This window comes from Hyaena hyaena, unplaced genomic scaffold (assembly GCF_003009895.1).
Source record: "Hyaena hyaena isolate Hyena2069 unplaced genomic scaffold, ASM300989v1 scaffold_1108, whole genome shotgun sequence".
Taxonomy (NCBI): Eukaryota; Metazoa; Chordata; class Mammalia; order Carnivora; family Hyaenidae; genus Hyaena; species Hyaena hyaena.
Window position 1 is genome coordinate 169,408 of NW_024081742.1, and position 72,089 is coordinate 241,496.

Here is a 72,089-nt window from a genome sequence, read left to right on the forward strand (position 1 = left end):
TTTTTCAGTGCTACTTATTAGAAAATAATTTACTTTTCCTTTTAAAAGGTTAATTTCCAGAAACTGTGTTTCATTTTAACTCAAGTACTCAGAAAATATGAAGTTAAGGACACAATTTGTTAAATTATTTAATTATTCCTAGAAGCAGGGGGGCAGTATAAACTACTGTTTAGGAGCATAGATTTTGGAATCAGACCATCTAGGTTCAAAATCTTCTCTACTATTTATAGCTGTATGACCTTGAGCATAACTCAACAGATTCCTTCTTTGTAAAATAGGTGTTAATAATATTAAACATCTCATAGGTTACTAAGAATCAAATAGGATAATGTATGCAAAGCACTTAAGTCACACTGCCTGGCACACAGTAGTCTTTTTAAGCAAAACAGTCTGTATGAAGACAGAATACAATCAGAAAGCAAAAGCATCATAGTTATTATCAGTGGGTTTTATAATATTTCACTTTCCAATCCTAAATGCATGATTTGATCTAAAAATTATACTTTCACAAATTCAAATTAAAGACACATAACATTTTTGTGAAGGATACACATAAATAAGGAATGAGGACCGCTGAACTAAATTCAGTTTTCTATGGGAGAAATGATGAAGGCTTGATGCATGGAGACAACAGTGAAGGCTACCATTTTGTTGAGCACTTACCCTGTGCTAAGCATTCACTCAAAGGGAGGAAGAAAGGGACAGGGACATAGGGAAGCAAAAGAAAGGAGGATGGGGAGAGGGGAAGGGAGAGTAAGGAAAGGAAGGACCAAGAGGGGAGGAGTAAGGGGCATCTGGGTGGCTCAGTTGGTTAAGCCTCCCACTTTTTATTTTGGCTCCGGTCATGATTACAGTACGGAGCCCACTTGGGATTCTCTCTTTCCTCCCTCTGCCCCTCCTGCACATTCTCACACTCTCTCTCTTTCTCTCTCAAAATAACAATTAATTAATTAATTAATCTAAAAAGGGGAAGAATGAGTGGTAGCTAACATGTATTGAGTGCAGGCACTGTGTTGTTTACATGAATTGTTTCACTTAATCCCATAAACCTACAATACAACTAGAAAAAGTCTTTAGAGAGGTTAAGTAACTTGCCCGAGGCCATAAAAATTTATTAACTGACAAAGGATTCAAACCTAGTTCTTAACCACTAAGTTATTATTAAGAGGGAAACTGTTTAGATTAGGAAAGCAAAAGGACAGGGAAGAAAATATGAAGGTTTGGGGTTTAAGTGACAAAATTAGTAATGATAAGAAATATGGATTTGAGTGGGGATGGGAGGTGGAATAAAGAGTAGACAGTAATTCTTTGGTTTTTGCATTTCTGAAGGCAATATCTAAGGCACTCTAAGCAAAGAATATTGCAACATTTCGATTACACTAGATCAGTTTCACATGATAAAGGAATTGAACACTAAAGTACAATAATAACATTTAAAAGACTAGCTAACATTCTCAATCCTTCCTTTTATTTAAATCCGATTTCTGCAAAAGTAAAATGAAACTTGAAAGATAAAAAGGCACTTTCCTTTTTTTCCATCAAGTTGATTTTTTTTTTTAATTTGGTAACTTTAGAAAGGTTATTTGCCTCAATTTGATAAAATAAAGTTTAGCAATGAAGAATAGATTTAACTAATACCTTCTTAAATATATATACCAAAGGAAACCTTTCAGGACCCAGGAAACTGTTTTAGTCTTGCTATTTTCACGTTAGAGAGCTGTGGGGAGTCTGGCTGGTGATACTGCTATGCTGATGCTTTCTTTTAGACACACACCTGATTAAAGGCTACAGGATCAAAGAGCAAACCACTTACAGCAAAGTGCTACAGACCCAAAAGCTCATCTGTGATTGAAATCACTTAAAACTATTTTAAAGGGTCATTACAAAGAGGGTGCTTATTTTTAGAAATTAGTTTTCTTTTGATACAAAGAAAAATGTTGGCCATTTCCCTTATGTTTATAACAACATTCCAATTTAATCTTCAGTTTAAAAATTCTTTAATTATTGCACAACAGTGTTTTGTTGATTGCATAACATTCACTTCTCTATTTGATAGTAAAACCTAGACTTTTCCGTGTGTGTATATGTGTATACATGTGAGCATGCACCTTCTTTTCCTTTATGGGAATTATATATGTTAAAACTACGGTTTATAAATTTAAGTCCACTCTCAGAGGCTAGCTATAAACATGAATGATGGAAAAAATTCTGTTATAAAAAGATTATATTTTTACTTATTTCATTCTTACTTACCCAAAATTTTTTGGTTAACAGCTGTAGAGCTGGAAAGATGCATCATATTATGCAGGTGTCAGTTCCAAAAGTTTATTCCTCTGAATTCCATATCCATATTCTCCACCACTTAAAGCCATTGATATGTGGGATGCATGGGTGATTCAGATGGTTAAGCGTTTGACTCATAATTTCTGCTCAGGTCATGATCTTGTGGTTCCTGGGATTCAGCCCCCTGTTGGGCTCTGAACTGACAGTGTTGGGCCTGCTTGATATTCTCTCTCTCTCTTTCTCTTTCTCTCTCTCTACCCCTCCCCCACACTCTAAAAAAAATTAAACAAAATAAAGTCATTGACATGTATATATACATAAAGTCTTCAAGTAAAAGTAACCAATAGGTGTTGGAATTATTCTTTGGTGATGATTAGAATATTGCACAGAAAAAGGACTTTCAATCTAAATTCGGTTTGTTGGTTATCATGTCAATCACTGAAAAGGCCAGAAGAACCTATGCCAAAACACACAACCACATGTTGTTTTTTTTTTGTCCAGTAATACATCAGAATCCAGCATAATTATTCTTGAATTAAAATCAAAAGCAAACTTATAAGAAAAGATCTATGTTCTTTTAAATACCGAGATTTCATCTGGTATTCAGTTGATAACAACCATTTCATTTACTTCACTTTTGTTTATAGTGAAATTAAAAGTTGAAAGACACACGCACGCAAAAAGTTCTACCAATTTAAATAAATTATGTGAAAGAAAACACTGCATATCACTGTATACCTTTATGAGCCTTTGGCATTTCTATGTTGAGCAAATGTACTGTTCTAATGTAGTATAACTTTTTAATTTTCCTTCTCTTATACTTACTGTCTTATAAAATTGAAGTGACCTTTTAAAAACAAACAAGCAAACAAACAAAAAAACAAAAGAAGTTTGTCTGCTCCTAGAAGACAGAACAAAAAAAACACTGGGCAAATTTAAACACACACACACACATTAGTTTTGCTTCTCTACAATTTAGTCATTACAGTAGAATATAAGTTTCAAACACACAAAACCTCGAGTCTCCTGGTGCATCTTGTGTTACCATCTCTTATTCCACTGGCATTTCTATGTTGGATCAGAGTGTTCTTAGGATAATTTGGCTAAAAAAAAAAAAAAAAAAAGAAAGAAAGAAAAGAAAAGAAAGAAAAGCTACAGTTCTTCCTTGTTGTCTGTTCAAATATCCAGAGATGTCAAAGAGAGTTCTTTCACTTTTATTTTCTTTAGATGTTCTAGAAGTGAGCAAACTATTTCAGTAATTGTTTTAAAATTTTGGTGAATGATATTTCACTTAAAAGGCAATTCTGTTTCCTAACAAGAGAATGTAGCATCTTATAAAAGTGACAATTTTGTCAGTATGGGATTATACTTTTTTTAGTCAATTTTTTATAGTAAACTATTCTTTCCTGAGTTCCATAAGTCACTAATGTCAAACAAGAAGAGTTTGCCAGGTGATCAGATGGTAAACCCAAGGAATAATGTTTAACTTATAAGGTTGGTTTGAGACTCACTTGAAATAATGTGCATGATTGTTAAGTAAAAGTGAAAATATGAGCAAATAAGAGAAATTTTTATTGGTTATAGGTGAAACTTATTTGAGTCCTACAAATCTTCAAAGAAAAAGGCCCCAAGTCCACAGCAAGGGAGTTATTACTAGATAACCAAGAATGTTGTCTAATCTCCTCATCTATGAAATCATGAAGCATACTGGTTGTGTGGAGCACCGGGCAATTTCTGAACCAATGAGACTATCCACATTCTGCCCAATATTTTCTAGGACTAGTTAGACTAACTTGCCAGCAGATATTTAATTTTTTTAAATAAAAAAGGATAATGAAAGTTCTAATATTTTTTTTTGTCACAGCTGCTTAAATTTTGTCCCTATCACATAGTGTTTACACTGTCACACATATGGCAGCTGACCTTTGAATATAAGATAAAACTTCTGATCTACCATTATGGGATTCATGCTTTATGCTTTGTTTCTTTTGTTTTCAAAAGCTGTGATGATTTTATGCTGATCTATCTGTACTCTTTTCAGGTCTCCCTCACATCCAATGGCATGCACTTAGGAAACAGCTGGCAAAGGTTCAAGGTGCAATCTGTGGCTAAGAATGGAGAAACACTAACTGGCTTATGCACAGATGGACCAACAGCTCTGGCTCGATTAACTAACCTAACAAAGATACAAAGCTAATCATGTGCTTCCTCTCTATGCAGACCATTTATCTTTAAAATGAAGTAAAAAACTGCATAGTCCCTAAGTATAGCAACCAGAGAGACTCACAGCAATGCCCTCTCTGCTAGACTGCTGCTTCAGTATTTCCTAAACATCACCTGTGTACCTGAATGAATGAATGGGTAGTGAAGGAGTAAATCTCTCCAATACTTGTTATCATGCCTACTGTTTGGGGAGATTAAAATATATCATGGTTACTGTGCTTAAAGAGCAATGTAGAAGACAAAAAATGTCCATAAATGAGTGTAATCCAATAGTATTTTATTCCTTTAGGAGAGCTGCCAGATTTCAAGTCTTGTTTAAATAAGAATGTCTTTCTGTGATCCAATTTTCCTTCCATGTCACTCTGAATAAACCATGCCTCTGGTTCTCAAACAGCTGGGGTCTAGCACTGATCAACATGGGATCTTAGATGTATACCTTTAAGCAATCAGACTTACATATATACGCCCACTTAGTTTATTCACCTGGAGTTGTGCCTAAGTGCCCAAGCTGCTTCCCTGTTCAAGAGTAACTTCTCCTTACTCCCCAGTTGTCCTCCCAACACTTAAAAACAAATGAATCAGTCTGGCATTGTTCTCCCAATCCCAACAATCTAAATGGAAGTCAGCACAAAAGTCAGAGTTTCAGAACCAAAATAGGAGATGCCTTAGGTTAATGTTATTTCTTGTAGATTCTAAGTCAAACAGTTTATTAAATACATGAAATGAAAAATTAACAAAACATAACAGTGTTTGTGTTACCTCTCCAGAAAATTAACACTTTTCCAGAGGATGGCTTGATCTCTAAGCGAAATTAAAATGCATGGGAGTAAATTATGCATGGAGAACACACAAAACAGTTTAAAAGCAGGCTATTTTCTAAGAATCTAATTAAAGCCTCAAAGTTTTAAACATTTCACTCTAGCAGATAGTTTGGCTCTGGCCTTGATTACTTTTCTTACTGATGGTCTTTATGCTTAGTGTTTTACTTCTGACCTTTTTACTGCAGAGGCAAATCCACTTTGGGTTTTCAATTGCTCCTGTGTTAGCAGTGGTACCAGGACCAGAAAGATTTACTTCCCACATGACCTCTTTAAGATACTTGGAAGATACCTCTTCCCTTTCCCTTGTCTACATATCCACTAGCTGGAAAACAACAACAAAAAAACTGGTCATAGGTGAGGATTAACAGTAGGCTGGCAAAGAGCATGAGTTCACAATATTGTGAATTTGGAGATCAATAGTTTTATATGCTGCCCAGCTATTTTCCTAACCATTGGGTAGTAAAGAGGAAGGAAAACATGTGAGATCATGTATCTGTCTCTCTTTTTATTTCCATCATTGCTGAGAAAGAGCCAAGACCAAGAGAAAGATAAGTTTTGAAGCATTTCATAAATTGCAGTTAATGATTTTTACAAGTCTTCAATTAACCTTAACCATTAAAAAAGGTATTTTATAGCAATACTTCATGTCTAAGTGTTTTCACATACAATAGCACTTACTATCTAGTAGGTTTGTGTGTCTGAGACATCAACTGTATATTCATGAAAACAAAAAACAAAAAACAAAAAGGATGTGGCAGTCTTTTGTTTGTTTGTTTCTTATCTCCGGTAACTAGGCACACAAAAGCAGCGAATATTGCCATTAGACAGATTAGGAAATCAGTGAATAAAAAGTCCATGATTTTGTTTAAGATCACCCAATAGAATGAAAATTAAGGATTTTGGATAGGTATGTTTATTAATTTTTTCATTAGGTCCACATTTTTTTTCCCATTATGCCATTCTGAACAGGATTCATTCATTCATTTGTTCCATTTATTCAGTAACTTATCAAGGGCCTAATATGGGCCAGGCATTAGGGATTCAGTAATGAAGAAGACCGATATCCATAAACAAATGAAAATGACAGTCTAAGACATTAATCAACTAATTATAAAACTTATCAAGTAATAACAGTGTAATTCCAAGTAGAGTAAATAATATGAGACTATATCTAGCCTAGTCTAGGGGTAAGAAAAAGTTTTCTACAGAAAGGAAATGTCAAGTTTTCCTTGATATTTGAATTCTGGAGGATAAATAAAACACAAACTAGAAATACATGTGTGCATGGGAAGTGGGAATTAGAGGAAGAGAAAATTCATTCCCAGGCAGAGGGAACAATATTGCAAAATCAAAGCATAGGAAGGATTATTGCTCTTTAGAGAAGTATTTTTCAAATGTCCATAATCCAACTGGTGAATTATGAAATCAACTTATGGGACATAATAACTATTATGAATACAAAGATATTCAATTACAAAGAATAATAAAAATTAGAGATTATATACACTAAAAGTATTGTTTTATAAAACTTCCATCAATCAAAAATATGTATTTATTTTTTATAGTACTGGATCATGACGTAAAGTATTTTTCTTACTCTGCAGCAGTCAACATAGTTTGAAGGACTGAGAGAAGGCCAGTGAGGCTAGACAGTGGCATAACATGAGTTGATACAGCAGTAAATAGCAGATAATTAGAGCCATGTTAAGAATTCAGTCTTTAGTTCCCCTGCTCACGCTGTCTCTCTCTCTCAGAAATAAATAAAACATTAAAAAATTAAAAGAAAATAATTCAGTCTTTAGGTTAAGAATAGGGAAACATGGAAGATTTTTAATCAGAGAAGAAAAATATCAGATTTAAACTTGAAAAGATAACTCTATAATTTGGAAAACAGGTAGAAATGGGGGTCAAGCATAGTTATGGGGAGAATAATTCAGAAGATACTATATTCACTAAATGATGAATACTAGCCTGGGCAAGAACGGTGGTGGCAGAGAAGTAGATGGATTCAAAACGGAATATAAAATAAGTTTAAAGAATACAAGTTGGCATTGAAAAGTGGTAAAAAAAAAAAGAAACCATTAAAGATGGAAAAAAATCATTGAAAGAAACTCAGTGGAGGTTTAAGAGCAAATCAGACACAGCTGACCAGATCATTAACTGGAAGAAAGATCTGAGGAAATTATGCAAAATGCAGTGCAGCACAGGTGGCAGAGATAAAAAATAGGGAGGGAGGTTTTCTTGGGGAATTAAAAAACAAACAAAAACCTGATGAACTAGGAAGAATTATCCAAAAAGATAATTTTCTAGAACTAATGCAAAACAAAAGCCATTTCAGAATCAGAAGACCAAGAATCTCAACCAGTATAAATCAAGTTTACAAGAAGACACATCATAGTGAATCTGTAGAACACTAATGAAAGGAGATCCTAAAAGCAACCTGATGAAAGTCTCATTACAAAAGGAATGAACAAGAAAAAGGCATTATTGTATAAAATAATGTCTAATTTGTAAAGTACAGTAAAAAGAACAGAACATGGACACAAGTAAGTGGGGAAGAAGATCACTGCAGTAAAATCTTCCTTATATTGCTGGGGAGGGGCAGAGATAATTTTAGGACATTAAGTTAAAAAACACATTATTGTCTAGAATGATCAGTAGAAAAAGAATGTTTAGTTGCCCAACTAGTAGGGAGAAAAATCAAACCATAAGGAAAGAAATGGGGTGAGGAAGGGGGAGGTTGTGAAAAAGCCAAAGAGACAACAGAAGGCCCATAAATAAGATGGTAGCAATAAACCCATATAGATTAGTAATCATAATAAAAAGAACAGATTTAACTCACCAGTTAAAAGACACAACTGTCAGACTGGTTCTGAATATTCTAGATAAAACAAGAATCTGGAAACACAATGTGTTCATCAACAGTTGGAATGAATATTTATATGGTATATACAGATAATGGAATACTACAAAGAAGTGAAAAAGAATGGATTACAGCTGATACACCAAGGTGAATAAATCCATAGATGAACCTCAGTGCTGGAAAAGCAACCAATAGATTACCAAGTATGATTTCAATCAAGTACTTGCAAAAACATGCAAAAATATTTTGTTAGGTATGTGTGTGTCCATGTCTGTGTATGATAAAACCATACAGAAAAACAAAGGAATTATTAACACGAAAGTCATGGTAGTGGTTGTTTCTCCAGGGCAAAGGAAAATACAATTAATGAGGGGTCCACAAGCTCTTCCAAGTTACTAAGACCATTCTATTTCTTACACTGAGTAGCAGGTAGGAGATACTGTGTAAAAGAGCATTTTTTAAAAAACTTTTATATATTTCATATTTTAAAAAGTATAAACACATATGATTGTGAATACATACAAAGTTTTTTTAAAAACACACAAGCAACTACTTACTTAATATAAGCTTCATGAACTCTTGTTCTTTAATGTGTTCCCAGTGCCTGTAAAAGTTGCTGACACATAGGAGGGTCTATTAAGTAGAAACAAAAAGTACAGGACACAAAAAAGAAAATTAATCAGTACGTAACTTGTGCTCAACAACTTTACTGGGACAGTATACCTGTTATTAAAAGTTAAGGTTAAATCCAGAACCAGGTAATTTTTTATGCAAGATTCAAAAATGCATTTTAACAACAAACAAATGTTGGTACTGTGTAAAAATGGCCATTATAGTGTTTTTTTAAATGATGGATGCTAGTAATCTATAGTGGCATCATCTTTCAAGTTCAAAGGGCAGCAATATGTGAAAAGCAAAAAGTGGTAGGAAAAGTGAACATTAATTATTCATATAATGGATAACCTTGAAGGAGCAAACCATAAATAGAAAAAAATCAAAGAGATGTTCATCAAAGTTTTGTCTGTTTCAAATAGATTTTCTCTGTGGGGTCACTAGAATCCAATAGTTATAGAACATCCTTTACTCTCATTTGAAGATAATGGTGCCAAGAGACTAGAAGTTTTGTGGATCAAGATCCTCCTTTGCAACCTACTAAACATATACCCCTTCCTTTGTAAACTTAAGACAATACTGATGTAAGAAAGGGCAATGGGGTATAACTGAAAAGGCTTGTTTTCAATTAGCTGCTTGAACATTTACTAGGTGTGACTTTGAGAATCCGTTTCCTCATCAATAATACACAAATATTAGCACCAAAATTTCAGTGTTTCCAGGCGTAAGTGAGGCACTCAAATGTTAAGTTTTCCTTCTCTACATACATAAATGTGAAAATGCCTGATACATAGTAAATGCTTAATATTAGCTTTCTATTGTTCCTATTTTTTACTGGTCCACTAAAGCACATTAAACAACTGTTAGGCTTGCATTCAACCACTAGGTAATCACCAAGAAATCCTTACCATTAATGTGGTTTGGTTGAGCTATCGTCTTAAAAGTCATTCTTGATGCCTCTTTTTGCCCTTGGGTCACTTGTGAAGAGGTAAACAGGCATCTTAACATCCTTCACATTTCTGTGTAACTTGAGTAACATGCAATTTTAGTTTTGTGCAACTATCTCTAGTTTTTACAGATCTGTACTTGATTCATGGAATTAGCTCCTATATACAAGGTAAGAAGGGCCTGGTTTCAATCTAGTTCCTGATATGCCACTCTTCGGTTCTTTATGACTTGGTCCATTTTGTACTAGACATGATCCTTTAAAGTTGGCATTTTCAGAACACTGGCAATAGGTAAGTAAAAAGTTAGCATTTGGGTTATCCTAACCAACAATCCTCCCCTGACTTGAGCACCTTTGGGCTACAGTTTAGAAGAACCAGTACCATAAACCAAGGGTCTGAAATCACAGCACATGGGCCAAATCTGGCCCATATTCTTTAAACTTAACTGCAGGCTGAGGGTGACCTGATCAGACACCAAATAAAAAGCCAATATGCACTTATCTTTTATCCTTGTATATGTTGCAGAACTCAATTTCTAGAATATTCTCATAATTACAAAAGTAGAGAGACAGAGGACTGATTAGTGGTTTCCAGGGGTTAGAGCTGGCTGAGGTAGGTATAAACATGAAGGAAGTAGCATCATGAGGGAGAAGTTCATGATAATGATAGTTGTTATTTTTTTCAAATAAAAGTTCTCACCAACCCAGTGGTGTAGAAACCTAGTAACAGAAAAATGATTTCCCTGATAAAACTTATCTATTTTTCAGGTAGCAGTGATATTTATAGTGATAGGATACAAGCACGTGACTTTCATGTAGCATGAATATGTGTGCCATCCCATGTACAATCCCTTACACACCTAGCCTGGTTCTCCAACGTCTCCTTCAAGTTGTGCCTGATTTTATTACTAGTTTTCATCTGAATCCACTTGGGAATGGGGCAATTCTGACTTTGTTTCTTGGCCAGGAATCACTTTAACCTCAGTCTCGTGAGAAGACATGGCGAGGAATAGTCAACCTCACATACCATGATGGTAGAGAAAAGTGGTTTTTATCTTGAAAGCACTGAGGGCAATACAAATCTACAAAAGTGATAAAATGGTATAGAGCTATTTATACACATTGTACCTATGTCTATATCCTAGTTGTGGTAATGTATCATAGTAACATAGATGAAAAAACTGGGATGAACTTGGTTTAGGCTACAAGAGACCTCTCTGTACTATTTTCACAACTTTCTGTGAATCTATAATTATTCCAAAATGGAAAGTTAAAAAAATACACACGTCTATACACAAGGAAATTCACAATATAAAATGAAACACAGCCAATTTTATTCCAATTCCCCCAAAATGTATACACAATGTTAATTGTTTCTAAAATGCATGTCATCCTTTGTATAATGATTTTATTATTTCATTTTTATAGATTTTTTCATCTTGTCTTTAAACACTTCTTCAGTAGAAGCCAGAGTCCTGAGTTGCCCAGTTAGGAGCCTAAAACATGCAAAGAGAAATTGACAGCGTTAGAAGAAAGTACTTTCCGAAAAAGCTAACTTAGAAAGTGATACTAACATTTCCTTTCAGTACTTCTGGCCAACCACTCTCTAAGATTTTAATAACCTCTGCAATTTCTAAATTGTGCCACTTACAACAAAAAACATCAAAATACCATCTGAAAGTTTTTGACCAATTATAAAGTATAATAATGACAGTATCACCAATTTTATAACAAAAGTCAATACAAATTGATCTTTAAGCATACAGAGAATAACATCATATATAAGTTATTTTTTTTAGGTTGAGTTCTTCTAGACTTGGCTGGAACGGTCATGAACAACAATTTCCCAATTCTTCCTTCTCATCTTTGAAAGAACTACTCAAAGGACACAAATCTTTGGTTAAAATTTCAATCACAATAAATGTCTTAATGTTCCATCTATTTTAGAAAGCAGTTGCGCTTCCTGCAAGTAATAACTTCCTACCCTCCAGTTACCATAATCATAATGGCTAATAAGCATTAAAGCTGGTTTGGGATTCCAAAATTACAAGGTTGTTAAAGTTTCATTAATACCTAATATGTATGATCTTTAGCAAAAGATGGGATATATATTTTCTTGACATAGTTAAATATGTGTATCAGATAAAATCAAGTTTTTAAAGATCAATACTAAACTACACATATAAAAAGTAATAATGTAATGATGACATTATGTTCTTGCTAAATTCAAGACAGAATACAAAATATGTGGTTCTTACCTCAGACCTACTATTCTGATTAAGTTTCTTTTCAATATTCATGGCCAACATCTGGCTTCTAAATGAAAGGCTTTTGGTCTTTTCAATCACTTGCTGATAGGGTGAGACTGCATTGTTACCCATAACCACATGACCCTAAAATGAGAGAGGGAAATTGATCCTGTAATATTACAACCAAGTTTCTCAATAAGTCATGAGCATGACATAGCTACACTACCTAACTGTTGCACACATTTTCATGCACTGTACAGAGATGATAATATAATTCTAGCAACAAAAAAATAGCTGGTTGCTGTTGCCTTAAGACAAAAGCAAAAATTCTAACAGAAAATAAAAGATCCTAATAAAAAATTCTCAAAAAGCATAATATAATCAGCAAACTTATATCAAGCTGTTGTATAATTAACATAATACTCACTAATTTAGAATCAATCTTAGCATCCAGTCTTGCATTTCTAATCAAATTTACGATCCACCTTTCAGCTTCTTCTGGAGTCATGTTGAGTTTGTCTGCCAACATGCTAATGAAGAAAGTAAAACAAAGTTAATGGAGTTTAATACCTTGGTTCCATGTCCATAGTCTTTGAACCACACTCTGAATAGAGACTTTCAGGTATTTATGGATCACCATCTCTTAAGTACTATGACTTAATAACTGCACTCTTCATGTTTGTGCTATTATCTAGTATTGTGCATGATGTGTATCATTTCACCAACCAGACTGTAAGACCCCTGAGGGGAAGGGATCGCATTTCACATTTATAGAAATCCTTCTGGTTTCTAGAATAGTACCTTACACTTAGCAGGTGCTCAATTAGTAATTCTAAAAGAGAGAAAAAGGTTTTATGATGTATACTGATTATACAAATTAAACCTATGACAAGGAACATCAGTGATAGGTATAATATAATGAAGTAACTAAAACTCAATGGCCAATAAATGGCCAATGAACTTCAGAGGAAAGAAAGCCACACATACACAAAAAATGGGGGTGGAGGAGGGAGGAAGACAGGACAGAGTGACAGAGAGAGAGAGGAGGGAGCTAGGGAGATGATCAGGGTTAAAAAAAAGACGATTAAAGGGCTTAATTTATCAGGACTAATAAAAGCACCCCTTGGTAGCAGGTAAGTAAACCACTCAGTTGATGGAATAGTATGCATATATGTATGAGTACAGAGTATACATGTATACATATATGCATGGTTAAACATGAACTGTTCTCTTTTCACCTGTCTTCACTGAAGACATTACACACTTGCCAGGCCCTCTGATGTTATCACTGGTTTGATGAAAAGAACTAGAGTACCAATAATACAATTTTCCTTAGAGTATTATCCACTAAAATTTCTGATCTGATGTCAAGACACTGGCAATCATACAATTTTGTAATTCCAGAGTTTCCAACATAAATAACCAAATTTATAAAAATACCTTTGTGAGAACAGGATTATCTATGCTATCCTTATTTTACACATTTACTGAAAAAGTTAAAAGAAGTTCATTCAAAATATAAAAATTAACGAGGCGCCTGGGTGGCTCAATGGGTTAAGCATCCAACATCAGTTCAGGTCATGATCTTGCCGTTTTGAGTTTGAGCCCTGTGTCTGTGGTGACACCTCAGAGCTTGGAGTCTGTTTCAGATTCTGTGTCTCCCTCTCTCTGCCCCTTCCCTGCTTGCTCTTTATCTCTATCTCTCTAAAAATTAACATTAAAAGATGTGTTCTAATGTAAAAGTTAAGTTAGGATATTACTAAAATAATAATTACAAAATAAACCTATGAATATATAACGATTTACAATTTATCCTTAAGGTGAGCCTGGGTAGCTCAGTCAAGTGTATGACGTTGGTTCTGGCTCAGGCCATAATCTCATGGTTTGGGAGTTTGAGCCTCATGTGGACCTAGCTCTGTGCTGACACTGCAGAGTCTGTTTGGGACTCACTCTGTCCCTCCCCAGCTCACTATGTCTCTCTCTCTCAAAATAAATAAACAAATCTAAAAAAAATTACCCTTAATATATGCGTGGAGTTAACAACATCTTGATGATGAATATGAGGAAACTCAACCATAAAACTCCCTGGATTTATGTCAAAATTTTGTTCTCTATGTTTTTGTGATAGATTCTGCTGTAAATACAATATTATCAGCAAGCAGAAAGAACAATTAATCCATGACTTCCAATAATAATATAATTAATATAATTAAAATAATATAATATAAATAATACAATTATTTCAATTTCATGGACTTTATTCTCTTTATCACTGTTGTCTAATAACCCTAATTGTATTTAATCTACTAAAAATAGGGAACTGCGTCAATTTAAACAAGCAGGCATGTTTTTGACTAGTAAAAATTCTTGCAACTGGTGTTTCCTGTGGTTTCCCATAAACTCCCGTGTTTCCTGCTGGTGCTTGACTGATTTTTAGAAATGTGTAAATTTCATGGTCTCTGCACTGCTATAGTAAGCAAATGTCTGCTACTCTTAAGCTCAAATCTAAATGTAAAGAACAGATTTTCCAAAACATACTCATTATTTTATCACCTCCTATAGCAATATGTCTTTTGTGAGCTTCTTGCAACCCCCCAAATATAACTCTTTAAAGTGAGGCAAAAGCATTTTATTCAGAAAAGTACAAAAGAAACTGTACTAAGTATATTAAAATTCCAATGTTTAAGATCACTATATCCTATTTTAAAGAGCAGAAAAGTTATTTCCAGTAAGCTATGAATTATGTAGAGGTGGCATTATAAAGAGGTTTTTAAATTATAACATATAACCTGTTTATGAGGCTGTTTAAGTAACTAAAATTATAATGAAACATGGTCTCGAAGCCTAGGTTATCTATTAGATTCCTCTTCTTGCGGCCATGTCTAACTACAAAGACCTATAATTTTCTCTTTAACCACTGCTTCTTATCTAACCATTCTACTCTCATCTTGAAACTCTTCCCCCCCCCACCCACCATACTAAACCTCTATTCATTACACCTGCCAGGTTTTTAACCACTTCAGGACTTTTGCATATACTGTGCCTTCTGCTTAAAAGGCTCATCCATCTTCTTCACTTAACTAGCTGTTACATGGGTCTCAGCTAAAAGAGTACCCTCATAAGCCTTCCAAGACACCTCTGTAAACTAGAATATATCTATTTGATTTCATAGTCCCTCTATTTGCTTTGGAGAAGTCATAAGAGCTATAACGTTTTTCTGTTGAGTATCAGTTTTCATGATATACTGTATATGCAACCAAAGAACATGTACCGAAGCTGCTTTGTTCACTGCTACCTACCTAGCAATTAGCCTAATGCCCTGTTTACAGGAAACAATTAGTAAAAATTTACTGTAACTCCTATACTAGTCACTTCCCTAGTTCAGGCTCTATTACAGTTTCCTAGTTTTTTAACTCATCTACCTCTGCAGTCTCCCCTTAATCTATTTTACATAATTGCCAACTAACCAGTTTATTCCCAAATTCCTTTCAAAACTTTAACAGTCCTTCTACCAAAACAATAAAATCCAAACTTCTAAATATCTCATTCGTGGTTCTCTACAATTTAGCTACAACCTAACTTTCCAAGTTCCCATTATTCTCTCCCAAGAACACTACAGCGGAGACAAGCCAAACCAATTATCTTCCTTCCTTGGCATTCTTTCAACAAAATATGAACTGTTAGATGCAACAACAAAATACAGTCTGTTCCCCACTTTTATAAAATTTAAGTCAGGGGTTGAGGAGTAGAGGACAATCCCTTCATCCCCAAAATATATAAACTATTTTAAATATAAAGATGAAAAAAGTAAGAAAGAGCTATGTGAGATGCACAAGAGTTTACTATTCTAGTCTGAAGATTTGGGGACTTCTTATTTAATAAAATATTTAAGGTCAGATTTTAACATAAAAGAGAGAAAAATCTACTCTGTATAATAACTCCAAGTAGAATTCTTAGAGTTCTACCTTCTTTTCTTTACATCCATATTCTATCTCATATTCCAACAAGGCTGGGGCAATATGGCAACATGCATCAGGACCCACAAATATTTGCAAGTGCTGACCCATAATCCTACTTTGGGGATTTACTGCTTTGAGTTGTGCTTGCTGACCCTTTACGTATTAAATCAAGTCAAAGAAAAACCTGAATAAGGTCCAAGAGGTATTAATAAATTATTGATAGCATTTCAGGTTATCTAGGCTACCAATCACTCTGAGAGTGAAATAAAGAAATGTGGCAACAGTCCAGTGTCTTTTAAGTAACGGGAAAATACACAGAGTAATATAAATTAAATGGCTGATAGAGAGAAATCCACAAAATTGACAATACTCCGACAGTCTACTGATTTTATGCAAAAATAGTAAAAGATTTAAAACTAAAACTATAAATCCTATTAAAGCTTAAAAAACAAAAAGTTGCCGTAAGCTATTCTATACTTGTTTACTTTGTGTTATTTAAATTAACTCAGTTTATCAATACACTATAAGACAAAATGTATCAAAACGTAGAATTTCTGAGAAAAGTAACTATTTGATCTAGATTTTAAACGCTAAAATAATTTCCAGATTATTCAGATTATATAGAAACTCAACCTCATCTATGGGCAGCTTAAAGACGACATCGAAACATTTTGTGTAAATATCCCTTATACGTATCTTTTTTTTTTTTTTTTAATATTTTTATTTATTTCTAGGAGAGAGAGAGAGAGACAGCGTGAGCAGGGGAGGGTCAGAGAGAGAGGGAGTCTCAGACTGAAACAGGCTCCAGGCTCTGAGCTGGCAGTCAGCACAGAGCCCGACGCGGGGCTCGAACCCACGAACCGTGAGATCATGACCTGAGCGAAAGTTGGACGCTTAACCGACTAAGCCACCTAGGCGCCCCCCCTTATACGTATCTTTAAGTTGACTAGCACCCCTTTCTCAAGTGATGCAACAACATATTGAATACGTTAAATGAGAAATACACATGGAACCACAAAAGATCCTAAATAGCCAAAGCAATCTTGAGCAAGAACAAAGATGGAGGCATAACACTTCCTGATTTCAAATTACTATTACAAAGCTATACATAAATGTTCAACTAATTTATAACAAAGGAGCTAAGAATATATAATGGGGAATTATATATTGTTTGATTATATATTCTTCAGCAAATGATGTTGGGGAAAACGGACAATTGCATGCAAAACACTGAAAACTGACCACTATCTTACATCATAACCAAAATTAACTCAAAATGTATTAAAGACTGAATAAAGACCTGAACCTAAGACCTGAAACTGTAAACTCCTCTGAGAACACACAGGTGGTAAGCTCTTTGACATCAGCCTTGGCAATGATTTTTTGATCTGATACCAAATGTAAAGACAACAGAAACAAAAATAAACAAGTGGGACTATATCAAACTAAAAAGTCTGCATACCAAAAGAACCAATCTACAAAATCCAAGGGCAAGTACCAAGTGGGAGAAATATTGCAAATGATACAGCTAGAGGTTTAATATCCAAAATATATAAGGAACTCTTATCACTGAATAGCAAAAAAAACCAGTAACAAACAAAACAAAAAACAACCAAATAATTTAACTAAAAAATGGGCAGATGGCTTGAACAGACATTTTCCCAAAGAAGATATACAGATGACCAACAGGTACAGGACATGCAAATCAAAACTACAATGAGATATCATCTCACACTTAGAATGGCTATAATCAAAAAGACAAGAAATAACAAGTATTGGCAAGGATGGGGAGAAAAGAGACTTGGACATTGTTGGTAGAAATATAAACCGGTACAGTCAGGATGGAAAATAGCATAAAGACCCCTCAAACAATTAAAAAATAGAACTACCATATGAGCCAGTAATTCCACTTCTGCGTTTTAACCAAAGGAAATAAAAACAAGACACATGTAGAAATTGTTTTTTTTTTTACACTTTAAAGAGAGAGAGAGATTGCAAGCCAGGCAGAGAAGGAGAGAAAGAATATTAGGCACACTCCATGCTCAGCATGGACGCCAACGTGGGGCTCAATCCCGTGGCCCTAGGGCCATGACCTGAACTGAAGTCAGGAGTCGGACACTCAACCAACTGAACTACCCAGGCACCCCTGGAATCTTAAACAAAACAAAACCAAAAACCAAACCCTAGATACAGAGAACAGACTAGTGGTTGCCAGAGGTGGTGGTGGGTGTCAGAACAGGTGAATCGGTTGAAGGGGTCAAAAGGCACAAACTTATAGTAATTAAGTAAGTCATGAGATGTAATGTAATGGACAGCATGGTGACTACAATTAATAATATTGTACTATATATTTTAAAGTTTCCAAGAGAGCAAACCATAAAAGTTCCTCATCACCCCAAAAACTTTTTGTAACTATGTGTGGTGATGGATGGTAACTTGACTTACTGTGGTGATCATTTCACATCAAATCCTTATGTTGTACATTATGTTGTCCATGATGTTGAAACTAATGTTATCTATATCAATAATAGCTAAATAAAAACACTAAAACAAAAGGCTAGCAATATCCTTTGAAAAATTAAAAACTCTTGTGATACTGCATCCATAAAATAAGAACTGAAAGTTGTGACAACATGGATACAGAAGATTTGGAAGCAGATGTTGAGAAAATCTCCCAGAACAGAACCCAAAGCAAAGGGATAGAAATTGGAGAAAAGATTAAAAAATTAGAAGTCTAGTCCAGGTGATCCAATACCCAAACAACAGTAGTTCCAGAAAGAATAAACAGTGAAATAATTCAAAAAAATTTCTCAGAACTGGAGCATGAGTTTCCAAATTAAAAGGGTCTAGTATGAATTATTAAAATAAACATATATCCTAATATATATCACTGTGAAATTTCAGAGCAATGTGAGCAAAGAAAAATAATCCTTCAAATTGTTAGAGAGGAAAACAAAACACCTATATATATAAAAGATCAGGGATTAAAAATAGCTTCTGACTTCTAGAGCAGAAAGCTAGAAAGCGATAGAACAATGTCTTCAAAATTCTGGAATAAATTGCTTTTCAACCTAGAAAGAATACCATGCCTAATATTATCATTAGTCAAATTTGAGAGTAAAATGGGCTTTTTTTTTTTTTTTTTAATTTTCAACATTTATTTATTTTTGAGAGACAGAGAGAGAGTGTGAACAGGAGAGGTGCAAAGCGAGAAGGAGACACAGAATCGGAAGCAAGCTCCAGGTTCCGAGCTGTCAGCATAGAGCCTGATGCGGGGATCGAACTCACGAACTGAGAGATCATGACCTGAGCCGAAGTCAGCTGCTTAACCAATTGAGCCACCCAAACGCCCCGGACATTTTTACATATGAAAATTTTATCTCTAAGCAGCCTTCTTTATAAAGCTATTGAAGGACATGCTTTACCAAAATATGATAGTAAACCAAGAAAAAAAGTAATACAATGAAACTGGAGCTCTATCACAGGAGACATATAGGGAATCCTCAGAACAAAGGACAAAGGGAGACAAATGTGGAAGAGGCATAGAGAGCAAGAAGTCCAGATCTTATTCCCATAGACATAACTGATAGAAAAATTAGTCTTGGGAAGAGATTCATAAACTGGGTAACAGTTTGAAGTGGAATTATTGATAAAGACACTAAGAAAAACAATTAAGCAAATGGGAGGAAAACGGCAGTATGAACTCCACAGAGTATAGTGAATACTAAAACACATTACAAACAAATCTACTTATTTGAAACAATTTGGTGCTTGTTCAGGAACCCAGAGGTAATTATAACAGATTAAAGAGTTCAGAAAAAGTCCCATATACAAATGAGAATTTAAAATGTGATATGGGTGGCACTTTAAATTAGGGGGAGAAAAGGTAATTTTTCAATAAATCATGTTGACTGGCCATTTAGGGGAAAATAGGGTAGTGTCTTCCTTATTCTCTATTCCCAAGTATAAATTCTAAGTGGAGTAACACAGAAAAAACAAAGCCATAAAAGTCCTAGAAGAAAACACAAATATCATATAAACCTATTGTGAGAAAGAATTTTTAAATAAAATACAAAATCCAGTATCATAAATTATTATAACTCTATTGGAAAATATTAACAATTTCTTCAGTGACTAAAAAAAGGGGGGGGAACATAGGATCCTAAGTCCTATTTCAAAGGACAAAGTGAAAATAGGTATTTCATACTCAGTTCTGTTTCATTAAACGTGTTCATGCCTCTAGTACAAAACCAGGTACTTTCCTTGTTTCTGGGCAGTAATTAAGACCAGTGGTCCTACCTACAAACATAAGATACATCATCAATTAGGGTTTCACACCAACTCGCAAGTCAATTTTCTTTCAGGCTTTTAATTCATTTTATGTATTTCAAATACTATTAACTTAAGCTATGGGGTCCTCTTCCCTGGTTTTCACTGAAAACTGTGGCCAACTATTTACTATATCCAAAGTACTCCAGTCTTTTACAAAGGCATGAAAACTAATTGAAGAATAAGTATTAAGAGTAAACTGTTTAACTGTAAAACTGGAAGAAAATAGGAGAAAGAAAACAGGAGAAAACTGAGAAATGCCTAATGTTGTGTGACAACTAACAATTCTCACCTAATTTTCCAATATCTCCTTAGTCAAAAATAATAATACAGGCATACAACTGAGTTTCATTTTACTGAGCTTTACAGATACCATATTTTTTGTATGTTTGTTTAACAAACCGAAGGTCTGTGGCAATCCTGCAAAGAGCAAGTCTACTGGTTACATTTTTCCAATAGTATCTACCCTCTTCATGTCTTTGTGTCACATTTTGGTGCTTCTCACAGTATTTCAAACTTTTTATTTATTGTTATATTTGATGTTACTACTGTTAATGGTTTTGAAGCACCATGAAACTCATGTAAGACAGCAAACTTAATCCATAAATGTGATTAAATGAGCAATTCTGACTGCTCTCCTGATGACTGCTCCCCATTTCTCACTCCTTAGGCCTTCCTATTCCAAGACACAACAATACAGAAATTAGGCCAATTAATAACCCTACAATGCCCTCTAAGTGTTCAAGTGAAAGGAGGAGTTGCATGTCTCTTAGTTTAAATCAAAAGCTAGAGATGATTAAGTTTAGTGCGGAAGACATGTCAAAAGCTGACATAGCCTGAAAGCTAGGCCTCTTATACCAGTTAGCCAAGCTGTGAATGCAAAGGAAAAGTTCTTGCAGGAAATCTAAAGTGCTACTCCAGTTAATACATAAATGATAAGAAGCCAAAAGCCTTACTGCTGATAGAAAGTTTTGGTGGTCTGGAAAAAAAGATCAAAACAGGCACAACATTCCCTGTTAGTTCTATGAAGGCTGAGAGAAATAAGAAAAGCCACAGGAGAAAAGTTTGAAGGTACTGGAGGTTGGTCATGAAGTTTAAGAAAGGAAGCTATCTCCGGAACATCAAAGTACCCAAGGTGAAGCAGCAAGTGCTAATGTAGAAGCTGCAGCAAGTTTTCCAAAAGATCTAGCTGAGATAATTAATGAAGGTGGCTATGCCACCAAACAACAGATATTCAATGTAGACCAAACAGCCTTATATTGGAAAAAGACGCCACCTAGGACTTACACAGCTAGAGAGGAGGAGTCAGTGCCTGGATTCAAAGCCTCAAAGGACAGACTGACCCTCATGTTAGAGACTAATGCAGCTGGTGACTTTAAGCTGAAACCAATGGTTCATTTACCATCCCCCAAATGTTAGGACCCTTAAGAATTATACTAGATCTTCTCTGCCTCTGCTCTATAAATGGAACAACAAAGCCTGGATGATAGCACATCTGTTTACAAAATAGTTTACTGAATATTTTAAACACACTGTTAAGATCTACAACTCAGGGGAAAAAAAAAAGATTCCTTTCAAAATATTACTGGCTCACTGACAATGCACCTCATCACCCAAAGCTCTGATGGATGTGTAATGAGATTCATGTTTTTGTGCCTGCTAACACGTCATCTGTTCTGAAGTCCACAGATCAAGGAATAATTTCAAGTGTTTTTAAGAAATTCCTAGGGCTATAACTGCCATACACAGTGATTCTCCTGATGAATCTGGACAAAGTAAAGTGAAAACCTCCTATGAAGGATTCACCATTGAGACACCATTAAGAGGGGCGCCTGAGTGGGCTCAGTCAGCTGAGCATCTGACTTCAGCTCAGGCCATGACTTCGGTTTGTGAGTTCCAGCCCCACGTTGGGCTTTGTGCTGACAGCTCAGAGCCTGGAGCCTGCCTAGGATTTTCTGTCTCCCTCTCTCTCTCTCTGACCCTTCCCAGCCTGTGCTCTCTGTCTCTCAAAAATTAACAAACATTAAAAAAAATTAAAAAGATGTCATTAAGAGTATTTGTGATTCATGGGAAGAGGTCAAAATATCAACATTAACAGGAGTTTGGAAGAAGTAAATTCCAAGCCTCATAGATGATTTTAAAAAATTCAAGACTTAAGTGGAGGAAGTAACTGCAAATGTGGTGGAAACAGCAAGAGAGCTAGAATGAGAAGTGGAGCCTGAGGATGTGACTGAATTGCTGTAATCTCCTGATAAAACGTGAACAGATAAGGAGTTGCTCCTTATGGATGAGCAGAGAAAGTGGTTTCCTGAGATGGAATCTACTGTTGGTGAAGATTATTGAAAATGACAACAAAGGATTTAGAATATTACATAAACTTAGTTGATAAAGCAGGGGCAGGATGTGAGAGAAAAGACTCGTCATTTGGAAAGATGTTCTATTGTGGGTAAAATGCTATCGAACAGCACCACATGCTACAGAGAAACTGTTTGTGAAACAAGAGTCAATATTGTACGGGAAACTTCATGGTCTTATTTTAAGAAACTGCAGTAGCTACCCCAATCTTTAGCAACCACCACCCTGGTTGGGTGCAATTAAAATCGAGGCAAGATCCTCCACCAGCAAAAAAGATTATGATTCATTAAAAGCTAAGATGATGGTTAGCATAGTTTAGTAATATTTTTAAAAAATGTTTATTATTCATTCTGAGAGACAGTGCACATGTCAGCCAAGAAAGGGGCAGGGAGGGAGGGGGAGAGGGAGAGGGAGACAGACAGACAGACAGAGAGAATCTCAAGCTGTCTGCATGGAGCCTGACGTGGGGCTTGATCCCATTAACTGTTAGATCATGGCTCAAGCCGAAATCAAGAGTCAGACGCTCAACCAAATGAACCACCCAGGTGCCCCATTAGTATTTTTAAATTAAGGTATGTACATTCTTTAGACATACAGCTATATTGCACACTTAATAAATGACAGACTATATGTACTGGAAAACAAAAAATTCATTCAACTAGCTTTTACCCCAAGCAAACTCCACATGCAGCCCTGAGCCCAACACAGGGATGGATCTCATGACTATGAGATCATGACCTAATTCGATATCAAGAGTCAGATGCTTAACCAACTAAGCCACCCAGGTGCCTCCATTTGAACAACTTTATTGTGATACTCACTTTATTACAGAAGCCTGGAACCAAACCCCAGTATCTCCAAGGTATGTCATATACTACTTAACAGTTAACACAGAAATCCAAAAAGGCTTTTGAAGTATTTTATCTCCATCTGGAAATACACCTTTCTATATTTTTCTTTAATATCAGGAAGTAAAATTATGAATATTACCTGCTACACATCAATAAGAGCTTTAAGAAAAATATTAGGACCTAAAATGTTACTTAAAAAGCAAAGTAGAATGGCTGCACCACTTAAAGAAGTGCAAGAATAGTTGGCAAATATCTTCTTTTGTGAAAAGCCAATCTAACTCTTTACAGGACAATTACATTAATGTATGCTCCAACATGTTTATCACACACATTCAAAATATTACTTACATACTTTATTTTTATCTACAATTGAAAACTGATCCAAGAATTATTCTAGAACGGCTTTGAAATTTCAGACACACACCATATCTCATAAACTATTCAGCTACACTAGAGTAAATCTGACCACAGTATTCTTTTAAGACAGATGTTGCATACTTTATGGTAAACAGATTGGTAACTTATCCTCCAAATCTATAAACTGATAAAAACATTCTTAATACGCATTTTTATAAAGATAGGACTATCACATGTGCTTAATCAAGAAACCTATCAACTGAGAATGTTTCCAAATCACAAATGAAAAGAGTTGTTTAATACAACCATTGGTTTTATAATAGGTACTATTCTCTTGAACATTTAAAATGTGTCCACTGTTGGACAAAAAGGAGGCCAGAGACAATCCTTTCCTTTGTACCCCACAAAAAGATAGAATATTAAATAATTTTAGATTAATTAGATACAGAGAGATAGGTCAGCACAAACTTGTGAATGGAATAATTTGTCATAATTAGTACACCGTGGAAAAAAAAAAGTCTACTTTGCAGCTTAAAAATATTCCATTTAGAGAGTTAACAGGGTTCACTGAAGTTACAATCTAAATTACTTTGGGATTTTCCAACACACAATTTATAAATTATGTCCATGTCATTCTCATTACTCTGTATTTTTCTTCAAAACACCTATAATAACTTGTAATTTTTTTTATTTAATATGCTTCTTCCTCTGGATTTAAAGCCCTGAGGGTGTGCTTACTACCTTCTAACCAGGGCTTGGCCACAGAAGGCACTCATTCACATCTGCAATATTTTCTTCTTTGAAGACCTCTACTAGTTATACTGCTATTAAAAATTACATCCTAATCATGACACCTAGTATATTTATCCTCTCTGGAAAGCTGAACATTACCTTTTAAAAAAGTTTTTGCATATTCTAGAAGTAACAAAATTATAGAAGTGGTTAATAGATGAGAATGTATCAACATCAATATGCTGGTTTATTGGGAGATACTATCATCAGAAATGTGAACTGTGTAAATGGGAAACTATGAAGAACAAAGGGGATTTCATTATTATTTCCTACAATTGCATGTGATCTGTAATTATCACAAAATAAAAAACATAATTATAAAAAGGGTTCTACATCAGAATACTTAGAGCAGCTTTTAAAAAACATGGTCCTTTAGTTTTATTTCTTTTTAAAAGCTTCCTCCTTGATTCTAATGTGCTGTCAGCACTACAAATCACCAATGTTTCCACCCAGGGCTATCTGCACCTGGGAAGCTTTAAACCCAGATTCCCAAGCCTTGATCCCAGAGATTCGGATTCAGGTCTGCAGTGAGGCCAGAAAATCTATACTTTTTAAAGTTTAAGTTAATGTGGTTTTAAGTTCTCCAGATGATTTTGATGTATTATCTGGGTTAAAAACCTGTATTACAGGAGCATCTGGGTGACTCAGTCAGTTAAGCATCTGACTTTGGCTCAGGGCATGATCTCCTGGTTCCTGAGTTTGAGCCCCACATCAGGTGAGCTTGAGCCCAGCTTTAGGCTCCGCACTCTCTCCCCCCACCCCTCTGTCTCTCTCTTTGCCCCTCGCTCACTCACATGCTTGCTCTGTCTCTCTCTCTCTTAAAAAAACAGGAACACCTGGATTACAGAACAATCAGTTTTTTCTACATACTATTTAAAGGTAAACATTAAGCTCTGTTGGTAATTACCATGGATTTCAAATCCTCAGAGTCTACACTATGATATTTTCTGTATTTATAAAAGCCCAACTTAAATGATTAACATTATTTTAAATCATATTCCTAATTCATTAAAGCAGCTTTAAAAAATGAAAAACCTAACCCCTAGACTAAGTCCTATTGGACACACTCTCCACCCTGCCAATGAACCTTAGAAATCTCACTGTTGCTCCAAGTATTTCTTTCTCACCTGTAGCTACATTTTCTGCTCTGCCTCTATCTTCTTAATTTCTTATATACTAAAAATACTAAGTCACTGATTTTTCACTCTATTACTTTAAAAATCTGTAAATTTGTGCCTAAAAACTTGGCAACTTGATGCAGTGGTTCTCAATCCTGGAAGCAATGTGGTGAATAACCACGCTGAAGGTACAGTGTAGTAGCTCTGTTACACATCATAGCAGAACATACCCAGAAAATCTGATCCAAAAATATGGAAGTGGCTTCAGGGAATCTGTATTTGTAAAATAAAATAAAACTCTATAGTGACTCTGAGACACAAAGTTAAACAGTGACTTATGGTTTCCATCTTTACCTTTTAGTGAAAAGACTAATGACAAATTAGTCTAAATCTGATTATTTCTAAAAGTATCAACTGTGCACAATGAAAAACAATTTATAGTGAGATATAATAAAATGAATGTCAGAGACCTATTAGTTCAGGCTCTGTCATTAAATAAGAACTATGGAGCTTAACGTCTCTGAGCCTTAAGTTTCCTAGGTATAAGGAAGGAGCTTCAAAACCATGAGAAAACAAAGGAGTTGTACTGGATTTTTGGGGAGGTAGGGGGGCGATTGTGTTTCCAGAAGTCTTTGGGTCCCACAGAAGTACTTTGCGAATCAGGAAGAAAACTGAATAGAGGTACAGCTAAGCAGCATGAAGGGACTTTGACTCATATATACACACAAATATATACATAATGCCACACTTGAAAACAAGCTCTAAAACACACACCTTGGTTCTAGAACTTGAAACCTGAACTACATGTAAAGCCCAAATGGGGGTGCCTGAGTGGCTAAATGATTTTGGCTCAGGTCATGATCTCAGGGTTGTGAATCAAGCCCCACATCAGCTCCGTGCTGGGTGTGGAGCCTGCCTGAGATTATCTCTCTCCCTTGCCCCTTCTCTGCTCTCTTAAAAAAAGTTAAAAAAGCCATAAATGACTATTAGCTACAATACTGAACAATATAGATACAAAACATTTCCATCCCTGCAGAAAAAAGTCCTACTGTTGATGATTCAGTAACTGCATTGCTGGATCAGAAGCTCCCCAAGATTTCTTCCCAACTCCAAAATTCCTTAATATTTGAAGAAAATGCATTAATATAAGTATTCAAAATCACCTGAGTTATAAAACATTCCCACATAGCCAAAGGCATTTAAACAACCGAAATACAAAAGAAATACTATCATTATAAAAAAGATTTCGAGACTTTAGAAAGCCACTAGAACTTTAGTCTGAAATGCTTCAGACTTTGTCTAAAACTACAAAAATCTACAGTAATCAAAGAACTACAGAAATCAAAGAAAATCATCAAAACACTGATACCAAATTTAAAAAATTATTAGGTAATGATAAATTCACTTTATGTGCTTATATATGATGCATTTCCACTGTATTATCTCCTCTGAGAGGCACTTTTCTCTTGAGTACACAGGACAAAGACTTTATTTTGCTGTTAAGCATGGTAAACCAAATCTCAAAAAGCAAAATAATGAATACAAGGTCCCCAAGTTAATAAAAGGAACAAACTAGAGCTGAAACAAACGTTCTTACTCATGGTACCTAAGTGAAAAAGCATTATCATGGACAAAAACATAAATTCACTAATGCAAAGAAATCAAGTCATTTAACAAGTATTTACTGAGCATCTACACTGTACAGGGTCACCATACTAGGTACTAAAAATATAAAAAGGAGAATTTGCTCTCAAAAGGCTCATAAAAAGGATAAATACAGTCCCAGGGTACAGAGAGAGGGAAACACAGAATCTGAAACAGACTCTAGGCTCTGAGCTGGCTGTCAGCACAGAGCCTGACACAGAGCTCGAACACAAAATCATGACCTGAGCCGAAGTTGGACGCTTAACCAACTGAGCCACCCAGGCGCCCCCCGAGTGACCATATCCTAACAAGAAGTGGGGAAAGTCCATAAGGAAAACCAAAATATTAGCATCCTTCTTTCATAAGACTGAATTATGAATCTTTAAAAAAAAAAAGGACAGTGTAAAAATTCAATTACCTATTGTCTACCAGCATCTCACATATTATTCATCTATTTCACAACCAATGACATATTAGGAATTTGCATGTATTCTTTAAGAGAATCAGATATTTAAATTATATGTCTGCTAGCTATAGTAAAGTACTAATATTACTGGTCAAGGCTTTAATTCACATAGGAAAAGCACCATGATTATACCATACTTCTAACTCTGAAAAACCACTTCAATAACCACCCAGTAAAATTAGGCAAACAAGAACGGATGCCTCAGCAAAAACAAATGGCACTAAAGAAAAACTTTGGTCTACACACAATTCCAAAGAGGCAAACATTAAAGTAATTCTTTAAACATTTATGGAGCATATTTACTGTTTGACTTCATCTGTGGCCAAAGGGCACTAGTTATTTTTCAAATTCTAATATGTACAATTAGTTTCTAATAGGTTATATAAGTTTCACAATTTCCCCCCAATAATTTTCTCACACAACAAAGGAAATGTGAACTGAAATTCACCATACTTTCTATGTTTCAACATTTTAGGATGTCATAGTTTACTATATGAGAATTCAAATATATAATTAAATAAAACAAACTCAATCAACTGAAATGATTACCAAATGTAGTCTTTCAACAGTATTTCTGAATCACTAAGGGCTAACCTCTTCCTTATTTGAACTCCTGTTGAAACCATTATGAAAAGCTATTTCTCTTTTCTCCCTATATTAAGAATATAATAGTACTTTTTAAAAAGGTACCCAACAATCGTAATACTGCCTTGAAGATATCATTTCCAAAAATCATGCTATGCTACACACAAACCAAAGGAGGTATTTCTGAATTTGTAGTATCCCATAATAAAAACAAAAGTTAGGATTTTTAATAAATCACTATCAGACTGTTTCCTTTTTCTTCTAAAGCAAAGGGAAATAAAAATCCAATTAACTGGAATCCTATTAAGTGTAATTTTACAGTAAATGGAAATTTCCAGGAATTTAAAAGTAGAAAATACAAATCAAATCAGGGTGTTCTTACTTAATGCTGATACACTGATGGATGCGACAAAAAGTCTCAAATATGAAGAGACGAGCATTTTCAATAAAATCCTCAAGACAAGCCACCAAGAAGAAGTCATTCACAAGTACCTATATGTGTAAAGTATAACAAAAAAGTTAACAGCGCTGACAAGCAATTTTAAAAAATGTGATCCAAAATACTTCCTGTGTGCTCTACTCATTGTTCCAGTTACTGCAATCCTCTCAATTAATATCACAAGTTATATACCACAGCACTTTCTAGAATACTATGCTCAAGCCTCTAACAGTTTAAACTAGAAGTAAATGAATGCTATATGAAAAATACGTAAATTTAAGCACTGCAATGTTTCCTTGTTCTACTGATGACTTGAGTGACCTTGTGACAAAGTAGCTTTGCCCTGTCCATCATCCTGCATAAATGCTGGGTAGATAACATATCTCTTCTAGTTATTTAAAATAATTTTGAACAGATTAAAAATATGCATATTTTTGTGAAGTAAATAGACCTGGAAATCTACAAAGGAGAAAAATTCAAGGGGTAGCTTCTATTCCACAGATGGTATCATAATTAAAAGAGAGTATTTTAACTTCACAGTAATAACCAAGTGTCCCTTGGCCTCAGCCAGGCCTAACCAGCTACTTAGTATACTGGTATATACCAACACATAATAATACTATACATGACTGCATGAATATAAATTATCACATTGGAGTCTATTTTATACTTTGTCCAATGTGTGAAAATCCCCCCTGAAGTTATATTTACATAATAATTTTTTCCTTAAAGAAATAAGATCTTAATCCTTCAACAAACTGTATTTCGTGTTAACATTTAGGTTCAAAAAGGAAACTGACAACTAACAACTTATGGATTTGGTAAATGCATTTAACAGGTAAGTTTCTTAATTTAACTTCTTAAAACTCTACAAACTAACATTTAAAAAAGCTGATAAATCTAACTCAGTTGCTTGAAGGTACTTTAGTTTCTACCAATCAACAGAAGTCACTGTTGTGATAAAATGCACACCCCTATAGCTTGACTGGTTTATAAACATTCAGTACATCATGTGAAAAATTCTAAAGATATACCCACTTATGAAACAAATTAAGACTTACCTCAGTTAGGCTGTCCAATTCTATACAATCTTATACACACATAGGATATACTTCACATATTTACTAACATAGAATAAGACAAGGAATCATGGGTCTATGTATGAATTTTTAATGCCGCCAATGTTTTAATAAATGTACTAACAAAAGACATACATGTACGGCAATAACATTAAAATGTCTACATCCCAGCACATTTCTAAAAAATCAGTCGTTTTAAGATTAATGTATATTTCTGATATAATTACTTTAATAAAACACTGCAAGGTTAACTTTTACAATATCCAAACATATTATTAATTTAGAAGTAAAAATTCATACTTACTGATTCACATTCCCTCAGCTTTTTCTGAGCTCCATCAAAGTCAAAGTTAACATACAAGCATTCAACAAATTCCGTAATTGGGTCTTTATATGTGTAAGACTCCTGTAAAATTATGTCAAAGGTCAAGGTGGATCTGATTCAACATTGTTTGGTGGTAGATTGCCCCTAGAATATCCTAATCTTTCTGGTTTCTCCTCCTCTATTATTAAATTCTAGCAAATTACCTAGTGTCATCTTCTCAAAGCAATTGCTCACATCCCGATTTTAGGCCCCACCTTAAGCTTATAATGTCTTCTAGACTGAGTTCTCTATATTCTCATTCTAGAACCATTCCAAATGCTTTCAAGTTCCTCTGTTGCCAAAAGTCTCCCTTAGTCAATAACATCTCCAAGTATAAGGGCATTCATTCATAACCTGCTGAATTTGTCTTTTGGCATTTAATTTATCCTTAGTCAAAATCGTATTTAAGTTCTTTTTCTAACCCATAGTTATTATTGAGGAATTCACTAAAACCAACCAGTAGGGCTGCAGCTTTTGTACAACTTGGGGACTATTAATACCATATTCTATGTAGAGATGACGACTCTGCAATTATGTAGGTAACAGATCTCCCAACAATGCCAGGCTTCAAATCTCCTATACTCTGCAATAAAGGTAACACTATATACAATGTATATTAAGTATCCACCTACCAGAGAGCAGTAATCATCCCATACTACATCTGACATAAATACATCCTGGGATTAAAGATAGTAAATGCCCATGAGTATCCTGGGCTCTTCTCTATATATACTTCATGTAACCTTTCTCCTATTTTTAAAACATTTTACCTTAAAAACTAAGAGTCCTACTTTAGAAACAGATGTTAGATCTAGTTTAGAGTTTTAAAACTCAATAAAGATTTTAGTTTTGGGGAGCACCTGGGTGGCTCAGTGAGTTCAGTGTCTGACTCCTGATTTTGGCTATGGCCATAGTTCAGGGTTGTGAGATCCAGCTCCTCCACGTTAGGCTCTGCACTGGGCATGGAGCCTGCTGGGGATCTTCTCCCCTCTCACTCTGCCCTTCCCCTGCTCACGTGTGTGCGCACACAAACAAACACACACGCTGTCTTTTTTTTTCCTCTCAAAATAAACATTTTTAAAAAAGGATTTTAGTTTTTTACCTGTTGAATAACTTTAACCAGATCTTTTAGCACCTGTCGGCGTTTCCGAACATCTTTGTTTGTTATGACAGCAGTAGTCAAATAGCGCAGAATATGTGGACACATTGTCTGTATTGCATTAAGATACCTAAGGTAAAAATATAAATAAATAACTTTAATATTTTTATAAGTTAATTATTAATAACTTGTCTAGTTTCTCTAGATCTATAATTTACCACGTGCGATTCAAGAAAAAAATCAAAACAAAACGCTTGAACAGCCCATTAGATTGTGCTCTTTCAATAACCTAAGAATGCAACCAATTAAGGATGATTATTAAAAGGACCATCTCCTCCAAGAAATTAAAAAAAACAAACAGAAGTTGGAAGAGGACACCAGCTTGTACTCCACAGTTTGAAGTGAAATGGTAGACTCAATTCAGAGGTAAATAATCCTATTACTGCTGTTGAGTAAAAGGATTTTGGAAGGCCCCTCTACATGCTGTCAATCGGTTTCAAAAGATTACTAAGCTATGACTCTCAGGTATTCACCTTTTGAAAAAATGTGTGAAAACCTTCTATGTTCAAATCCGTCATCATAATCAGAAAATGAGACACTTAAATAAGATTTGAGAGAATGAAAGACTAGAAACTACAGGGAGAAGAAAACTTATAGAATTATAAGGCTTTGGTTAAATTGGCAGCATTGGGAATTAGAAAGGAAGGATTAGATGTCAGACAAATGTCAACAGGGCCTTTGCTAATATTTAACAAATCCTGCTATTCTGATGATCAGCAGCTGGCCACCCTCTGTCATTTGGCATTTATCCTGTATTCCTCCTGCTCAATTTCCTTAAATAGCTCCCTAATTTTTATTCAAGAAGTACCTCTAAGTGTCAGACATTATGCCAAGTTTGGAAATATTTGTCAATAAAGTCCATTACTCTTGGCTAAATAAATCCCAAAGTACCCAACCAGCTCCATCTCCCACCACAGCATCATTGACTGCTTCCTGTTTTTCTCACTTCTTAAAGCCCACTCCACATGAATTGCTCCCCCAATAAGATACCTTACCTTCCAAATTCTTCCTTACTATATTAATAAATCTTTATATTTCATCATATCGTAGATTCCCCATAAAACGTTTGAACTCCTTACATGACCCTAGAGTCCGATCATAATAATCTAACAATTAATAATACTTAGTCCTTCCTTATATCCCCTCTAAACAAGGCAGGGTATGAAAACAATCAACACTCACTCAAGAGTAAAACAACTTCTAGGAAAAGATAACTAACATCAACTAAATTTCATAAGCTGATAAATTAAGCCTGAATTTTAGTCAGAAATTTTTACACTGCATTCTTTGTTCAGAATAACTGTTGCAATACTCTCCTGCCACAGATCTCATACACAAGCACAGTAAAGGATGACTGTTTATCTCAGTATCGGTTTTGAAGTAAATCTTTTTAGTGGACGTTTCTGGAACTCACCATAAAATTATCCATACAACTTAAAAAAATTGTAAGTTTATTCTGTAAGATGTTACATATATTTATTTTTACTTATCCTACCTTTGTATCACTGTACCATATATATCTTCATTGTTTGTAATGAAGGATAACTTCTTGGGAAATCATATCTCTCTTTTTCTGAGACTATATGGTAGGGGTTAGCAAAACTTTTCTAAAAAGGCAGATAATAAATATTTTAGGTTTTGCAGGGCAGGAGGCAAAATTGAGAATACTGTACAGATTCTTATGAAAAGAAAACAAGCTTCAGAAATGTTATTAATAAAAGTCAAAATATTAACTGTTGAGTACAGTTTCTATAAGGCATCTACTAATGAGAACAGAAATTATCTTTTGGGGATAACTGCTTAATTGCATTCAAAGTTAGAGATCCCTACATTAAAATTTGTTGCAAATGTTTATCTGTTAATGCTGTTCTGTAATGAAATTTTACATACTCAGTCTTTGTAAATATTTTTCATGAATCTAGTACTACCAAATACTGGTATCAACTGAAAGAAATGATTATAATTTAGCATATTTATCACCTGGAAGGCATTATGGAATTGTTTAATTCTTACGATATTGTTCTTTAGTATATCATTACACTGCAGATAAATCACTTCCAATTCAATAGCACAGCCAAATGAATTTTGAATTGGAAATTTCCTTTGTACATACAATGAAGCCTAAAATTTCATGGAACTGCAATCTGAGCTTGAAAAATATATCTGCTACAAATTTCTGTGGGAATGAAGGTCTCCCTTCTTGTCTTAACATGTGAAAGAAAGGCAAACATATAAGGCCACTGGACATTACCTTTTTAAAATTTTGGACATTACTTGTTACTCATGCTTTGTTAGTTGTCACCAAAGTGACAATATGCTGCAATATAGTTTTTTCATATAAATATTATTTTGCTGTGTAATTTTAGGGTGAATTAGAAAACAATAACAAGCTACAGTAAAAGTTACTTTCCAGAGCCATCCAAGGCTTGACAATAATGGTTGAGGGCAATTTCTCATTCAGAAAAATTCAATCTTGCCCTGAGCTCAAAAACAACATCAACAACAACACACTAAAACTTTGCCATTACTAAGCTATTCAAAGGTTAAGTAGAGAAAGTCACGATATCCTGTTTTCTTTTTTCTTTTAGTGTTTTTATTTATTTGTGAGAGAGGCAGACAATGTGAACAGGGGAGGGTTAGAGGGAGAAGGAGATACAGAATCTGAAGCAGGCTCCAGGCTCTGAGCTAGCTGTCAGCACAGAGCCCAAAGCGGGGCTCGAACCCACAAGCCATGAGATCATGACCTGAGCCAAAGACAGATGCTTAACCGACTGAGCCACCCAAGCGCCCCAAGATATCCTGTTTACTGACAAAAATTCTTGGACTGACAACAGTTAAGTCCACATGAGTAAATGAAGTTCACAGTTGACTAAAATGGTTCAAAAACACACCACAGATTCAAGTATCTTCCACAAAGTATTGATGATGAATGTAATGAATAACCATACTTTAAACACTTCTCACTTTTTCCTCCACACATATTTGCAGATCCTCTTTAGGTTGCACTAAATTAGTGTTTTACCAACTTTGAAAATATTTTCACCTGTAGTTGTTCCACATAGACTATTCATGAAGGCATATTCTTCAGTCACTTCAAATCCAGCAATGAATTCTTCAAACCAACAACTAACCCATACTAGTATCATCTGTTAACCCATCAAGAGCCAAGGAAAATCACTAAAAACCACGTGCCTTGTTTTTTTAATTATTAATGTTGCTCCAGATATCTTCAACTCTGAGTAACTGTTCTCAACAAAAAGCTAGTATGTTTAATTTTTTAAAATTTTTTTAAAATTTATGTCTGAAAGAGAGAGAGAGAAGCAGGAGTAGGGGAAGGGTCAGAGAGAGAGGGAGATACAGAATCTGAATCAGGCTCCAGGCTCTGAGCTAGCTGTCAGCACAGAGCCCAAAGCAGGGTTTGAACCCACAAGCCACGAGATCATGACCTGAGCCACCAAAGACGGACGCTTAACAGACTGAACCACCCAGGTGCTCCAAGGCTAGTATTTTTAAACATGTCTATTTTTTCTATACATTATATCTTTGCTGCAATTGAACACGATTTAGAATCACCACTGGTAAAATGACTTACCCTATGTGGTCACTCAGAAACTTATTTGCTTGAAGCCTCACTTTTATTAATTTTTGTGAGGAAACTCTGCTATGAGGAGATATTATTTTAAATTTTCTAATTTTCTGATAGTTGTTTTGCTGTCAGTTGGAAGATTATAGTCTTGCAACGTGAATTAAATTGTATTCTTTAAGCATACCTATAGCATAAGTTCAATGCTTTGCTTTCTAATTCAATACAAAATAATCCCCATTCTACTGTGCCTTAAAAGTCCCTCAGAAGTCCACTTTTCTTGTTTTGACATGAGTATGCACTGGTAAGAAAATAAGTAAAATGCTGCAGTATGGCAATACACAGGGCCCTTTAAACACTGGCCAAGTGTACTGGGCAGAGACGTGGGTGGGAGCTAAAAGGACCTAAGGGCATGTTCTTAAAAGAGGGATGCCCTGGATGTGAAGAGGGGAAAAAAGGACCGTAACACCAAGCACAGGAGCGTGAACAGGCAAGACAAATTCCCATAACATTTGGCTTTGAAAATCTGAAGAGTGGAATTTTAAGACTTGTTACATTGGCACTTAATACCTGAAATTTTAAAATTCATTGGGCGTGGCTCTAGGAGAGCCAGAGGGGAGGGGAAATGGAATCCCCACCCTTAAGAGACAGCACAACAAACAGCCCCTAGGAGAGACAAAGCATAAAAGCAGCAATTTGAAAAAAACACCTGGGATATGCAGGAGGAAGATTTGTTTACTAATCTCAGAACCTATGCTGGAGGGGCAAAGGATCATGGGAGAATTCTCCAGGAACAAAGGAGCTGGCAGGAGCCATTTCCCTCCCTTGCCTCCCAGCCTAGATACCTGGACACCAGCAAGGAACCAGTGCAGCTAACACTCTCCACCTAACCGGCTAACATGGTGCCAAGGCCCAACATTCTCCTGTGGACACACCCTCTCCAGCCAGGGTTCAGTCTCCTCCCGTAGCAAATATGCACAAACCTTCCTAACACTATCCTCTCACCTGTTCCACCCCCTTCAGAAAACTCACCCCCTCCAGCCCTGCCAGTCTCCCTCCCAGGAAGCTGCAGATGCCCTTGCACAGCAGACCAGCAGTCAAGGAGCACCTACCCCGCCAGCCAAGCAGCAGGAGTTTCCTAAAGTGGCTCTAGGCTCACATCACAAGGGATCCATGCACACCTTATCAACTACCAGCACTGAAAATTAACCAGTAATCAAAACATTCCCAACAAACAAAATCCTAGAAGGCTGCAATGTGAAAATTTGGCACATTTACATAAGTTAATACCTATTTTTCTCAAGTTATTCCAAAAAATAAAACAGGAAGGACAGCTTCCAAATACATTCTTTGATGCCACCATTATCCTGATAGCAAAATCACAGAAAGGTACTACTAAAAAAGAGAACTACAGGCCAAGCTCTCTGATGAACATAGATGCAAAAATCCTCAACAAAATATTAGCAAACCAATTCCAACAATACAAAAAAATTATTCACCACAGTAAAGGGGGATTCATTCTGGGACGCAAGGGTGATTTAATATCTGCAAATCAATCATCATGATACATTACATCAAAGAGAAAGGATAAAAACCATAATGATCATTTAAATACCTGCAGGAAAAGCATTTGGCAAAGTACAACATCCATTCATGTTAAAAACCCTCAACAAAATACGTTTAGAGGAAACATACCTCAACATAATAAAGACCATTTATGTTTGTTTGTTTTTTTAATTTATTTCTGAGAGAGAAACAGCGTGAGCAGGGGAGGGTCAGAGAGAGAGGGAGATACTGAATCTGAAACAGGCTCCAGGCTCCAAGCTAGCTGTTGGCACAGAGCGCGACGTGGGGCCTGAAGCCACAAACAGTGAGATCATGACCTGAGCTGAAGGCAGACACTCAACCAACCGAGCCGCCCAGGCGCCCCAAAAACCATTTATGAAAAACTCACAAATAACACGAACATCACACTCAACGATCAAAAACTGAAAGCTTTCCTCTCAATGTCAGGAATGTCCACTCTCACCATTTGTATTCAACACTGTAATCCTACTCACAGCAATCAGACAAGAAAAAGAAAGAAGACATCCAAATTGGTAATAAAGATATAAAACTTTCACTATTTGCAGATGACATGATACTACACATAAAACCCGAAAGACTCACCAAAAAACTACTAGAACTGAGAAATGAATTCTGTAAGGTCATAGGATACAAAAGCAATTTACAGAAGTCCACTGCATTTCTATATACTAATAATAAACCAGTAGAAACAAATTAAAAGAATCCCAGTTACATTTGCACCAAAAATAATAAAATACCTAGGAATAAACTTAACCAAAGACGGATTTGTATGGAACAACAAAAGATCCCAAAAAGCCACATCAATTATGAAAAAAACAAACAAAAACAAAAAGCCCCAACATAGCTGAATACATCACATTCCCAGATAATCAAGATATTCTACAAAGCTACAGTGATCAAAAGGTACTGACACAAAAGCAGACATAGAGATCAATGGAACAGAACAGAAAACCTATGATTATGTGATCAATTAACTTCAACTAAGGAGGCAAGGATGTGCAAAGGGAAAAAGATGGTCTCTTCAACAAGTGGTATTGGGAAAACTACCAAGCCACATGTAAAAAAGAAGAAACTGAGCCACTCTCTTGTACCATACACTAAAATAAACTCAAAAGGGATTAAGGACCTAAATAGGAGACCTGAAATCATAAAAATCTTGGAAGAGAACACTGACAGTAATTTCTCTGACATCATTCATAGTAAAAATTTTTCTAGATAGGTCTCCTCAGGCAAGAGAAACAAAAGCGAAAGTAAACTATTGTCAATACATCAAAATAAAAAGCTTCTGAAAGCAAAGAAAGCAATCAGAGAAACTGAAAGAATCTAGTGAATAAGAGAAGACATGTGAAGATGATATATCTGATAAAGGATTAGTATCCAAAATCTACCAAAAATTTCTCAAACTCAAGAATAAATAGTAGTAATAATAATAGCAATAATAACAATAATATTAATTTTTAAATGGGCAGAAGAGGGGCGCCTGGGTGGCTCATTTGGTTAAGTATCCGACTCTTGGTTTCAGCTCAGGTCATAATCTCAGTCTTGGGATCGAATGTTGAGTGCAGAGCCTGCTTGGGATTCTCTCTCCCTCTCAGGCCCTCCCCTGCTAGCGCAGGTGCACACACACACTTTCAAAATAAATAAATAAACATTAAAAAATAAATTTAAAAAAATACAGATGGCCAACAGAACATGAAATGATCCTTAACATCTCTCATCAAGAAAAATGCAAATCACAAGCAAAAGTAGATATCACCTCATGACTGTAAGAATAGCTAAAATAAAAAACACAATAAACAACAGGCGTTTGTGAGGATGCAGGAACCCTCACGCACTACTGATGGCAATGCAAACTGTTGTAGCCACTCTAGAAAACAGCATGATACCACCTCAAAAAATTAAATATAGAATCACCATCTGATCCAATAATTTACCCAAAGAATATAAAAAAAGCTAATTTGAATATATATATGCACTCCTTGTTTATTGCTGCATTATTAACAATACCCAAATTATGGAAGCAGCCTAAGTAAGTAAAGATGTAGTGTGTGAGTATATGTATTTATATGCTGAGCAATCCATTGTGTGTGTGCGAGTATATTATATGTATATATATATACAGTATATATGTACACACATATATACAGCACACACACATGGATTACTCAGCCATAAAAAGAATGACATCTTATCATCTGCAACATAATGGTAAGTGAAGTAAATCATTCCAAGAAATACCATGATTTCATTCATGTAAAACCTAAGAAACAAACCAAAAAACAGACTCTTAACTACAGAGAAGTGAGGTTACCAGAGGAGAGGTGGGTAGGGAGATGGGTACACTTATTGTGATGGGCCCTGAGAAACGTATAGAACTGCTGAATCAATATATTGTACACCTGAAACTAATATAACTTTGTATGTTAACTACACCGGAATTAATTTTTTTAATCTACTTTTTTATTATTTACCTTTTGAAAAGTCTGATTTTTATCCTAACACTTTCTGCAATCTCAAATGAACTACCTTTGTATTTTAAGTATCCATAACAAATAGTTCTACTAATGGATTACACATGTTTTTTAAATTTCATATGAGCCATAGATTGTCAGGAATTAACCTGTACGGATTCCCTCTTGTTTGTATTACATAATTTTTACAGCGGGTTTGAATAACTTTTTCTTGTTTGTATATTCTTTTCATTACTTGAAAATATTCAGAGCCTGTTTAATTTAATGTTCCCTTCTAAATACAGATGTAACTGCAAAAAACACAGAAGAGGGGTGCCTAGGTGGCTCAGTCAGTTAAGCGTTCGACTTCAGCTCATGTCATGATCTCACAGTCTGTGAGTTCGAGCCCTACGTCAGGCTCTGTGCTGACAGCTAGCTCAGAGCCTGGAGCCTGTCTTCAGATTCTTTATCTCCCTGTCTCTGACTCCTTCTCTCCCTGTTCATGCTCTCTCTCTCTCTCTTTCTCTCAGAAATAAATAAAACATTAAAAAAAATTAAAAAAAACACAGAAAAATGGGTCTACTATTAGGTAGTACCATGGAAAGCCAATTCCTAATGACTCCAATAGCTTAATTCAGGAAGACCTGCCCTTATTCTTAACCCGCCCCCTAGGTGTCAGGATTACAGCCAAGTATTACAGGCCAAAGCTTTGGTTAAATCTGCTCATTCAGGGTAGGCTCATCCTTGCACAGCTGATTTTAGGGATCTCAATCAAGTCTTTAAGATCTTACAGGTTTTTTTTAATCAGGAGACAGAGACAAAATACTAATGTTAGTGTTACTTTTAATTTTTTCTCATTAGAATGCATGTTTCCGTAAGTAATGAGAAATATATCCATATTTCTTGTTTGAAATTCTCAGAAAACATCTTTTCTATAAGATGCATAGTTTAACATTAAAAACAGATATGTAGCTATTTTACTAACCAATATTCCCAAATTTCCTGCAATGATTTACTAGACATTTTTCTAGATACTCCTGATTCGTCCACTGTTGGTACCTCAATTACTGCCTGAGATTCTGTCAATATCACAAATAAAACAGCCTTTTCTAAAATGTAATGGTTGCACAAAAGTACTCCTCAAAAGGTACCTCTCAAGAATCTCTGCCCTGAGAGGATTAAATACACAATGCACCACAGCAGAGAGATTAATCAGTTTTATCTCTGGTAAGAGAAAGCTACCAGATAAGACTTGAGAAGAACTTGAAAAAAAAAATTAACATACTTAAATTAGAATGGGGGTGGGAGGTAGAAGCACAGTGAGTAGTACTGATCTGAAATGGAATCAAGTAAAAGAGCAAATTTGGAAATGCCCACTGAAATGCTTAGAGTGACATACATGTCAAAAATATTCATGATCTGGTCCCAGTCCAAGAGGAGTCCTACTGTGAAGATAGATATGCTAGGCCAGCTTAACCTGATGGTGCCATTAACAACAGTCCAGTCATAAAAATTAACTTTCCATTCTGATTCCAAGTACTCATTAAGCAATCTTATGTTTATTATATGGCTTCCTATGTGTTAAACCTACAGGGTCAGAACTCTTACCACTTACACTTCTCATTACAAAATACTGATGGCATTCTGGTTTTACACATCAATCTGAGGATGGTTCAGCTTTGTTCTTCATAAATCTACCTTTAAGATACCACCAAGAGGGGCGCCTGGGTGGCTCAGTTGGTTAAGTGTCCGACTTCGGCTCAAGTCGTGATCTCATGGTTCATGGGTTTGAGCCCTGCGTCGGGCTCTATGCTGACAGCTCAGAGCCTGGAGCCTATTTCGGATTCTGTGTCTCCCTCTCTCTCTGACCCTTCCTCGCTCATGCTGTCTCTCTCTCTCTCAGAAATAAACATTAAAAAAAAAAAGATACCACCAAGAAAAGGTGCTGAGCATATCTATGCTAAACGCCAGAACAAGTATTACACCTTGTAGGATCTTATTTTAAGTTGTTTTGCACTTTGTCTTTTTAATCTTTTCCATTAGCCTTTTACTTAATTCAACATACAGACTATGATTTATATAACTTTTCAGATTATAAACAATTTATCATGGCACTCACCAAATAGCAAGTAATATACAAATACACTTATAATTTTAAAAGCTGTATATATACAATTTTAATCTCACAAATAGGATTTCTTTAAGGTGTAACAGCTAAGAATGAGGCTATTATGAACACATTAGTAAATAATGTGAATCCGGAAGGCATACTTAAGTACTACAAAATATCTCAAATAGAAAAATAAATATAATGTTACAAAATATGAATTTCCACCTCTTGTCATTTATATTTAAAACAGGATGCAGGCCAAGATCACAAACTGTCTTTTATCTTACCTACTGCCATGTAGTTGTTTTCGGTTTATTTTTTCCAAGGAAAGAAAAACATAATTTCCTGTTTCAAAAACTCCCCTGTCATGTTTAGTTTTACCTGATTCTGATTTAGTTCTTCTAGGGTCTAGACATTCTACATGATGTCTATGCTGCTGGCCCAGGAAGCACACTATATAACACTTGAATGGACACAAAGTATACTATTTTCCAAATAATTTTAAGAGTTACATCTAAACTTTTACAATAAGCAAATCCACCACATGAAGTTTATAAAGGTTGACAACAAATTCAAATGTTAAAAGTACATTTTTAAGTTAAAAAAAATCCATATAATTTCATATGACTAAGGCCAAATTATACAGTGAAATAACTTACTGTGGCTGGTAAAGGAAGAGATCAATAATGTTATCACGCCCTTTGGGGTGGTTGAAGAAAACAAAAAGAGACCAGTGGATGAGCCATGTTCGCTGCTGAAGAGACTGAAGTGGGGAACTCACAGACTATAGGGTTAAAAATAAGTACATAGGAAATATTTATATGAGAAAGAGGCAAGAGAACAAAAGAATAAACACTGCTGATCTCAGAATTTTAGTTAAAAATGAGAACCTTCTGAAGCACACCCTAGAGCCATTATGATCAAAGTCCTAACCCTGGGACCCTCTCTCTACTCTCTGCACAAATCTCGACATTAGAAATTATCTCTCTGTTCTGAGAGATAGATTTAATAATTCCGCTAAGCCATTTATACTCCTTTCAGAAAACATTTTAAAAGCAAAGACTGAACTAAATACTCCATAATAAGTGGTTTTATTAGATATAATTGTAGATGAAAACGGTCTTATTGAGAACCTATTACTGAGGTGGCACTAACAGTATTATTATGCCATTTTCATTGTACAAATAAAAAAAGGCACAGTAGCTGTAAAAATGAAAACAGTTCTCTTCTCTAAGAGTCAAAAGAAGTTTGATAGTTTCTCTCAAGGAGATTCGGTGAATCGAGTCAACTCCTTAACCCACTGTGATTTTTATGTCAAATAAATAAAAGCTAATCTCAACATTTTAGTTTCCCTTCCCCCTCTGCCTTTTTTTTTTTTTTTTTAAAAGAGTTTTGCTCATCAGAAAGTATGCTGGTCACATAGAAATTTCAGAGAATCAACATGGAAAAATGTAACTCACATTATTATCTATGGTCTCTTTTAACCGTGTAAGGTCTTCCATAGCGGCATCCCAATTCTGCATTAAGATCTCAGAGGCCAGTTTTCCCCAGAGTGAACTCAAAGCATTTCTGTCTGTTGCAGGAACCTGTTTAAGCAATTATAATTAATTATATTCTGAATACTCTGGGAAAAAAAGATACACATTTTATACTTTACATACCCATCTAGCTATTGCTTTCTACCCCAAACTATAATTATTTAAGTCCTTATTGGTTCACACTGGTTAAACTAATTCAAACAATTTCCATTTAACTTAATTTACAAAAAATAATCACTATTTGATATTCAATCTAAATCAGAAAGAGTAACTTAAAACTAGGATACAGCACCAGTGTTTCAGTTTAATACACTTTCAGTATTTATACACTCATCAAATTTTAGGCACCCAAAACTTTGGAAACCAGTTATATTCAAAGGAAATCTGTTGTTAAAATCACTGCAATGAATGTGTGGCAAATCACGACTTGTGAATTTTATTTACAATTTAGAAAAACTATTTTTAGAACAAAAAATATCCAAATTATGACACAAATGCAAGGCGTCAGAAAGAGAGAAAAGCAGTCTACTGGATAATAACAATAATTATCAAAGGCATATGTACTGAGCAATAAATGTTCACCTTCAAAAAAAAATGTTCACCTTCATATAATCTTAATAAAAACACTATAAATATTTTTTATCCATTTTAATTTAAGAGGGGAACCTGACACATGGAGACTGTAATTTCTGCCAAATTACACTTCTTTTAAATTTATTTTGTGAGAGAGCATGTATGCAAGTGGGGAGGCGCAGAGAGAGAGGGGGAGAGAGAGAATCCCATGCAGGCTCTGTGCTTCTCAGCACAGAGGCAGGTGCAGGCTCTATCTCACAAACTGCAAGATCACGACCTGAGTGGAAACCAAGAGCCTGAAGTTTAACTGACTGAACCACCCAAGCGCCCCAAAATTACACTTCTAATCATGAAAGCTATAAATTTATACCACAATCTAAACCTACAAAAAAGGAAGGCTAAGGGCACCCTACCTCCTCTTGCCACTGATGGAAGAGTCACAAACCCAAAACACCTATTAAGGACTTTGACGGCAGTAATTAACTCAAATATACCAAATAACACTTAGCAAACTAATAATTAACACTAAATTAATAAATTTGGAAACATATCCATTAAACCACTATTTCTTATTATTAGGATATATGTCCACAAAAAAAACACACCACTTGTACTTGAATATTCATGGTAATTTTATTTATAAGAAGATAAAAATTGGAAGTAATCCAAATTATAGTATATTCATAGAATGGAATACTATTCAGCAATAAAAAGATTCAAGCTTCTGCTTTTAATTTTTTTTTCTTTAGACAGAAAGATAAAACGAAAGAGAGATAAAGCAAGCACTTGTGAATGAGGGAGAGGAGCAGATGGAAAAGAATCACAAGCAGGCACCACATCCAGCACAGAACCCAATATGGGGCTAAATACCAGGACCCTGGGATGATGACCTGAGCTGAAATCGAGAGTCAGATGCTCAAATGACTGATGCTCAACTGACTTGATGCCACCCAGGTGCATCAAAAATCAACCTCTTTTGCACACAGTAACACAACTGAAATTCAAAAACTTGTTAGTCAAAGTAAGCCAGGCACAAGCTTACAGATTTCATCCCACTTACATAAAATTCTAGAACAAACAAAACTCATCTACAGGGACAGACAACAGATCAACGGATGAAATCAGGGAAAGGTATGACTGCAAGGGGGCGTAACAGGTCTTTCTGCTTTAAGAGAAATTCTTTATATTGATTTGGTGGTAGCTATACAAGTTATGCGCATTTGTCAAAATTCAGTGAAATTTAAAAATTGATTTACAGAAATTCATAAAATCACTGTTCAACTTATAAAAGATAAAATGTTTGATCTTTATTAAAAAATCTGAGTATTTTATCAAATTTAAGATGTCATCAATTTCAAGATACACTATCATTTATGTTTCCAAAACCACAACCAATTTAAGACACACCCCAGCAGTTCAGTATTAAAATGGGAAAAATTATGTATCTGAAAATCAATATGAAACAAACATTTTTTCAAAAAGTTGTCTGTTTACTTTTGAGAGATAGAGAGCACGCAAGTGAGCAGAGGAGGGGCAGAAAAAGAGGGAGACAGAGAATCCCAAGCAAGTTCCATGCTGTTAGTGCGGAGCCTGACACTGGGCTGGAACTCATGAACTAAACTACAAGATCATGACTTGAGCCAAAATCAAGAGTCAGTCACTTAACCAACCGAGCCACCCAGGTGCCCCAGACATCTTTTACATCAACATTATTAAACAGAGCACATCAGACTCAAAAACATCAGCCAAGTTCCTAAAGCTTCCAAAAGTCATCATTACTTAAGCTTTCTTGAGTAAAAGAAAAATACCTTTAAATCAAATGGCATGTACTTGGAGGAGATAAATTTAAAATTCTGAGTGAAAACAACAACAAAAAACCATGCTAGTAAAATATGATCACAAATAGTTCTAGCATCTTAAAATCACTTTTATTTCAAATAGCTGCCGATGAGGAGAGGGGTTATATTTTAGAGTAAGAGGCTACGAGAGAAGGCAGATTTTAACAAAATAATTAAAATACAGTGTTAACATTTTTTATTTACTTTTTAAAAATAACTTTAAAAACAAAAATGTTCAAATTTGCTCCACTATTCCAAATTAATGCATTTCTTATAGTACATCCAAACAGGGTGGATGTAAACACTCCTTGATGTATTCTAAAAGCCACCAAATTTTTTAAAAATAAAGTAGATTCCGAGGTCACCCTGATTTAATTTACACAACACTGACCTACAATAGGTCTCCTGGAGAGTCAAATTCTAATCTCAGATCATAGTTACAATGGTTCTTTCATATCTTATGTTTCCCTATAGATTTAAAATAACCAACCATCAGACAAGAATTCAGAAATGAAAAAAAGACTATTACAAAACAATAAAAGTAAATAAAACATAAAACACTGACATTATTCATCCCAAGTCGAAACCAAGATTTTTAATCTTTGCTATTAACAAGATTTCACATTATACATAGATTTTATAGTAGTGCCTATCCTAAACAAAAGAAAAGGAGAAGTAAAATTATCCATTTTTAAAAACTTAGCTTGGTTAGCCTCTGTCAATATGCCAACAGAAAGTAACCAACTCCCAGCTACTCAAATGTCTTGTCACACAGATGGGACATGAATTTAAAAATAAATTTCACCTAACTTCTAAGCACTATCTAATCACTATAGTTTAACTGCTCTTAATGTAAAACAATGATTTTGTGTTCAAATCATGGTAATCTCACCTAACAAGTGTCATTTGAGTTCCAACACAAGACCTGTTAGGTAATGCAAAAGCTCAAAATTAACTCGGGATTTTTAAAGTTAGGAAACTAACTTGGATCTTCACATTTAAAAAAAACTAAACATAAAAACTTCACAAATCTCTAAGTATATAAACCTAGCATTTGTAGAAATTTTCAGACTTAATTACAAAATCATACTACATAAACATACTATTAAGACTAGAATATGTTATATTTGTTAGGATAAAAGCTTTTTGTAACAGCATAGCAAGTTTTTTAATCCCCCAAAGATTCATGTGTACTACTCTGGCTCAAGTCCATGTCATTACAGTTGGCTCTTCATACCAACCTGCTTTCAAGGGTGGATATGCTAGAAGTTTCAATATCTGGATTTCCAGCAGTTACCTTAAGTTTCCATGTCTTAGCAAAATGGCACATTCACTCACTGACCAGCAACAATAAATTTACTGTGCTAGAACTCTAACATGACACTAAATCTTCATTCTCAAAATTCACTCCCAGCATTAACAAATGATATGAATAACCAACTCTTTTCATGTACCTGTAATCATATCAGGCTTCTGATTTTACAATCCCGGTTTAAGCTGTTTACATTTCCAAAGTAATCAACTTTTGCTCTCCTAAATCCTTCATAATATTCAAAGTAAAACTGATGGAATTTTCTGATAAGCCACTACAAGTTTAGCATCACTGATTACCTTCAATGCACTTGCAAGCTAACCACAGCTAAGCTGTAAATTAAGAATATTCACAAATGGGAGCAAGAAAATCCCATTTTTTTCAAATCAAACTTGGATATAAAATGATAATCTTTATTTCTTTGAAGGGAAGATGGTAGTTTTAAAAAATTAAGTTCTCTAAGCACTTTAAGTGCAGGAATTACCTGAATTAATAAAATATCAATCTCTTCCCCCTCCCTCTCCCCCCCAAAAAGAAAATTTAATTTCCTGGAAAACAACCAAAGATAGCAGCCCTAAATCTTTTCTTTGAGACATATGGGGCTAAAAGAAAGAAAGGCACCAGAAAATAGAGAATGAAGAAACAGACTCTTCCAAGGTTAGAAAACAATTAAGTCCCTGTCTTAAGAGATCATTTCCCAACATCTAGGATTAACTAGAGAAATCAGAGACTTAGGTACTTGGTTATTAACCCAAAGTGAGTAACAAATTGTAATTTTTCAAATGAGAAAGTTAAAACAAGGGCATTTTGATAAGTCTACAAGGCATTTATTAATACAATTACCTACACAGAAGGCAGAATGAGAAAGAATCTTTTCATTTGAAACACGGATTTTTTTCTGTGCTTCATGAAACTCTCCTTCTTCCCAAGCAAAAGCCCTGAATCTAAGGGCACCTGGGTGGCTCAGTTGGTTAAAAGTTCAACTCTTGATTTTGACTCAGGTAATGATCTCACAGTTCCTCAAGCCCCACATCAGGCTCTGGGTTCTATGCTGACAGCATGGAGTGTGCGTGGAATTCTCTCTTTTCAGTCTCTCTGCCCTTCCCCGATCCCTCTCTCTCTCAAAATGAATAAACATTAAAAATTTTTACAAAGGCAGTGAATCTAGGAACATGTCAAATAGCCAAATGAAAATAACAAAGAGGATTCTTGGTGGTTAGAAATTTGCTCTAAAAATACCATTTACTCACCTACCTCCTACATTATTAAAACACACGCGTACATACACACACACCAAGTTTCATATTCTAATAGCTCAGTACAGAAGTAAATGGAAAAAATATTAAGGTGTAATTCGTTTTCAATTATCATCAGAATTCCATAGTTGCTTAGAACAAACTCAAGGGAGATTTATACCATATAATAATGAATTAAAATTAGGAATAATGGATTTATTCAATATTTATTAACCACCCTCAACGTGCTGCTCACTGTGCTGCACAGTAACTTAAGTTGATTGTAAGATAGAATTTTGCTAATGCTAAAATCAAACAGTATACATAAAAAACATATTAGTGGCTCCTACTTTTGGATTCCAAGGACAAGTGTAATCTCTCTCCAAATTTTGAGGTCCTGATATAAGCTTTCCTATCTCTATTTGTTCTTTGTTAGGAAAAGTTTTTTTTTCTTTCACCAAGGATTCTTGAAAATGTAATACAGACTCAAATCTATACACACGTTTTGACAAACCAAGTAAAATCTACAAAATCTGAAAGAAAAAAAATTTACTTACCAACACTCTAAAGAAGTAAAGATATTCTGCTGCTCCAGAGTAATTCCCACATTCATATTGAAATTTTGCATACCTGTAGAGTGTATCTAAATATTCCTGCCTAAACTAAAAAAGAAAACAGAAAACGAGAAAAGCATCAGTTCTATTTTTAACTTCGAGTTTTAAAACTCAAATAATTTCCTCCTTTAAATGTCCCTAGAAGTCAATTCTCTGATGTATGCCAAGCGTCACAAAAAACAAACACAAAAACCATGATCAGAAATATATTATGACTCTTAAAACATACATTAGGAATTGGTGGATTTAGCTTTCATAATTCTGGTCTCAAAGAGTTAATCTTTTGCAACCCAAATTTGAACTGCAGTGGGAAGGTCTCTCAGCTGGTGAATGAACTTAGATAACTACCAAATAGATCCATCCCTACAAAGTTTTGTGATTCTGTACAAATAACATGTACAGTGAACTTCAATTCTCTGTGAAAACTGGCACCCAAATTACACCAACTATTAAAGTTAACAATGCAAGTAAAGTGAAAGCAAACAATTCTAAGAGAAGGACTCCAAACTAGAACACTATCAAATACACCAAACATTCTATACGAAAACCAGAAAGAATAATCTGGTCAGCAAATGAGAGCTAAAACTTGAATGCAAGTTAAAGAATTAATTATATGCAAATCCTTACACTTTGAGTTAACACAAAGGAAGGGAGATGACTAGAAAGCCTAAAATAAAATTCCTTTGTTGAGTATTTATGAAGACCTTGATAATCAAGAACTACTATATTCCACAAGGCAGCCAAGCCAAAGTATTACTTAATTCTACTGCTCAAAGCCATTTCTAATTCAAACTTACTTCTATATTTGTTAATCCATCAAAAATAAGTGGTACACATTACCTGAGTATTCTAGAAAAAATAGAAAGTTTTGAGAATTTCTGTGATCTAAAGGTAAGTTTAAGTGGGGCACCTTAGTGGCTCAGTTAAGCATCAACTCTAACTCTAGATATTGGCTCAAGTTATTATCTCAAGGTCATGAGTTCAAGCCCCATGTTGGGCTCCATGCTGACTTGAGCATGGCGCCTGCTTTGGATTCTCTCTCCCTCCCTCTCTGCCCCACCTCGTTCACACACACACTCGCGTGCTCTCTCTCAAAATAATATTTACAAAAAAATAAATGTAAGTGTACGCATCTCATTTTCTTATCAGCACCAATTTGTAAAAACTGAAATTTTGAAAACATATCAGATATTATATTTAATATGTTAATCTGGAAATTGTACTCCTGTTAAACCACGCACCTATCTTTACAGCACTATTCTTTAATTAGTCTTATTAAAACGGGACAACTAAAGAAATTTTTTTAAAGTTTTATTTATTTATTTATTTTGAGAGACAGAGAGGGAGACAGAGAATCCCAAGCAGGCTCCATGCTGTCAGTGGGGAGTCGACACAGGGCTCAAACCCACAAACCATTGAGATCATGACCTGAGTTGAAACCAAGAGTTGGACGCTTAACTGACAGAACCACCCAGGCTCCGCTAAAGAAAAACTTTAAAATACCACTTACACCATGCTTGTCCGCCAGGTAATCAAACAGCATCCGACCATCTCTAAATTAGAAACAAAAATTACTGATTTTATAGGCCACAGAAAACAAAATGAGCATATCCAAACATTATTACCCACATAAAGCCATTTAAATATCTTAATACTTAAACACTAGAAACAATAAGACTTCCAGAATAAAAAAAAAGAACATTACAAAATTAATCAATTATGCTTAAGTTCTGTACCTATGCTACACACCCTGTATAATTATTATCCATCTCAGTGTCAACTCAATTTAACTTTTCTTAAATTAGCTTTGCATAACTAAGACGTTGCCAGGCTGGTAACAGACAAAATGATGAAAAAGACACCAAGGAACAAGTGATACATGGACACAGTGGCCCACTTTCTAGGCATTTTCAAAAAAGAAAACACTTTCTTAAGCGTATAACGGGAGGGAATGCTGTGGAATGTTTTTCTGGAGCATAATTTCACTTGAAAATTTAATGGGGAAGGAATATGTCACTCCCAAATTAACATGGGTATAAGACTGAACATGAAATATGTATAAAATTTTAACATAAAAATTTTCAAAAAAAACTTAGCATTTCTTGTGGATCACAGTGAATAACTTTGTGTTTTGCTCCTTGTAACTTTCAGATATGTATTCACTGTCCTTTGGCTGATTGGGTATTTCTGGTAAAGTATGAGAAGTACAATATTGTATGTTCAACGAAATTTAAAAACAGAAACTGGCAGGAAGAGGTTATTACTCTGAAAATAAGTAGTTTAATTACAAGTTTTTAAAACAATCCCATTCTTTCATATATCTCAATGCCATGCCTATTAAACTGCAAGGAGTCCTCTCTTTCTAATATTTGGTGAATAAATCTATATTCATCTTATTCATAATCCAATCTCATTACTTCCTCGTATTTAAGTGACTAGAATAAATTTACAATTTAAATTCTCAATTTTTGATTGTGCACTAACAGCTGGATTATTTCAGCTGTTCCTCTGTGGGCATTTACACGTAATCTGAAGATTTTAGTCTTTATAAGTGTGTATCAGTCTAATATATATACAAACAGAGATAATTATATATAAAACATATATAGGATTGTTTAGTAAGATACAGCCATCTCTGTGTATGTGTGTGTATATATATGTAGTATAACATATTGTATGTTAGTAATATAGCAGGCTACACTGTAATATGGTATAGGGGCTCCTGGGTGATGTGCCAATTCTTGATTTCGGCTCAGGTCATGATCTCATGGTCTGTGAGTTTGAGCCCTGTGTTGGGCCCTGTGTTGAAGCTCAGAACCTACTTGGAATTTTCTCTACCTCTCTCTGTCCCTCGCCAGCCTGACTGCATGCACGCAGACATGTGTGCGATCTCTCGCTCAAAACAAATAAACTTATAGTATGGTATATAATAATCATGTAGTATTTGCTGCTTTGCTAAAAATTATCTAGTAACACTTCCCCAAATCACAAATAAAAACTTAGAATTTATCTCTCTTAATATTTGGTTTGGCCACATACTGTCTAAAGATACAACATGGCAAAATCTTCAGCAATTCTTCTAGTAAATATATTGTCAGCTAAGGTTTACCACAGTGGCAATATTCAATTTTAGTAGGAGATTTTATTTTTAAAATTTTAATATCTAAAATTAATAACTAATAACTCAAACTCAAATAACTTAATAACTCAAAGGGCTTCAATTAATGATACATATTAAGTCAGAGTGAGGCAATATTCATTCTTTGGAAACCAAGCAGTATGTTTATTTCTAGTTAAGGAGAAGTTAAGAATAAAATAACCGAACTTATCATCTCTACACCACCCTCCTCCGTGGGCTAGGCAATGAGGTTGGAAGGATATGAGGGAATGTAGCCAAATGATAAAGTGAGCTAAGGTTTCCCTCTAGGTATTGCCCAGGCACAGTTATGTCAACCTGAATACTCCTGACATTTGGGGGCTGTATAATTCTTTACTGGGGAGTTGGGTACTGTCAGATGCATTGTAGGATATTTAGCAGCATCCCTGGCCTCTCCTTGCTAGGTGCCAGTAGCACCCCTCCAATTGTGACAATGAAAAGTGTCACCAGACACTGCCAAATGTCCCCTAGGAAGAGAGGAGGAAGGTAGAACTGCTGTAGCATAATCAGATTTGGAGAACTGGTAAAGAAGTTAACAAAAACATTAGTATTAATATTTATTAAGGAATTCCTGGTCCCTACACCATAAGGAAAAATAAAAACGAACAGATAAAGTAATGAATTAAACACTGACCTTTTATGATGGGATATTAAATAAAATTTGAGTTAACATTTGTATTAATCCAGAAAAGAGAATTTTTAGAATTCAATTGAGGGAAGTTACCTGGTTGACTGCATCTGCCTTGTAGTTTCTGGATCTTCAAACATCTTTACAATTGGTTCCGTTTCTGCCTGAAGCTGTTTCAGTTGTGCAACAACTGTGGTTCTTTTTTCTCTCAAAGCTAATTAAAAATGCAAAGGAGTACTATAATGTTTAACTATACTGCTCACCATGAGGATGTCTCTGGAAAAATTTCAATTTATTTCAGTTGTACACAGATTTCATTACCCTCTATATATCCACATGCCAGGAACCACCAACCTGCTAAGTCTCCCAGATCCATTTTTTTCTTTCTAGCAATGCAAAGGCACATAAAGAAGGACCTCTTCTTGCTCTTAAGGAAAACTGAAGAATATACAAATACAGCTGGGGGAGGGAGTGGCTGCTGAGAACCAATTATCTAATTCCACATTTCAAATACTTCACTCCTAGTGTTTTATTTGTTCTCATTGAATTTTCTCAGATGTATATTATCCCAGAGTTCCTAAACAGAGATTCGAAGGGTTTACATATTACTACAGATTTTCAGTTAGGTTGAATGGAATTTAAATCCAGCCAATAATCTCTCTTTTCACTATAAATCTAGTTTTGTAATCTGTGAAACCCAATTCTAGTTTCTTTTTACTGCATCATGAAGAGCCACAGAAAACTTGAACATAACCTATGCTACTGGCATGTTTTAAACTTTTAGTATGAAATAGTTAACCTTTTCATCACAAACTAAAATTTAAACAGCTACTATCATTTACTGTTATAGAAGTTAAAAAGGTGATTATGTTTAGTGTAATAATTTGTGTTATACATTAAAAAGTATTACTAGAACAGTGTTTCTCAAAAATAGAAGGGAATATGTGATTAAATTATTGAAAATGTCAATTTAAACAAAGTAAATTGTATTTATCTACTGAAAGCATTCTTAGAATCTTTTAAAATACCATGCTCACAAAAGAAACAATACAGTATTTTTCAAACTTTTGGGAGAACTTTTCTTTTTAAGGGAACATCTATTACCATAGAAAATAATGTGGAAAACACCGTGCCACAGTTGTTCTCCAATTTGAGTGCTGGACTTCAGCCAACAGTTTCTGATTAGGTAAATTTGAGGTATGACCTCAAAATTTGCATTTCTAACAAGCTCTCCCAGGTGAACTGATGATGCTGGGACTGGGGACAGTATATATGAGAACCACAGCTATACCCAGATGATTCAAGATGAAAAAAATCTCTAAGGCACACAGATGCTAACTGAAAAATTAGCAAACCAAAAACAGCCACATTCTCAGATAATTCCAAGGAGACAATCTCATTCATAAACACAACTTTGATGATACATGCTATAAACTGAAGATATTTAAAGACCATGTTTTAAAGTAGTCTCACACCTTTTGTGGTGAGAAAATAATACACTTTAGATGACATGTAACCTTCACATTACCTTTCATCCAAAGAACTTTTAAACCATAATAACCTCAAATAGTTATTAAAGGCTCTTGGCTAAAGCTCTTTTATAAATCACAAAACTTTAACACACGCAGCCTCGGTTCACAAGACAAGCTGCAGTTCCAAATGACACACTTACCATGTGGAATATCATCAGAATACAGATTTTTGTATACATCCATAGCAAAGTCTACCATGTTGGTATCACTAAGAAGATCCAATTTCCCTTGTAGTAATTCTTTTTCATTATAGATCTGCAAGAGAAAATTACTTTCTAATGAATATGTTGAAGTTCCCCCATATAAATTACTAAATATCCATACCAACTCTACTGATAAGTATATACAGTGGTTTCCTTGCTACACCAGGAATCAACTCAAATTTTTTACCCGCTTAGTTATCTCTCACATCCACATGATGCCTACCCATCTATCCTTGAGGTGGGTTCTCCTCTACTCCCACATATTTTTTTCACTAAATCATTTGAATTCTTCATAATCCTTCCCCATCTACAACACTAAAACAGAACTAGCAACCCATTCTCTAGGTCAACCATGTGATATCAGGTTTTTGCTTTGCAAGGAATTCAAGAAACAATTTAATCCATAGTATAGGGATAAAACAGACAGACTCACATAAACGTGTAGTTTAGTGCAATGAGCAATATGTAAGGACCCTATACAACAGTATTCAAGGAGACAATAATCAAAATTAAAAAAAATTTTTAAGTGAACAGTCATCAAGATAAGCCTTCAGCAAGACTTGCGTAGTAAATTTAATTTTGTCAAGGAAAGAAAAAATACAGGAAGAGTCCACATTTCACTGCCTGTGAAAAGGTAGTGATCAAATGGGATAGCGATGTGATCAAAACGGAAACTTCCAAACTATATAAAGAACTCCTGCAGAATATACGAGAAATAATTGAATTGAAAATGGCTAAAAAATTTTAATAGCCACTTTATGAGAGTAGAACCAAATGGCCAACACCAAAAAAGGTTCTCAACTTCATTAATCACACAGAAAATGCAAGTTAAAGCCACATTAACACACACACACACACACACAAAACTGTCAATACTAGTGCTGGTGTACAAGTAGAGTAACAGAACACTTACTCTTCCAGCAGAAGTATAACCACTTTGGACAACTGTTTTTATCTCCTAAAATCAAGCACACATTTTCACCCAATAATTCTGCAACTTGATACCCAAGAGAAATGGGTGAATATATTCAAAGGGCATTTCCAAGAATGTTCACAGCAGCACTCGGTGGAATAGCCAAGTTTATCAACATTAGAATGAGTAAACTGTAGTATATTCATATAACAGATTAACACTCAGCATTGGGAATCAAAGAACTACAGTTATCCTAACAACCTGGATGACTCTAACAACGCTAAATGAAATTAATCATACAAAGCACTACAATGGTTAATTTCAAAACCAGGCAAAACTATTCTACAACTGGTGCTTACCTTTGGCGGGGGGGGGGGGGGGGGGGATGACTAGGAAATGTCTGAAGGAAGGTTTTTAGGATGTTTGTAATGTTTTATTTATTAATCTGGATGGTGGTCACACAAGTGGGTTCACTCTGAAAAAAGGCATTTATATTTGGCACTTTTCTGTATGAATGTTATACCTGATAAAAAGTTTACTTAAAAAAATTGAGGAGAACCTCATCTTCAGTGAAAACATCTTTCCCTAGCATGTCAACTTCTTGCAACCCCATTAATAGCTTGAATTTGTATCATCTCTATTAATTATAGTTTCAAAGCATTGCTCCTCTGACATCAGACCTACTGGCTTCTTAAATCTATATCTGCTTATACCTTCTCTAAATTCTGCCTTATACCCACACTTACTCTGTAAAGGGTAGATAGTAAATATTCTAGACCTTAAAGCCAAGAAGCAAAGATCTAGGATATGCTACAGAAGTACTATAAGAGTTTCCACAATTTCTTTTCTAAGTAAAAAATAATGGAATACAATTCTTTGTAAAAGAGATCCACTAATAAGAATGACATTCTTTGTGGGTGGGAACTGTTTCACTTAATTGGGGTACAAAGTTAGTGTTCTATAACTGAAAATGTTTGCAAATGTTCATCTGTTACAATTATTTTTAACTTACAGAGCATACAAAACAAGTAGAGAGGGTTGCATTTGCTGCCAAGGGTTATAGTTTGACATTCCCTGGTCTATCAATCTCTTGAAAACAGCTCCAACTTTTTAACAGATTGAAAATAATTCTTTTAACATCTGTTCCTGCTGTCATCTTCTACAAATTCAACATCCACACTGAAGATTCTTTAAAAACACAAAGCTTGGGGCACCTGGGTGGCTCAGTCAGTCTGTTAAGCATATGACTTCAGCTAAGGTCATGATTTCACAGATCCTTAATTCGAGCCCCACATCGGGCTTCTGCTGTCAGCACAGAGCCTGCTTCAGATCCTCTGTCCCCACCTCCCCTCCCTCTCCCACTGGGCTGCTCAAAAATAAACAAACATTAAAAAAAAAAAACCCTCAAGCCTTAAAATTTCTTTATCCCACAACTTTCATTTAGTACCTTATCTCTGACTTCCAACTTAAATTCATCATCTTGGTCACCAATTATCATTAAAATGTGTCATCATCCCATTGTACCTTCTAAGTTTTAGATCACCCTTTTTGTCACATTAGTTTAGATACCATTTTTTCGCTATTTCAAAGATTTTATTAGTAGTAGTATCATTAATTCCATCCATTTTCTCCAACTAAATACAATTTAGTTCCAATCCCTAGTTCTAGAAAAAAAGTCTTCTGTTTTCTATGTTCTGGCTAAGGATGACTATAAAATGTTTCAAAAGCAGACAATAATGCCATTCAATCATATCTGTGCTTTTTCTGTGCTGATCAGCAATCCACGTCTAAATGACATATATTTAAAAACCTACCTCCAAACATGTTTACACTACTTCAATAATCTTCCAATGCTCCTCTCAATATGAGTGATTGTCATCAGCTCTTATAAATATATGATTTTCAATCTCAGTTGGGCCATCCACACTTACCAATTCTTGTACTTTGGAGTTTTCTCAGTCCCCATTTCTAGTCCTCACCACACTCCTGAAAACCCCAACTGGTTGACTCACTCTTCTCTGATACAGGACGGCCTACCCTTCTAATACAAAATATTCAGGAGTACTTACTTTGTCCCTCAAGGCTAATTACTTTATATGCATTATCCCATGTAATTTGTCCAACAATTCCCCATCAGGGAACTTTGCTGTTCCCTAACATCACAACTTTAGAGTTGTGTTATGTATTTAGAAAAGGATCAGGTAAATTTGAGGATTATACCTGTCCAATGAACCATTAACTATCAGGAAGATCTGAAGTTATGAGAACAATGTAATGTTCATTTGAAGGGATTTTTGTTTTACTGTTGTTGGGGCACACAAATCTACTCCCCAAATCAAGAATTCCCTAAGTAGATTTATGTTGTAATCTGTTTTCACATACAGAATTCATTTACTTTTCTGACCAATATTCGCATCTTTTCATCAGTTAATATTACTTTATTATAATTACTAAAATATTCCCAACAAATTCAAGGTATAACTAAGCCAAGTATTCCAAAACTTTTAGGGTCCAGACGTTTTGAAATGAGGTACCAAAACCACAGACTAATTCAAGATATCTGGAGTAGCTAAACGAATGTTAACGTTCAAATTACTCGAAGTCTGTATATGCCGGCAAAAAAAATTTTTTTTTAAGTAAAAAAACTGTCAAATTTTTTCGGGGGGCGGGGAGTGTGGGCGTCCCTAGCCGGCAAAATACGCCACGCTTCTAGAAGTGGCTGCTTACTGAAAGACCAGGAAAATTCAATGGGGGGGTACTAGGCATTTCACTTAAGGGTAGGAAAATTATCCCAAAGTTCCAGCAAACAAAAACACAAAGCCAGCACATCCTTTCCACAGTTTCTGAAAGAAAAATCAAAATCTCTTAACACTCCAATCTGCTTTTGGAAGCAAGCGTTACTACAGCGAAGCTGGAGAATGCTCAACTTCCGAGAGGAACTGACGCGGAAGTCCCTCCGGCACCGTCACCTCAAGTGAAGCAAAGACCTGTTTCTCCCCCAAAGTTGCCTACTGTCAATTCACCTCTCGTCACAACCGAATTCTGCGGAGCTAATCAACTAAGACGACGCTTAAACTACCAGCAGATCCTTACTGCCCGACCCAGGACCAAATTCGCGGCAGCCTCACACGTGTCAGGCCTAGAGCTAGGGCCACCGCCTTTCGGCATTCCCCAGCATATCACGCGTTCCCACACATTCCTCGCGGTCAAAGACCCCTCTCACCTCTTTTACGGAGAGAAATTCGAGCAAAGGAAAGACTAGATGCCGATCCAAAAAGTGCGCGATGCGAGTAGTCAAGTCGTATTCCGCCATCTTGCCAAGGAAAAGGCTGTACTCACTAAAACTTTATTGATAGCGCCGACAAACGAACAGACAAGCCCCAAGTTGCGCATGAGCAGTAGTTCAACAAGCCAGGGGGGAAAGGGGCGGGGCTCAGCCCGAAGCGCTCAAAGAAAAATGGCGCATGCGTGCGGGTCCTCTCTTCCTCTAGGCAACTCTGATACTGGGCGGAGCGGCCGGAATAATGTCCTCGGTTTGAAAGTTTGTCAGAATCCTGCAATGCATTCCGCTAATTAATATTGAAAATTGAGAACTGGTTGCTGAGGGATTGTCGATTATATTGTGATGCGGTAGAGGACAAAATAATGAGGCCCCTGCTCTCTGGGAAGTTGCGTACAAGAAGGGATAGACCTGAGGTTTCATTTGGCATATATTGGTCATTTTGTTTTCGTTTGTTAAATTAAGGTGGAACGAGTTTCTAGACAGGAAACAAGTGAAATAACTTTAGTTTATGGTAAGAACCATAATTTAGTGGAGGTGATCGGGCTAGGCCTGTTTAATTAGGGGCGGTTAGAGAAAACTCAGGGTAACAATTTTGTACTGACAGAAGGAAGCCACTAAATTGGAGCCAGGGTAAAACTATGCCTGGTGGAAGGCTTAGCAAACACAAAGGCCATGAGACAGGACAGGACTTGGTATATTCCTAAAGCTAAATATCCTGTGTGACTAGACAGTAAGGTAAAAGACGCTGAAAAGTGCCAGGTCATGATTAAGGTAAGAAAGTGTATTTTATTCTTAAGTCTCCTTTGTGATTCCATTTTCATCTTTCAGGCCTCTTCATTTTGCAGTCCCCATGGGTCTTGGAGCTTTTCTCTAAGTTAATCCCCTAGTTGATATCATTCAACCTAACGGCTTTAACTGCAATCTATACCTTGACAACTCCAACACAGACTGTTAGTTAACCACAGACTCACATATATTTAGCTGGCTACTCAACATCTCAATATTAACATGTCCAGAACAAAACTATCCCGTGTAGCGCATCAAAACCTGCTCTTTTTGCATTCTTCCCCATCTCAGTGAATGCTAGTTCCATCTGTTCAGTTGCTCAGACCCCTCGGAATCACCTTTGACTTTGGTCTTTTCTCTTACATTCTACATTGAATTTACACATAAATCCTTTGGTTCAAACCATTGAAGCATATCCAGATCTAATTAGTTCACGCTACCTCCAAAATCACATCCCTAGTCCAAACACCATCAATGTCTTGCTTTGATTTGGGAGTAGCTTCTTCACTAATTAGTTTGCTTGCCCTCTTTTCTACCTATAATTTATTCTGACACAGCAGACAGCAGTGACTTTTAAAATGTAAATATGCTTAAAACTATCCAAACCATATTATCTTACAGTGATCTCATCTTCTTATCTCCTCTTATTCACTCTAACCCTGGCCTGAAGCAACAGTTTTCTGTCTCTATAGATTTCTCTATTCAGGACTTTCATATGAATGGAATCATATAGTATGTAGTTTTTTGTTACTTTGTATAATATTTTCAAAATTCATCCAAGCTGTAGCATGACTAGTACTTCATTTCTTTTTATGATCAAATAATATTCTATTATACTGCTATACCACATATGATTTACCTATTCATCTGCTGATGGACACTTGGATTGTTACTACCGTTTGGCCACTATGAATAATGCTGCTATTAACATTCATGTACAAGTTTCTGTGTGGACATATGTTTTCAGTTTTTTTGTTATATACTCAGAAATTGAATTGCAAGATATATGGTAACTATGTGTAATCACTTGAGGAACTGCCAGACTGTACAGACTGTACAATCTTGCAGCACATTGACACTGGGAGAAACTGAGTAAAGGATACACTGGATCTCCCTGAATTATTTCTTACAGTGCCTGTGAAGCTACTATCTCGGAACAAAGTTTCAATTTTAAAAAATGATTCCTAGACTCTGGGTGTAAGAAACTGGGTACTCACTGGTGACTAGTATATGGGGGGAGAATGGTAAAGGAATAGGTATGGGTGCTAAAAGCAGGAATTCTGTTTCAGACAAAATAAGATTCCTATTAGATATTATATGTGTATACACATTACAAGCGGTAATATGTACTATGCAAGTGGAGATACTACTCTGGATCAGTTGGTACAGTTGTTACTGCTTACCATGCATGTACAGTGGATACATCCCAGGACTCCCAGTGGATGCCTGAAACCATGGACAGTACTGAACCCTATATATACTATGCTTTGTCCTGTACACATATACCTATGATAAAACTTAATTTATAAATTGGGCACAACGTTTTCTGGAAGCTCAGAGACTAAAGTTGTAGTAGAATATAGACAGGGAAAAGAAGAAGTTAAAGAAATAGCAACCAAAGCTTCTAGGGGAAGCATATATTCAAGGGGAAGGAGATGGATAAAAACAAGTAAACATATACTTTGTCCCCTGGTGATGAATGCTATGAAGAACAATATTCAAAGTAGAAGTTAGAGAATGGTGAGGAAAGGCTTCTAATTGATATAAAGTTGTCAGAGAAGATCTCTCTGATAAAGTAGAATGTGAAAAGAGACCTGAGAAGTAAGGAACCTGTAGTTCTCTGAAGAAGGAAAATTCCTGGTAAAAGAATATGAAGTATAGAGGTACTGAATCAAAACTGCTGTTGGTGTCTTTGAGAAATAGCAAAGAGACTAGAAATTCAAGAGCTGATTGAGCAAAAGGAAGTATGATAGAAGATGAGTTCAGAGAAGGGGCTGTGGGACAGATGATAATTCTAGAAAGCCACAGTCAAGGCTTTAGGTTGTGTTCTGAATGAGATGGGAAGCTATTCAGGCTGTGAAAGTTCTTCAAAACTAGACTGGGAAATTTGAATTTGATCAGATAGGCAATGGGAGGCACTCAAGTTCTTAAATAAAAAATTAAATTAAATTAAAAACAAAGACAGTGGTGTTTTGTCCTTTAAAATTAAACTAGAAGTGATTTACAAGTTGGATTAAAGTGGTGACAGATTGGAAACTCTGCTGATTTGCCTGGCTTTTCCCCTGGAATTTTCCTTGCTGGTTTGTGAAAATATCTTGTTCCTTTTTATAAGAGACATTTAGCTCCAAATATGGAAAATCTGACTTTCTTGCTTTAGTATCTTCCTAGTGTTTTAGTTCTTCTACAGAAGAACAGGCAAAGCCTCACCTGGTACTCAGTGGTATTTGATTCTCATTCGTTTATTAGATACTGATTGAATACTTTCCATTGGCTGACCACCATGTCAGGTTCTATGGAAACAAAGAAAGAAAACCAGTCTTAGCCCCAGGAAGCTTACAGTTTGTCTGTGGTAACAAGCATGTAAAATGTAAAAGTGATTGTTGCACAGTGTGAGAGAGTCTATTCAGAGTGCTGTTGGGAGTCCAGGGCAAGAAATGATTTGCCGCCAGAGAAATTTTGGTCTTCATGGGGAAGGTAACAATTGACTACCTCTACCAAAATATATAGATGTTCAGCTGACTAAGAAAGGAGGAATGGATGAGGGATGAGCAGGCACATAGACTTGGCCTTGAGAAAAAGTATAATGTGATCAAAGACATTGAGAAAGTCTTTATGCCTAGAGGGTGCCATGTGTAATGTCGAGTGGCTGAACATTAATCTGCATTGAGTGATTAAGGCCAAAATGTCAAAGGTACTGAGAACTGTGCTGATAAGTTTAAATTCTATCATGCAGGCCAGTCTTCCTGATAACTCTTAACATCTCCCTTCAACACATCCTCTTCTGTCTTTCTAATTCAGGCTCTGATCATCTCTCACACAGACTACTGCAATAGTCTTTCAAAGGTTCTCACTCTCCTTGGTCCTACACTCATCTAACCTGTCCTCCTTCCTGCTATTTGGATGACTTAAATATACAGCTAACTTTGGTATGAATTGAATTGTGCCCCCAACTCCCAGAATTCATATGTGAATTCCTAACCCATAGTATCTTAGAATGTAACAATATTTGGAGATAGGGTCTTTAAAGGGAATGATTAAGTTAAAATGAGGTCATTAGGTGAGCCCTAATCAAATATGACTGGTGTCCAAATATGAAGAAGAGATTAAGATACATGCCCGTACAGAGGAAAGACCATGCAAAGACACAGGGAGAAGAGAGAGCCATTTACAAGTCAAGGGAGAGGCCTTTAGAAGAAACAACTCTGTTAACACCTTGATCTTAGACTTCTAGACTGTTATTTAAGTAACTCAACCTGTGGTACTTTGTTATGGCAGCCCTAGCAAACCAATATTTTCTGCTCTTCCTATTTCATATAGTAAAGGTCAAACTTCTTAGCATATTATATATAAAGTTCTTTAGAAACTTATCTCTCCAGAATCTTACACCTTTTCATGCTAAGCTCTGCTCAAATAAACCACCACGTTTACTGTTTCTCTACATTAAGAAGCAAGAAAAATCCTAAATAAGCAACCAAACAACCTAAGTCTACACCTTAAGGAACTAGAAAAAGAACAAATGGAGCCCAAAGTTATTAGAAGAAGGAAAATAATAAAGAGCAGGAAGAAATAAATGTAATCAAGAGCAGAAAAACAAAGATTAACCAAACTAAGAGTTGGTTCTATGAAAAGATAAACAAAATTGACAAATCTTTAGCTAGCAAAACCAAGGAACAAAGACAGAGGATCCAAATCAAAGTCATTAATGAAAGACAACGTGAAAGAAACGGAAAATGTCTTAGAAACATACAACTTACCAAGACTGAATCAGGAAGAAACAGAAAATATGAATAGACCAATTACTCATAAGAAGATTGAATCACTAATCAAAATTCTCCCAACAAAGAGAAGCCCAGGACCAAATGGCCATACTGATAGATAAGAATTAATACCAACTCTTCCTAAACTCTTCCAGAATATCACAGAGAAAGGAACACTCCCAAACTCATTTTATGAGGCCAACATTATCCTGAAAACAAAACCAGAAAAGGATGCTACTAGAAAAGAAAACTATAGGTCAATTTTCCAGGTAAATATGGATGCAAAAACTGAATAAAATACTAGCAAACCTAACTCATCAGCACATTAAAAGGAAATTCACGATGATCAGTGGGATTTAGCAGTCAATGTGATACATCATGCTAATAGAATGAAAGAATTATATGATCATCTCAACAAACAGAAAAAGTGTGTCTATTACATATATATATCTAGGTGTTTTTTAAGTTTTTTTTTCCAAAACAAATATTTGACAAAATTCAACATCCATTTATGATAAAAAATGCTTAATAAATTAGGCATAGAAGGAGCATATCTCAACATAATAAAGCCTATGTATGACAAGTCCACAGCTAACATCATACTCAGGTAAAAGGCTGAAAGCTTTTCCTCTAAGATCAGGTACAAGACAAGTGTGTCTGCTCTCACCACTCCTATTTAACAAGTCCTGGAAGTCCTAACTAGAGCAATCAAGGAAGAAAAATAAAATATATGAGAATTATGGGGCATCTGGGTGGCTCAGTCAGTTGAGTGTCCAACTCTTGATTTCAGCTCAGATCATGATCCCAGTGGGATCAAGCCCTGCATCGGGCTCTGCACTGAGTATAGAACCTGCTTAAGATTCTCTCTTCCTCTGCCCCCTCTCCCCTGCTTGTGCTTTCTCTCTCTCTCTCTCTCCCAAATGAAAACTTTTTTAAAAAATGTACCAGAATTGGAAAGGAAGAAGTAATATTGCCTCTGTTTGCAGATGACATGATTTTATATATAGAAAATCCTGCACCCTCAACCACAAACTATTAGGTCTAATCATTGAATTCAGTAAAGTTGCAAAATACAAAATTAACATATAAAAATCAGTAGTGTTTCTATACACTAACAACAAATTTTCTGAAAAAGAAAGAAATCAATCCCATTTACAATAGCATCAAAAACAAAATACTCAGGAATAAATTTAACCAAGGAGTTGAAAAGTCACTACTCTGCAATCTACAAGACACTGATGAAAGACACAAATAAATGGAAAGTGTCTCATGTTGATGGAGTAAAAGAATTAATATTGTTAAAGTAGCAATACTGCTAAAGCCGTCTATAGGTTCAGTGCAATCCCTACCAAGATTCCAATGGCATTTTTTTACAGAAGTAGAAAAAAAATTCTAAAATATATGTGGAACTGGGGTGCTTGGGTGGCTCAGTCAGTTGAGCGTCTTACTGGCTCAGGTCATGATCTCACCGTTTGTGGGTTCCAGCCCCATGTCGGGTTCTGTGCTGATAGCTGGAGCCTGGTTCAGATTTTGTGTCTCCCTCTCTCTCTGCCTCTCTCCTCACAATCTGTCTCTCTCTCGCTCTCAAAAATAAATAAACATTAAGAAACATTTTTAAAATAAAACATATGTGGAACCATGTGCTTATTGTTTCTTTACTTGTTCTCCAGCAGGTCATCCAGACTAAAATGCCCTTCTGCCCCCTCTCACCCCATTGGCTACCATTTTACTTTTTAAGACTCAAATGAAGCATCATCTTCCATATTCTGTGTCTACCACTACCAAAGCATTATCTGAAGTAATCCCTCTTTCTACCCCTCTTTACTGGCAACAACATTTATCTCAGCCTGTAACATTCTAGCCCACTTTTTCTTTTTCCTACATGTTGTTTTCCTCCTACTATACTATACAGATCTTGAGTATAAAGAGTATGATATCTGTCTTTACAGTCTCAATTCCTGTCTTAGTTCCTGGCACATAACAATTTCTCAATAGATACTATGGAAATGAATAAATATGCATACTGTCTGGATATCCAGACCTATGCGAACTTGAAAGAAATTCAGCCATATTTTGTAATAGTTTAATGAAATCCTATCACTACTATAGAGAACACATTTTTTAGAATGCTCATATCTCCTGATTTAATAGCTCCCTTACATATTTATAAATAACACTAAATAACATTATTTGTAAACCAGTTACCCTTTTATATGCTGCATACAGATGCTTACTGTATTTTAATGTCTGCCTTCTTTAGTTATATTTCCAGCTCATTTACTCAACACACATTTGTTCAATTCCTATTTTGTGCTGGACATAGTGCTAGATTGTGAAGTAAAAAATAAAATAACTAAAATGCTGTTTCACAGTTAAGTAAAAGGGACAGATACATAAAACAACAATTACAGTCTAGTGTGGTAAGTGCAATGATAGAAATGTACAGGAGGCATTAATGGAGTCATTTCATTAGACTGAAAGTGCAGACATACCTTACATGTAGGTGTTTTTTTAAGTCTTTTTTTCCTCCCCCTAAGTAATTATTACTTCTTAGAGTGTGTATCTTTAGAAGATGACTTTTTCCTGACCTTAGTCTCTTGCACTGGAGGGACCTCTTGGAACTCCTAATGTACTGATTCTACCTAATGCCTGTGTGAGAACTTCCAGAAGCCTCAGTCCTGCTGTCATCCTCATTAAAGTATCACAGAGAGAGAAGGTGCCTTTGGAGGACTTAAATCCCTTCTTCCTTCACTTACCACCTCATATAAAGCTCGAATTGACAGCTAATTCTATACTACTATGAGACCCTGTATTAAGCACAGTGAAGGATATTCGCCAAAGGGAACCATCACTGCTCTTTCTCATCTGTCTCCAACACCAGGAGCTGGAATGTAGCTACCCCGTTCTTGGGGGGAAAGTAGCAGTTACCAGTAGTTGGGAATATCTCAGAGGAATCTGAAAGAATTGTGATGAGTCTAAAAAAGTTGACAAGCTAACATAAACTGCTAGCCACTTCAGAACATAACTAAAATACCTGTGTATCTGTTCAAATACTTCTAATTTTAGAATATTCTGTGTTGGTATTATGTCTTTAAATATTCTTGCAGTCGAAATAAACCCTTTCTGCCCGATCACCAGACCAGTGTGGTTGGTTAACATACTTACCAATATAAATATGTACTGAAATGCAACACAGGCTTCTGATAATGACAATTGTCATTCAAACACATTCTCTTATGTGATAACAACCAGCTTCAATTATCTGGCTAAAAATCTTCTTTAGCATTTATTTGAAAATTTTGATGTAAAAAATATAGGCTCTTCAGAAAAGTAATTTTTAAATCAAGTTTTCATGTTACTTTAAGTTATATATATCGAGCCAATGTTAGGATCTACTGGCTATGAAGAAATTAAGCTAGTATTGCATGCAAGTCCAGTTACTGCTGATCTAGCCAAAAAATAAAAAGTAAATATTGAGATGTCGTAGAGAGCCAGGCAGAATTTTCAGCCTGGAACCCAAACAAGAAATCACAGTTTTCCAGGCACTCCAGTGCCCCAAGGCAGAAGAGTTGAGGAGAACAGTAAAACTGTTCATACTTGTGGTACACCCTTTGTCATATCATATTTACTTGATCTGTTTACATGTCTGTCCCTTCCACTAAATTATGAGTTCTACAAGCTCAGGAATGAGGCATATTTATATCTACACCCATGTACCTTTTGGAAGAAATAAAGGAAAGAGGGAGGGGGAAAGGCCTGTAGGTAGCCACAAAGGGGAATAACAAGTGGATTCATGGGAAGGCATTTAAATATTTTAACATTATCAAACTAACCAGATAGTAAGAGACTATGGATGTGGTTAGTGAAGTCTTATCTGACATTGCTATTTGGAGTAGCTTCCTCCAACATGTCAACACCTTGTTCATTTCCCCACCAATCACAGTCTGTAATGGCCTTGTTCATTTGTTTACTGGTTTAAGTCTTTCTCACCTTAAGGTAATTTCATGGAGGCAGGAACATAATCTGTGGTCTTTTTCATTACTGCCTGATAACTATTTGTTGCTTAATAACAGTTTGCTGAATGAATCTTTGAATGAATATGTTTTACTTAAGTAGAATATATTTGTGTCCTGAAAATTTCTTACATGATAAGAAAAGGCTTACTTATATATCCTGGTGTGTGTGTGTGTGTGTGTGTGTGTGCGTGTGTGTGTGTCTACACATATATATACATATAGACATGTATACATATAGACATGTATGCATATATCCATATAGAACTATCGAAAAAGGAAAGAATGTGGAGTGTCTGGGAGGTTCAGTCAGTTGAGCGTCCAACTTTGGCTCAGGTCATGATCTCAGGGTTTGTGAATTCAGGCCCGCCATCATCAGGCTTGCTGTCAGCACACAGCCTGCGTTGGGTCCTTTGTCCCCATCTCTCTCTGCCCCTCCCTCCCTGGCGCGCTCTCTCTCAAAAATAAATCAACATTTAAAAAATAATAAAAAAGAAAGAATGTGAAAATGCCTTGATTCCTGGAATTTGGTCTCTAAAAGGGAGCTCTCCCCTTTTTATTCTCCTATGTGACAGTGGGAAATTAACTCCACGTCATGGAAGGAGGGAGCTAGGCTAGTGATACGTTTCTTTTGAAGGCTTCTCTGAGTCCTGGAGATCAGGAATGAGGGAGTTGTCACAGGCATTAAGCCTCATTTACTTAACAAAAGTATTTTGTACTTGTTATGTGACAAGAATTGAGTGGGACCACAAGATACAAAGATGGCTCAGAGGAAGGTTGGAAAGCAGCAACAGGTAAAAACCAGAGCTCCTGGTCTGTGAGCTGCTGGAAAAGACCTGTGTACTAGCTTCACAGTTCTCTTTTTTTAAATCTCTTCATTTCTTTTTGATTTTTAAAATAATTTTTTAGAATTAAAAAAAATCCCTTTTCACTTTATTTTTAAGGCATTAACATAACATTTCTCTAATTTATAGATGGTCTAATTCTTTTCTAACTTCTGTCACCTCAATGTTGAGCTTTTCTAATTCTGATTAACGATGTTCTTTCACATCTTGAATCATTTTCTTTCTTTCTTTTTTTTTTTTTTACAAATAGTTTATTGTCAAATTAGTTTCTACATAACACTCAGTGCTCATCCCCAAAGTGCTCTTGAATCATTTTCTTAATGTCTTTTAGGCTTGTTTTGAAATGGTGGATTGCAAGTTTGAGCTGTTTTGTGGGCACATCTTCCTTATCTGTAAGGAGAAATGTTAGTTTCCTCCTTATTCCTTTTTCTTATAATATTTTTGTATGAGATTTCCCCTCGATACTCTCCTCATGTTCATTTCTAAGGGAAATTATTTTTCCTGAACATTTACAGTGAGGCTGGTGGAGAAAAGCTTTTCGGACTTCAGCATGGTCCCTCTTAGGTTATTCTTGTATAGCTGTCAAAACCTTGGTGGCTTGCTGTCTGGAATTCTCTGGCCCCATTTCCTCCCCCCTCGACCTTTTCTTTCTTTCTTTTTTTTTTTTTTTTAAAGATTTTTTTATTTATTTCTAGGAGAGAGAGAGAAAGATAGCGTGAGCAGGGGAGGGTCAGAGAGAGAGGGAGTCACAGACTGAAACAGGCTCCAGGCTCTGAGCTGGCAGTCAGCACAGAGCCCGACGCAGGGCTCGAACCCACGAACCGCGAGATCATGACCTAAGCGAAAGTCGGACGCTTAACCGACTAAGCCACCCAAGCGCCCCTCGACCTTTTCTTTTTGAAAACCTCTGCTGAGATTTAGTCTCCGCGCAGCAGCTTTTCCTCATTGTGGGGCCCTGCCCCAGATCAGTGCACCACGGCAAGTCACAGTTTTGCGAGTCCCAGGGAGCCCTCCTGCTCTGGCCTCTGCAGTTCTGCGAGCTGGAGCGCCGATCCCTCGGGAACCTACAAGGTGCCAGCTCCCACCCCGGCTGCGCGCCCCGGCAGCAGAGCCTGGAGCTGCAGAGCGCTCGCGGCGGCGGCGGCACCTGCCGGCACCTGAGCTCACCTGCTTTGAGCTATCTCAGGGCTTCTGCTTTTTCAGAGCATCAGGCTGCTGGCTTCCTTCTTCTTCTCCTCGCACTGACCCTGAGAATCTGACTATTGGGGATTTGGCTCACCCGCTTGTATTTTGGGTGCCCTAGTTTGCTGTCAAGTTTACCGAGGCGTTTTGGCTTCCCCACGCAGTTACTCTGTTTTCGTGGTTGTTTGCTTGCTTTTGCTTGTTAGTTTTGTAAGAATTCAAAGACTTAAAACCCGGGCTTCCACCATCTCCCCCAAATCCCAGTCAACTGCATCTAAAGGTGAGAGAAAGCTGAGACTAACCAGATATGACCTTTCACACAGGCTCTTTGAATTAAAGAGCTGTCCTAAATGTATGCTTCCTCGTTATCCGTATCACCACTCCCTATACATATTAGCAGCTTATTTCTTCCCTAGCCAGTTCCATTGGGTTCACCTTGGTCCTCAACCTCCATGCTTGGTTTAAGTAATCTCCCTAAGGAGCACATAAGACCATGTCACTTCCCTGTTCCAACTCCTTGGCAGTGCATGCAAAACCCTCCATAACTGGGGACTTTCCTCTTTCTCTTGTCTGACCTGTCCTGTTGCACAACCTTCCAGCCCTGTGAGTTAATGACAACTGGCTTGCTTGCGATCACACACATATTACATTGTCTCATGCTTGATGCTTTTGTGCATCGTGTTGCTTCTCCTTGGAACGCCTTTCCCACCATTCCTCTTCTGGCTAATTCTTATATGACTTTCCAGATTTCACTGCCCTCCTCCTGGATCTTACAGCATCTTGTACTTCTTGTCACTGAGCAGGTAGGATGCATATGATTTGTTAAAGTGTCTGTCACTAACAGTTGGCAGTAAATTAGGGACCACATCTTATTCACCTTTGTGTGCCTTGCATCACATAGGATGCTTTGCACATAGATAATCTTAACATTTTCACTGCTTCTTGCTTCTCTCTGTCCTTTCTGAGTCATTTTGCCTGCTACTTGGTACTAGATTTGTCCTATTTCATTTAATGCCCTGGTAAGTTTAAAGAAAAAAAAATCCATTTTCTCTCCGGCTCAGATAAATCTTCTGAGCTTCAGATCATTTATATGCTGTTTGGGTAACATCTTCACTTGTATATCTCCCAGGAATCCAAAATCAAGATCTGGCTCTCCATTAGAGTTCCCTTTCTTCATCCAATAGCACCGTGTTGATCATGCCAGAAAATAGGAGTCATGCTAACTCACTCTGTTTTCAAAGCTCCCCAGTCATCAAGTCTTACTGATTCCACCTTCTAAGTCTATCTCAGCTCCATCCTTTTCTTATCCACTGTCAGTGCACCACTTGAAGCCACATAATCTCTCACCTGAAGCCATTTAAAATAGATTTAATATTTAATAATATTTAATAAAATAGATTTAAAATAGATTCCTAACTATATTCCTGTTCTTGACCTTTTCTAATCTGTTTTACATACATCAAAATTACTCCTTGGAAATGAAAATCTGATCAGCTTGTCCTCTGATTAAAACTCAATGGCTAGGGCGCCTGGGTGGCTCAATCAGTTAAATGTCTGATTCTTGATTTTGGCTCAGGTCATGATCTCACAGTTCTTGAGATCAAGCCCCGCATCTGGCTCTGCACTAACAACACAGAGTCTGCTTGGGAATCTCTCTCTCCCTCTCTCAGCCCTTCCGCCACTTGCCCTCACTCATGATCGCTCTGTCTCTCTCTCTGTCTCTCTGTCTCTCTCAAAGTGAATAAATAAACTTAAAAAGAATACTCAGTTGCTTTTCATTGTTTTTAGCATGAAGTCTGAAAATCCTTAAAATGGCCTCTAAATTCCTATTCCTTTTGCTCACTGATTTCCTTTAAGTTTCTCAAATTCAGCGAACTCCTTCCTAGCACCCAGGCATCCTATTTCCTCTGCCTATATCCTCCTCTCGATCCTCCTTCCCCCTTACCAGGCCAAACTCATACTTTGGCTTTAATATGGTAAATACTTTTCTGCTCTTTATAATTATATTCATTTATAAATATATCCCTAAAATAATTTACATTTGCTTGTTTTTGAACTTTATATAAATGAAATCAAATTCTACAAATCTTTTTATGACTTGTATTTTATACTCAACATTATGTTTGAAGGATCCATCCATGTTGCTGATTGTATAATTTTTTCATTTTTCTTGCTCTATTATATTCTACATTTTCTTAAATCTGTTCTAAAGTCAATGAACTTTAGGGTTGTTTTCAGTCTGGGGCTATAATGAACTATGAATAATTCTGCTACAAAGCTTCTTATAGGCATACCCTGATCTATCAGTGTATCCATTTCTTCAGAGTATATTCCTACGACCTTTGACAATTAATGCCAGATTGTTTTCTAGAGTGGGCATTCAAGATTACACCCATACCAGGAATATATGGGAGTTACTACTGATATACATCCTTGCTGACACCTTTTAATTCATTCCAATCTGATGGAGGAGTGTTTTATTTACACTTTTTATAATAAACCGATGCTTTACGAAATAATTACATGGTAATATGTGGTCAATTGTTTCCAGAGCTGGCCACACAATACTTCCAATCTCACATGCCCTTCTGCAATGTCATTTTGTAGCTTCCCCATTAAAAATTGGAATTGATTGGGGCACCTGGGTGGCTCAGTCGGTTAAGCATCCAACTTTGGCTCAGGTCATGATTTCAAGGTTCTTGGGTTTGAGCCCTGTGTCGGGCTCTGTGCTGACAGCTAGCTCAGAGCCCGGAGCCGGTTTCAGATTCTGTGTCTCCCTCTCTCTCTCTGACCCTCCCCTGTTCATGCTGTCTCTCTCTCTCAGAAATAAATAAAAACATAAAAAAAATTTTTTTTAAGTTAAAAAAAAATTGGAATTGATTTCTCTTCCCCCTAAATCTGGGCTGGTGCGATGACTTATCTTGACTTCTTGATCTAGGTCTTAAGACGCCTGGTAATTTCCATTTTCACTTTCATGAATCCAGCAGCCTATAAGTTCAGGCTAGACAACTGAACGACAAGAGATGATGTAGAAAGAGAGACGCCAAGCCAGTGCCCAGCTATTCCTACTATCCCAGCTAAGGAGCCAAACACATGAGTTGAGGTCATCTCAGATATTGCCACCTCACCTGAGCTTTCAGCCGAATGACAGCTTTCAACCACATGGGTGATCCCAGCTAATATTATATACAGCAGTAATAAATGCTTGTTACTTTAAGCCATCTATTTGTGGTTAT

The 72,089-nt window shown here is 35.9% G+C and overlaps 1 protein-coding gene across 1 annotated transcript; it reads right to left on the reverse strand.

Moving 5' to 3' along the window:
* Positions 1-11,060: 11,060 nt before the first annotated feature.
* EIF3E (eukaryotic translation initiation factor 3 subunit E) lies at positions 11,061-58,106 on the reverse strand. The gene is made up of 13 exons (XM_039222350.1): positions 57,991-58,106; positions 53,792-53,906; positions 52,216-52,333; positions 49,845-49,887; positions 48,278-48,382; positions 42,685-42,810; positions 41,884-42,008; positions 31,438-31,564; positions 30,276-30,377; positions 28,836-28,945; positions 12,425-12,527; positions 12,007-12,141; positions 11,061-11,244 (listed from the first exon to the last, which is right to left on the reverse strand). The coding sequence occupies exons 1-13, from the start codon at positions 58,078-58,080 to the stop codon at positions 11,206-11,208; spliced, it is 1,338 nt and encodes a 445-aa protein (XP_039078281.1). The 5' UTR covers positions 58,081-58,106; the 3' UTR covers positions 11,061-11,205.
* Positions 58,107-72,089: the final 13,983 nt, after the last annotated feature.

Coding starts and splice junctions, on each gene's coding strand:
- EIF3E (XM_039222350.1), bottom strand. CDS start 58,080: ATGGCGGAATACGACTTGACTACTCGCATCGCGCACTTTTTGGATCGG. Junction 48,383..49,844: donor ACCTGGCGGACAAGCATGGT/GTAAGTGGTATT, acceptor TTTCTTTTTTAG/TTTAGGCAGGAATATTTAGA. Junction 42,009..42,684: donor AAGAGACCATAGATAATAAT/GTGAGTTACATT, acceptor TTAACCCTATAG/TCTGTGAGTTCCCCACTTCA.